This window comes from Citrus clementina, unplaced genomic scaffold (assembly GCF_000493195.1).
Source record: "Citrus clementina cultivar Clemenules unplaced genomic scaffold, Citrus_clementina_v1.0 scaffold_1, whole genome shotgun sequence".
NCBI lineage: Eukaryota > Viridiplantae > Streptophyta > Magnoliopsida > Sapindales > Rutaceae > Citrus > Citrus x clementina.
The window spans coordinates 23,769,557-23,831,586 of NW_006263303.1; the positions used below are offsets into that span (position 1 = coordinate 23,769,557).

Genomic DNA, 62,030 nt, shown 5'->3' on the forward strand with positions numbered 1-62,030 from the left:
TGGTGATGGTGGATGGATGGTAATGAATTTTTTTTTTTTTTTTTTTTTAAACGTATATAGGAATGCTGTGAAGGGTGTGGTTTAATTTCCTTTCATGCATTTTTCTGCAAGCTTTCCTTCAGTGTAGGTTTTACTATGAAATTGGGAGAGCATTTGTGTCCATGTTATATGGTTTGGATTGTGTTTATAATTAATTTCTTGCGTGTTGTCAAGGAAGCGAAGGGATAAAGAAAGAAAAAAAAAAAAAAAGAATGTTAGTATGTTTATATATTGAAAATGCACATTACTGGTGTGTTTCACTTTTCATATTCATCTTCGTTTCTTGTGTTGAAATTTGGGTATTAAATAGAATATTGAGGTGGATATGAAATTATGAATACTGTCTCGCACCCGCCGGCATAGGATGATAAGCTTGATGGGCTTAGGTTGGGCTTCTACATTTTAGGTGAACGGGTCAGTGAGCCAGCGTGAAAACATGAATGATCAATATATTAATTCAATCCTTTTTTTTTTTTTAAAGGAAAAAGAAGATAAAAATATTGAAAAAAAAGTTCTTAGAAATAATTTTAAAATGGATGAACAAGAAGTATAAGTTTAATAAATAATAATAATGAGGGCGAAGCTCAAAATCCAATTCAAAATGATGCATTATAAATAATAATGGGTTTGTCTGATCGATCTTTTAATAATTTATCATGACATAAGTTTTGGTATTTGAAATATAGAAATAATAATAATTTTTTCGAGTTAAATTGACTAGTACGGTGCAGTGGCCATCTCTAATTTTCAGGTTATTGGCCAAATCATTCGTTCAAACTCAAAACCAAATTAAATTCATGAACCATTATTTAAAAATAAATATATAAATCAAGAGAAAATCTAAAAGGAGAAATATTTTCGGATACGTGTTAAGGAATTGTTTCAGGTTAAGGATGACTTTTCTAACTATTTAAATTGTTATATTTAACATTGTACTTTATTCTTGTTTTTCAGAAAGATATGAGGAATTTTGATTAAAAAAATGTTGTTGTTAAAAAACAAAAAGAAACACCTTCGTTCTAATAAAAGGTTGAGAGTGTCATCAAAAGGGAAATAAAAGGAAAAAGAAAAAAAAAAAACTCATTCTAATAAAATTCTCATTTTGAATAAAGAGTTCTTCAAAAATATAAATATTGAAGAAAGTTCTCAGATTTTTTTTTTAAATCCATGTTTAGGGATGACAATGGTACTCGCAAACCCGCCTAAACTTGCTTGTTGTGGATTATTTTGTGGGCTGTGGACGGATTTGATATTATAAATTGAAACCCGCATTAGATTGCAAGTGAGTTTGATATTATCCAAATATTCAGGGTATGTGCCAACCCACAACTTTTTTTAAAATTATTTTTAATTTAATTTTAATTGAAAAAATATTTGAATCTAAAAATATATCAAGTAAATAATGTAAAGTGTAAACGTGTGTACAAGTTGCAACATGCCTAATAGCTTAAACCCTAACTAAAGTCATAAACTAACTAAAGGAAACCCAAACTAAAGGGAATTGTGTCGGATTAATATTTAAAAAGTATTATTTTTTAGAAAATATTAATCTTAATCATTATTTTAGAAATCGTGTGTGGATGGGTACTAATGATGGTGAATGAAAGGATATTTTCTTGAAGCTGATGTTGAATGATAATATGAAATGATAATAATTATTTTTAAATATTTGTTTGTGGTTTTTTTTTATGGATTTGTGTATTTTATACTTAAATTTGAGAATTTGTGTTGGATTGATATTGAAATTTTAAATTTTCACTTATATTGATTAAATTTAGAATTGAATATATTATGTGGAATTTTAGGTTATTATTATAAATTTACGTATTGAATATTTGTGACTTTAAATATAAAAACCTGTAAAAAATATGCTGGGTACCATTGCGGATTGGATAATTGTCAAAACCCACAATGAATGAGTTTTCTTTAAAAAAATTAAAACCTACAGCGAGTTGTAGGTGGGTTTCGTAATTTAAATTTTGTACGAGTGCAGATTTAATAATGACAAATCCACCGCGGATACTGCCTATTGCCACCCCTATCTATGTTCATCCCATATTTATGTTATACAACTATACTACGTCATCTATGATATATTATAAATCTCAAGCTTTTGTGTGTGTGTGTGTGTGTGTACACACACACACACACACACATATATATATATATAGGATCCCCCTAAGTTACAATTTTCGTAACTTACAGCTTGCGATTTGACTAACTAGCCAATAAAAATCTGCCACATGGATAAAAAAGAAAGAAAGCATAACTGGTTGAAATGGTTACAGACCGAGTTGACTGAAAAAGTCAAGACAAATGATTGACTGTTGCAGCCGGTTGCAATCGATTAAACGACTTCGTTTCACAATTGAATCCCCCACCTCTTAAAATAATAAAAAAAAAACATTGACGAAGAGAAGCTGAAGCTGCATCTCCTCCAACCAGCATCCTACTGAAAGTCCACCACCAAGAGAAGCCGAAGCTGCATCTCCTCCAACGACCATCCTACTCAAAATCCACCATCGAATTTTCTACAAACTAGGCTTCAATTAATGCAAATGAACTTGCAAATCAAAGTGGCGCAAGCTGTTCACTTCTTGAATGACAAGGCCGAATCATGTAACCGGGTGACAGCAAATTAGTGGCTCATTTAGTTTCGACAAACCAACGTTGCTTGGGAGGTCGCAACCTCTATCCTCTCCTCCGATCTCCAGTTGTTGCTAGCCAATTTCAAAGTCGAGTTCTTGGCTACTCAAATTCTTAAGAGAAAGATAAATTTCTAGGGTTTTAATTCTAGTTTTATGATAAATTGCTGAGTATAATTTGATTTTCTTGCATTTGTTAATCAATCAATTACCGATACATGTTTCTATATTCATTCTTCCTTAATTTACTCATGGTTTGGAGATCTATAGAATTGGTTAATTAGATCAAATCCCATCTCTTAGTTCGTCAAACATTTACCAAATTTCTATTCTCCTCCACAATCCCTAAATCATTCCCTCTCCCTTTCTTAGTGATTTTTGCATTCTCAAACGATGATGAAAGGTGAAACCTTTTGGTCCGGTTTCCCATCAGTTATTCCTAACCAATTCAGCCGGTTTCCCTTTTGTTATTACTGCTGCATAAATTAAACGTCAACCGTTGGATTGAAATTGAAGATATTTAATGGTTGATATTAATCAGACTGTAAGATATACATTAAACGCAACTTAGAGATTGCCATATATATATATATTAGTACTAGTTACAGTATGAAAACTTCTTACATTATTTATTTTTATTTTTTGAAACAAATTTTCTCAATAATTTTACCTCCCCCCCCCCCCCCCCCCCCCACATCAGCAAATTTATGCAGAGAAACTTGCACGTTTAATATCGAAAGTCGAAACGACCGCGTTTCAATCGTCATCACCCACCAGTCACCTCACCGCCATCGCCTAGTTGGCGATAAATTACAAAAATTCGATAATCTTAGCAAAATCTCTTTTATTCCGTTTATGTACTGCTATACTGGGGTCGATAATTCTCAAAGGTGCGAACTTTTTCACTTGACGATTATTCGTTCTGTGTTCGTTTTAACCCGTTTGGTCTCCTAGAAAACGCGAGAAAGTGATTGTAAAATTTATCAATTTTTGTTTTCAATATCTAGGTTTCCCCTTTCGTCTAATCCAACAAAAAGAGAAAGGAAAGAAACTCATCTTTCAGTTTCTTTTAAATCATTCCTGCACTGCTTGAGGTGAAAAAGCTAGGGTTTTTGTTTTTTTCAATTGCACATAATCATGTTTGTTTATACGAAGAATAATTACAGTTATTTGAGGAAATTAAGGATCTGATGAAGATGGGTATTTTTGTTTTCATTTATTTTTCTCATTTCAGCTAAAAAGTTATAAATTCAAATAGTAGACTTTCTGCGGGAAGAATACGTTAATTTGGGTTTATTTGATTGACAATTTATGATTGAAGGAATTAGTTTTTGTCTGATAAACCAATAACATTGGTTTTGAAATTAAGTTCTAATACAAGCAGCTACGTTTGCAGGTGATTTTCTCCTCACAGTCAAGATGCCAGTATCAAGTGCAATTGGTATTTCTACATCGCCTGTGTTGATACCAGGTATGAATATATTCCTATAATTAGTTCGTGGGAAGACATATATATAATTGTGTTCGTTGGTATATCTGTATACAAATTTTTTTCAATTGTCGCTCTTGCAAATTAGATTCTGCCTTCTAAATCAGTGGATAACTTTTAGAGGAAATGTGTACAAGTTAGTTAGCTTTCTTAGAGTCATTAACTATTAACACATATGAGCCTGGGGTTTGTTGACAAATAAACATGTGTGAGGTTCATTTATTTGGTGTATTATGTCATGGTTACTTGTTTGATTCTCTTTCTATTAACACGATATAGCGAGCACTGTTAAAAAGGGAAATTATGGAAGCATTCATGATTTTTAATAAAGTCTTAATAACATTTGAGGAGTAAATCCGTGCAACCTTGCTCAGGTTGGTGTCCATGATTGAATGTGACCAAGTATCATAAAACCAAGTCAACTACTGCTGATAACTCCAGCTTTATGCAACCTTTTGTCTTGAAGTGTATTTTCAAAGCTTTTTGTTCCCCCTGCTTTCTGCGTCACAAAAATATTAATTTAGGATGAGAGATATCAAGAAGACAAAAAAGATCATGTTTTGGACCTTGATTTGATTTGGGACTACTATGTTTATATATTAGCTTTTTGTGGTATGCCAACGATGGAAGACAGGAGCATCTCCATGAGGTGTTAAAATAAGTTTTCATTTGAGTGCGGCGTATGTTATAGTAAATTATTGTTCTTGCTGGACAAGATTTTATTTTTTTCTTTTTAATGTTAGAATTACCATTAACTTATGATACACTTGAATACAGCAAAAACAAGAAACTGGTGCAAGGAGCAAAATAGGCTTTCTGAATGTCGTCCAGCAAGATCTTCCATGGAATTTCAGCCTTCCAGTGGAACTTGCTTGCAACTTAAGCTTTCGGCTCCAGGTCCAGTTGGGCTTGGCTTGCAGTTACAACCTATTGATAGAAGAAGAAGAGCACTTTCTGGTTCTTTTATATGTGCTTCTTCTTCAGTAAGTTCATTCTTAATTTCCTGCTGAGTGCTGGCTATATTTCATTCTCTTGGTTATAATTCATTATCAGTAATACAGCTAATTGTGCTGTACAATCTTTTGTAGTAGACTTTCTTACTGACTTTAGCCCTGAGATTTGAATCATACGTATGAACGTATGTGTGTTTTTATCTATGTACATTTATGCACACATGGGCATTCTTCCTTTATTTTTGTAATAGTCATGGGCATTCTTCCTTTATTTTTGTAATAGTCATGGGCATTCTTCCTTTATTTTTGTAATAGTCATTGCAAGGAAAAGGTTATTGCTGAGTTCTTGATCTTACTTATCATTTTGCAGCAAGGGCAGACTCAGACAGTCACACGCGAGGCACCAACAACAACGATCACCAATGCACCCGGTAATAGCCAATTCCATTTATTGCTAATATAAAAGTTTCATAGTGTAGCACCAGTGACCACATTTATATAACATAGTGGATTAAGGTGGCTATGGAGAAGCTTGTTATTTTATGTGGAGCAAAATGCTTAGCATTGTTGTATATTTTTGAGTTGCTCTTCCTTCTGAACAATTCTCAGTGTCAATCATTGTCCTCAAGGAGTAAACTGGATATAGTTATCACCTTTATTGTGTAGCAATTTTATTGTTTTTCGTGATATCTGCTGCTTATCTGAACTTTCTTCAAATAATAGAGATTAATTTATGGTTTTTATGCTGCTTCCTTTGACTGTAACATGGTACATGAGTGCTTCTGTGACTTGTTTTCTTTTCGATACGGGAAGGGAACTATTTTACAAAAATTGTTTAACAATTAATTGAATTGCAGCAAATGAGAAGTCTCTGTGACTTGTTTTCTTTTCGATACGGGAAGGGAACTATTTTACAAAAATTGTTTAACAATTAATTGAATTGCAGCAAATGAGAAGTCTCCAAAACTTGATGATGGCGGGACTGGATTTCCACCCCGGGATGACGATGGTGGCGGAGGCGGTGGTGGAGGCGGTGGTGGCAACTGGTCAGGCGGATTCTTCCTTTTTGGCTTTCTTGCTTTTCTAGGCTTCCTAAAGGATAAAGAAGGTGAGGAGAAGTACCGGGATAGTCGAAGAAGATGAGATAATATTTTGCAGCAGCAAAAATTTTGGAAACTTATTCAGGTTATAGATTTAGTTTCCGGTGGTGTATTCTTTATTACTCGATGAGAGTAAGTTTCCACAAGTAAAATTTACCCTTGGAGTTGAGTTGCCTACTAATAAATTAAGCTTAACAGGTTCACTTTATCTTTCGTTGCAATCTTTACTCCTTGATAGTAGCATCTGCTGCAACCAGTTTGCAATGTTAAGACGGATTTATTAATTAATTCCTTTTTCTTTTTGTTGGGGTTCTGCCATAGCACCAAAAAAAAAACAAAAAACGGGGTGATAAGACCATATGAGTTAAGTAGTTAACTCTATGATATGGCTCCCAGATAAGTAAAATATACAATGACCTGAAAAGAAAAGGTATAAACCCAAAGAAACACTAATAATAAATAGTAAACTCATTACAGCCTAAAAATGAAAGCGACTTAAAAATCCAACGATTGCTTATTTTGTTGGTCTTGTCCATGTGGTCTTGGAAGTGATTGTATTTCCATAATAAATCTGCTTCGATGATTCATCCCAGTAAGCCTGAAGACAGAACAATTAAGTTTAAATCAGACATTAAACAGAACAGGCAAGAGCCGTCATAAATCATGAGAAAAAGTCTGCCCCATTATTTGGAACAATCGGATTTTCGTCGATATATAATAAAAGGTTCCATGCGCGCACAAAGACGTAAAACCGTTATTTGGAAACCACTTCAAGCAAATGCCCATTCCCCTCTTTTTTTGGACAGAATAGACAAAACCCTTTATTTGTCTTTTGATATTTCCCAGCTGATGAAAGTAATTCTTCGAAATTGGATGGTAAAAAATAAAAACCAAAAACTTTCTGATTATACAAACGCAAAGACAAGAAAATTGGACAAAAAAGAAATGGCAATAGAAAGAATTTATATGAAAGCCATGAAAAAAAAAACTTTGCAACTTTTTGTACCACCCTTGACATCTATTTCATGAACTTGGATTAGTGTTTGGCCTAATTTCACGATAGCCCACAACATATGGAACTTTTATAATATACATAGAATATATGATTACTTACCAATCACCACCCAAGGGCTGAAAATTAGCATTATCTTTGGCTTCTCCACTGGCAATTTGCTGAGCACGCCATTCCTGCAGGAAAAAGAAATGTAAGGCACCAAAAAAGCATCAAACACACAGGAATCTGTAACCAAAGCAGTCACTCTACAAACCTCTATTTCCCTTTGGCGCTTCCTCTCTAAAATCTCATAAGCATTTTCAGGTTCATCTTCCTCATTCTCATTCAACTCCTCTTTGGCTGCTTTCCACTGATAGAAATTACATACAACCATTAATTATTTCAGAGAACTGAACATGAAAATTCACTATGAAGATACTGATTCTCGAATTATAGCAAACGATCGAGGCAAAGAGAATACCTTGTCTACTAGACTGGAGACTTTCTTGTTGGACCTTAAGGAGGGAGCAACAGCAACTGTCCGCTTTTTGTTTCGAACTATTGAGAAAAGCAAAAGGCCGCAAAACCAATAACAGGTTATAAATCAAATCCATAAAGCAAGATGAAACTTAATAAATTCATTCAAGTCCAAAAAATATTTTTCTTCCTTCAAAATAGTGGCCAATCTTTTTTATTTAAACAACCATCCTTCCCTGTCCAGTATGGCAGATATATATCATTAATCTATGGAACTTCCGAAGAGAACAGTAAGAGAGCCACACATCAGACATAGGAAAGTTAAAAAGTCTTAAAAGATAAAGATGAAGTAAATATAACAAAAAAAATCAATTGATCCAAAAACACCACAAATTTGGAAACTTTACCTTTTGACTGAACCTTTGCCGCTGATGATGAGGTAGCAGCAGCTGCAGCAGAAGCAACGGCAGTTGTTGACAGAGAAGGAACACTCTCTTTCTCTGAAACAGTTGCAACAGCTTGGATAGTCACTGAAGTACTAGGAACCCCTAGAGATCCCATGTCAGCCCCAGTACAAACAGCAGAACCATCCTCCTTCACTGTAGCTCCTACTTCAGAGTGAGCATCAACAGTTCCAATTCCATCAGAAGCAAGGGCAGAGTCACTCACACGACCATATTGACTGTTGTTCTGAGAAGATTCTATACTACTACCTGCAGAATCTTGAGTAATTGCTCCATCTTGAAGTCCGTAATATGCAACAGGTGTGACAGGGTTAACCATGACTGAAGCAGTTTCATTATATGAGTTTGGCACTGCACCATAATAAATTGACGCATGGGGTACAACTTGAGATCCATCAGCAGGTCCATAGAAATTACCTCCTGGGATTTGAGTAACTGTATGCCCATAATATGCAAAACTAGAATCAGGATAGGGTATGTTGTACTGCTCCATGTAAGGATGATGCTGCACATTCTCCACATAAGATGTCGTTGGATTATAAGAATCCTCAGGCGGCTCATCAGGTGGAGGCGGAGGAACCTGTTCATTATCAGGAGGAGGTGGGGGAATCCATTCTTCATCTGGAGGAGGTGGGACAACAGGCACATCCTCTGAAGTCAGGGATGGGTGATCTGCAGGTGGATTTGGCTGAACTGGTTGCTCCAACGTAGCAAAATCTTTGGCACTAGATGTTTCTCCAATACGTGTGTTGCCTTCAGGAACACTATCTTCAACTTCCATGTCAACATCCATGTCAACATCTCCCTCCGAATTGTATCCAGACTTAGAAATAGATTCATGAGGAATAACAGTTCCATTAACTTGCTCTCCATCACTTTCTAAATGTCTAGCGGGTGATTCAGAAGAAGCAACATTTCCACCACCATGCACCGTGATTCTGAGAGAGTCGTCCTTGCATAAATCTTTCTCAGCCATTGCTGACGAGTCATGCTCGGGAGAGACTTTAGGCATGGCATGAGTAGATAAAATTGCAGTGTTTTCATTCCCTTCTGCTTGAGATTCATGCCCCAATTCAAGTGATTTATACTCTCCTCTAGAGGAAGAAATATGTGTTGCCATGTCTTCATCCACCTGAGATTTAGCAATTTGATAGATTTCTTCATCAACAGAACCTTCCAATCTTTGAAGTTGCCTTTCAGAATGCAGCCAAAATGGAAGAATAGATGATCCACATGCTAAAAGTGACTTAAAATCAGAAAGTCTAATCTCAACTTCCAAAACATACTTTGATGTCCAGTCATGGTGTTGCAGGTGGGCCTTGGATCTGGAAAAGAAAAAAGCAAATGATTTAGAACAACATAAATATAAATCATTTAACATCCATTCTACAATACTTAAAACAGAGATGGAAAACCAGGAGAAAATAAAGTAAATCAGGTAGGATTACCCTTCCAGTGATTTCAGTTTCTGAAGCAATTCCTCACACCGTTTCACAAGACCGGTAGAAAGGTCAGATGCTGTTATATTTTCTTCATTATTCATCAAACCCTGTATGTGCATCCCAGGACCAATTAAACTCCCATCAGCAGAGAAAGAATCAGCCACACCTCCAGTACCACTTAATTCAACTTGGCTCACACCAACAGTCCCATTTCCATATTTCATAACTTCACCTTTACTTCCTTCAAACCTCTCATTTGCTTGAGCACCGCATTCATGTGCATCTTTGCTTTCAGATATCATATTGCCATCTATAGAGCCATCATAGATTGGTGCTGTTACATAATAATCTGATGCAACAGCAATAGTTGAATTACATTCATGTTCAGCCACAGCAGTGGACTGTGTATCCTCAATAATATTGGTTCTCTGATCAGCAGCCAATTCAATTGTTTGAGCCAAAACCTGAGGTATTTCCCATGAAGTTTCCCCAGTTTCAACATTCCAATAATAATATTGTTTACTCTCTTCATGCAGTACCATCCTCCAACCTGAACTCACATCTCCAATTACTTGTATAGCAGGAGTTTCAGCAGCAGAGGTTGGTTGTGATAAACTCATTTCTGTTTGAAAATGAACCAAGTCTGTATGATCACTTTCTCTAGAGCTGGGGACCACTGGTTTCTGGGAATCATTAGATGAAATGACATATCCATCTTTATCCTGTTGGATGGCCTCCTGAACAGCAAGGTCCTTGCCTGTGTTAACATCCTTCTCTTCATTTCTTTCGTCACATGGTCCCTTAACCTGTTCGTATGAAGCAGTTAGCAGGTAACATAAACAAAGTTCAACAATCAGGCATGAGGACCAACACTAGCAACTTGACACAGGTCAAGGAGACAGTATATTCTGAACACTGTCTAAAGAAGAAAAAGTAAATAACAGTTGCAGAATGGAACTGTTACCGGGTTCTCATTGTCTGCCAAGGAATTCTCTGCAACAGTTTGTTTAAGTCTTTCATTTGATTCCTCATCTATTTCATCATCACTATATTGTCCAAGCAATAGCAGAGGATTCTGCTGCTGTTGACCTGAACACAAGATACTAATATGTCAAATACCTTCAAAGCCAGTGATAGCCACTTATCAACAAACAAAAAATATATTAACGTAAACAAACAGATGCACAAGAATATTAACGTAAAGGAAAATGAAGGCTGCCGAAAAAAAGAACGAAAAATTTTGGCATGGAAAAGATATGATAAATTGAATGAAGATGGGCATTTTAGAAGCATTCGTCATAGTCACCTGTCACACATCAATAAATATGTCAGTGCGGGAATAAAACAAATAAAGCCAGAGACATACGAACCGATAGAAACATATTCCCGAAGAAATCTCCAATAAGCTTTGATGCCGCGAAAAAGGGCATATCAGATAGGGACTCATTCAAAATATCACAGTGACAGGCCCGACCTGATCTGATATGAATGTTCCCAAGACCACGGCCACCCTACATTCTGAAAATAAATTCTTGGTACAAACAACATAACATGTCTTGCACATAAAGTTCCACAATTCCACCAAAATAATGTTTAGCCCTCATGTCCACTCTACAAAGTAGTCCTTTTGAAGAAAACTGACGGAACCCACCTGAAGAAGATGGTGAATTGGGTAACCCAGCACGTTGTTTCAACTCTGTATCCTTTTCTACTTCATCATGAACAGCAGAGCCACCCAAATCTCCTACAACATCAAAGGAAAAAGCAAAAGAGTTATATGAATTGGTTTGAAGCAGCTAAATACTTTCATTTTGGCTATGTGTGTGTGTGTGTGTGTTTCAACTAAAATGTATTCGAATCTAATTGTCTTGGGAAGAAAAAAAATCTTCAACTAACCCATTTTCGAATCTTACCCACTAACTAACATAAACAGGGCGTAAAACAAAACCCTAATTCCTAACCCTAAACATAACACGAACACAAAATTGACAAAGTAAAAATGGAAAAAAAGAGCACTGGGTACCAATATTTTCCTAAACCAACCCATTTTCAGAAACACCTCTCTAATTAACAGAAACAGAACATAGAACAAAACCCTTGTCAGCAAATAAAACGAAAATAAAAATATACATACGCAATTGAGATCGAAAATTAAGAGAGTACCAGAGGGTTCCGCTGAGAGATCGAGTTTTACGCGACGGCCGGCGTTGCTCATAGCAGCAAGGATTCGATCTTTTCTCTTCCCCATCGTTCACTGATTCTTGATTTTAGTGTTCAAAGTTGATTAATTGATAAAGTATTTCGTTAATCAAAGGGTTTCTTTGCTCGTGATTTTGGGTTACTTTCTTCTTCTTCAGATCGCTTTTGATATTTGATTTGTTGTTGCGCTCTTCCTATTTCATTCGATCGGAACGGCGCTGCATTGGAAATAGAAAGAAATATATGCTGCGGCCCAAAATTCGAAGAAAAATTAAAATAATAAGATTTATTTAAATAATTACATTATTAAGTATTTAAGAGTTAATTGCAGCAGGTACATTCTTCAAAAATTATCTCAATTCCTTAAAATATGATTTTGCCAAAATTTTCATCAATACACTTTAAAAGTTGATAAAAAATTATTAAACTATCATCATTTTAAAACATTGTAACTCAACGCATAACACCTCTTGGGGTTTTTAATTAAATATGCCTTAAAAGTAGGGTATTTAGTTAAATATACCTCATGTTTGAAAATTATCTGAATATGTCTTTTTATGTGGTACATTGTCTAAAATGTCCGTAAAAAAATATATAAAACACACACAACTCACAACACTCTTTAACTCCACACAACAAAACTCACACTACACTCAAAATCACTCACAAACAGCTAATGCACTAAGATTTTTGTTTGCAGCTGGGTGTATTATTCATCCTATGAATAAGGTATTTGAAACTTTTTATTTTTTATTTTGGGCTATCTATTCAATTTGTTGACATTATATTATTTTTAGGGTTTTGTTTGGTTTGTGATAAACACTCAAGCAACTCATATTTTCATTACATTTGCATCATATGACTGTTATTTGATAGATTTTATAACTACATTCGTTAAAACCTGAAGTTGTTGTCAAAATTTTTTTTCTGCACCCGACATACACGACAGCAGTCGTGTGACAGCAGTCGTGTATGTATGTATTTACACGACTGTAGTCGTGAAAATATGCAAAAAAAAATTCAATTATTATGACACCTTATCATTCTATTGATTCAAAAAATATATATTTTTCACTATATATATCATTTTACTATTATTGCACTATAGTCGTGTGTGTTAATAAGGTACACGACTACTAGCGTGTACGTATAAACTTACATACTATAATTATGTATATATGTAAAATGTTCCAATTGGTATGAGATCTAAACATTTTTTTAAGAAGAAATATGTCCTTTGATTATTTACTGATTCATGTATTTTTGCAACTTACACGACTTCTGTCATGTATGTATGAATTTACACGACAACAATCGTGCAAGTTTGAAAGATATAGTAGTTGTTATGACACTTTGCATTCTGTTAGTACAAAAATTACAGTTATATTTTATTAAATATATCATCTGATTGTTTACAGAACTATAGTTGTGTATTTTAGCAAGTTACACAACTATTGTCGTGTAAACTATCAATTACAGGACGTCAGTCGTGTAAATAGGCAGACAGATCCACATTTCATTATAAATACCCGACTGCAGTCGTGTATCTGTGCAAATACCCGACTACAGTCGTGTATTTGTGCAAATACCCGACTGCAGTCGAGTATTTTGTCACAGAGAGCTTGTCATGTTTATTTCTAAATACCCGACTGCAGTCGTGTATCTATGTAAATACCCGACTGCAGTCGAGTATTTTGTCACAGAAAGCTTGTCATGTTTATTTCTAAATACCCGACTGCAGTCGTGTATTTTCTTACAGTGTATTCCTTGTGCATATATGGCAATCATGTTATATCACATAGATTGTACAAACTATCTTATCTATCATTAATATAATTAACAAAGAAATAAAATATATTAATATTGTCAATTGTCTTTAATGACATCAAATATCAACAACATCCTCATCATAATTATTGCATCTCATAGTCCAAAAAATCACACTACAAAGTTGTTTTCCATTACCTATGGCCAAATAATTTTACAGCCAAGGCTTGTCGAAATTGTGTAACATGATCTTGTTGGCAGTATGAATTGACATCAAGTTCATGGGCTAGGACCTCCAAGTACCGTAACAAAAATGCTCCACAGTCACCACTAAAAAAATTCATATAAATCAGTTGTTAAAAATCATCATTCTTATTATTATGTTCAAAACACATTATATATATAGTACATACCCTGATTTTTGTTGCGGGATGTCACGCACTCGCACGATGGGCCAAGGAATTTTCGAAATAACCTCACTACAGTCTGGATTTGTTTCGTGATATGATATCTTTTGAAGTACTAGAGGTATCATGTCTGCAACAGGCAGCAATTGTCTTACCAAAACTGAATCATTTGTTAAATCTATCATGGAGTCATAAATAGAAATCTTGCCCCCAAGTATATCGACCACACCGAGAACCCAATGATCATTCATGAATATTGGCAAATACACCTACGAAATACAGACAATATTCTTAACAGGTAACAGCAAATATATCTACGAAATGCGGTAACTGTGTTTATCTACTTGCAGTGCATATGATTTAAAAAACTAAGCATACAATGTGAAACTTACAGTGGAAACATTTTTCCAAGGAGTGACAGTCCAATTTTGCACCATTAGCATAATCAATGCAATAACAATCCTTTTCACACACCCTATCTGGGTCTCCCAGATACACTTTGTGTCTGTCCCTCAAATTATTCTAGAAAATTTAACAATAATATATTAGCTGTTATTATTCTAAGAAGTTAAGGAGTAGGCTACAGAAAAATGACTATACCAGAAAATTACTGTCCATAATGGCACTAGCTTGTCCATTCTGAATCGATGAGCTTACTGCATATAATCGATTATAAAATTAGCAAAACTATTAAATAAACATACAATATAATTATCTGGAGTTCAAAAAAAATTAATATCATAATATGAGATAACTCGCGGCTCTTTTTTATCATTTTGTATGTCCATCCATCGCTGCAGCTCCAATAACTCCTCTTGGAGTATAAGGGGACACACTTCGAAGCTCTTTGTCTCTTGAGGGTGCACCTCAACATCTGTCGTCTCTCGCGGCTTCTTTAAAGGATTAGTGTACGGTATCCGTAAATAAGTGGAAGTTTTCATATCCTTTCTCTTCCGTAAATTGTACACCAATCTATAATCTTTTTCTTGCGTTGAGATGATAATAGGATCCCCCTCTGTACCATGAGAATCATCTGGCGTCATCATGTCTGTAGCCCTTTCTGTACTACAAATATTGACAAGCGTCTCCAAAGATTGTTGCATAAGTGACTGACCTGATGCGACGTCCATGGGATCGTTTATAGGCTATAGACATAACAACCAAATTGTTAGCTAATTAAATAAACATATATACTAAATGAAAAATATTAATACTTTTATATATCAAACCTTAAAATCAACCCCCTGAGGTTATGAGGTTGAAGACTCCTCAAGTAACTGAATAAGCCTACTCAATTTATTGTCGATCACGTTAATATGATCGATTTTCCCCTCAATGTTATCAATCTTTGTGTCCATATTCTTCATGGTATTTTCCAACTTGGCAATATTTTCTTCAATGTTTTGAATGCGACAACCAAGATGATTAACCTTCTCCTCGAGAATAGAACCATCAAACGCACGGGAGGCATGTCGAGATGGACCACCCTGACATGTATAAAAAATTTCAAAATATTATATTAGCCTTGATGTAGTCGTGTACAGTTGTGTAAGGTATCCATTACACGACCACAGTCGAGTGAAGTATTTATTACCCGATTGTGGTCGTATACAGTAGAAAATGAAGTAGTGTAGCAAAAATATTGAAGCAAATATATATTTTTGAGGATTGAGAAATAAAAATAACCATAAACTAAAATCATTTGACTAAATAGAAAATGAAACAAATATTACAACAACAAAGCAATCAAATCAAAAGTTCTAAAGTCGATGCTCATAAATAGGCTGCAACTTAGTATTTTGTTTACTAAGTAATGAACTTATTGGATAATAAATAAGTTAGTATCGTAGTATTTTGTTACTTACTCCCTTCATAACAGATATGCATAAATAAGTAAACAATTTATAGCATAATTTACAGCATAGTTTAATAGAACAGTGACTTACCTTTTTTTTTTGTGACCTCAGCTGGTATTGATACTGATTCATTTAAATGTTCTGGAGGCAATGTTCTTGGACCACTGGAGGTGGGTGCACCATCTGAATCACTATAATCAGGAAAACCATCAAAACTATTTAACTCACTATCATGTGATTCATTATCTTCATGTGAAGGATTTTCTTCTGGATGACTATCTGACTCAATAGCATTATCATTCTCTTTACCGATCTCTTGAAGCCACTCATCTTCACTAAAATAGCTCATGTAATGCTTATTTGTCTCGACATCTCCAGTAACATGTAATTTTTCTATGAAAACCATCCTGGAGGCTTTTTTATTCAATACCTTCATTTGAATCTCTTCAAACTCTTTAGGCTTTGTTGATTTCCATCTCAAAATCCTTGGAAATAAATCACCATAACGCTTTGCACATTTATCACCGATGACGGAAACAGCTTCATATGCCCACACCTGTATAATCAATGACACAATTTATTTTCAGCAAAAAAATTGGTAAATTCTAAATAGAAAGATGATACTCAATAAGCGATTAATAAATTAGTTTAGTTTTGTTACCATAAAAGCATGGGGGAAACCATGCACACTATACGTTGCTCCCTTGTATTTAGAATCCGCAGTCGACTTCTTCTTAGGCTTCGCCACACGCTCTGCAACGCCTTTTTCTCAAACTATCAATGGTCATCTTGAAAGAAATGCGTCCCTAGGGAAATTCATTAAACTCGGTAAAATTGTCCACAGGAGTACATTAGTTTCATTTATATGATTTCTATTCTCATTTCCAAGTAACACGGACTCAACAAAATACAACATGGCTAGCTTGACCATTTTCATGTCATCATTTGACTTAGCCTGCAAGAACTTTGTACGAAGTTCTTGTGTTGTGATTGCACAATTTCCATCTAGGAACTCATCAACTATTGTGTAATCATCATCATTATTTTCAGTATCGGGCTCATACGATGGACTGCAATCTAAGCCTGTCACCAAGGCAAACTCCTCCAATGAAAATCGAATATTTTTTCGTCCGATCCTAAACCACATTGCATTTTCATCTGATTTCACTTCTCTCAATAATATGTTGTGGAGTAACTGAGCAGAAAACTTTAACTCTTTCACATCCAAAAATTGACCAAAACAAGAACGCCTGAAAATATTTTTCTGCGCCTCAGAGAGTTTATCTCTAATGTCCTTCACTGCCTGTAGTGATGATCAGTTTGAAATCTTTGCTTTGAAGTATTCAGATTCCTTGATCTTCGGTTCCATCTGCATAAATACAAAAAAAATTATCAATCAATATATAAAATGATTGAAAAGTTGTATAATAATATATTTTAAACAAATCATAAAAATTACACGACATACCAGTCGAGTAAATCATTCGTTGCACGACTACAGTCGAGTAAAACATGCATTGATCTATAGTCTACTATATAAACCATAGATTCTTTGTAACATTGGAAATAAAGTGTTCATACCCGACGCGTGTCCAGTGAAGAATTTTTTACAAACTACAGTCGAGTAAAGAACTAATTATGCGAATATAGTGGAGTAAAGTGTTCATAACCGACTACTGTCGAGTAAAGTATTCTTCACACAACAGTCGTGTAAAGAATTCTTTACATGACCCTAGGGTAAAAGTCAGGTAAATAAATGCTTTACACAACTGCATTGGAGAATTCTTTACACGACTCCAAGGTAAAAGTCAGGTAAAGAAATTCTTTACACAACTGCATTGGAGAATTCTTTACACGACTCCAGGGTAAAAGTCAGGTAAATAAATGCTTTACACAACTGCATTGGAGAATTCTTTACACGACTCCAGGGTAAAAGTCAGGTAAAGAAATTCTTTACACAACTGCATTGGAGGCTAGATTATAATAACAACTAAAAAAAAGAAATTAAGCTGCAAATCACAACCATAGACTACACATAGTATAATACAATTAATTAAACAAAATCAATAAAAAAATATAAACAAATTAATTGGATCTTCACGTAATTCAGCATGACAGTCTATCGTGCATAGGCATCTTTGTGTAGATGTTACTTGCAAATCAACATAAGTGATTTTTATTGGTATTCACCACCCAGATTTGTTTTTAAAGCAAAACATGGAATGAAGACATAATTGTCAAATGCACTAACCTGCAACTTCAACTGATGAATTAGTTCACCCTTCTGCGACTCAAGTTGTCTAGCCAAACTGCTAACTCTCACTACTTTCTCCTTTAGATCCCTTATTTCTGCAGCCTTTTCTTTACATTCAACTTCTTTATCTCGTAATGAGCATCTAATACCAACAGAAAAAATAACATTAAGTTAAATTCAATATAACATCAGACATATACTAAAAAAGAATTAAACTCATTTATTTATCTCTCATAAACTCAAATTGAATAATAACAGCCGCAACAACAACAAAATATTTATGATAATTATGATTCTAATTGCAATCAAACTCAGTGTAACAATACAACAACACGACATCTTTAGATTATACTGTCTATTGGACTGAGTAGTTAGAGACATTAAGCTTTTGGCACAAGACTTTGTACACATTTCAATACCAGCTGCAAATGGTTTTTTTCCAGGAAAATCAATAACTTGAGCTTTGAAACTTTCAAATTTTATTTTACATTAAAACAAAAAATTTGACTTTCTAAAAGTTATCTGCAGGAGGAGACGCTGAAGGAGAGTGGGGGAATTGCAACTACTGGTTTGCAGAGAAGCGGCGTCGTTTTACTTGTTTTGCCGCGTTTCAACTAGAGTGTAGAAGAGTTGTTGTAAAATGGCAGGGATTTGTAAAATGGAGGAGGAGACGCTGAAGGAGAGTAGGGAAATTGCAACTACTGGTTTGCACAGAAGCTGCGTTTCGGCGAGAGTGTAGAAGAATTGTTATAAAATGGTAGGGATTTGTAAAATGGAGGAGGAGAAATCCAGAAGAAATGGCTGAAGGAGACGCTGCTCATGAGAAAAAATTAGGGATTTTGTTACACGATTAATTGTGGTAGTTTAGTTGATTTAGGTTTTTCATTAGGGTAATTTTGTAACTGCATATTAAAAAAGGCATATACAAGGAATTTTTGAGCATGGGGATGTTTTTAGATAAATACCCTATTTTTGGGGTATACCACGGACAAATCCATGTCACCTCTCCCCCTCTACTCAAGCAAACAAACGAGGTTTTGAATTAAATACCCTTTAATAGTTTCAAAATTATTTAAATACCCCCTCCTTTTTTTATTTTCATGGATACCCTAACAAATGTGAGTAAAGTCTGAAATGCCTTTAATGAATGCATCAAATTCACTCAACTTCATTGTCTTCACCCAAATCTCTTCTTGTGGCCGAAATTCTCTCAAAATCTCCTAGAATCTCTCAAAATCTCTCATAACTTCTTACACAAATACAATTATATATTCATTTCTTTAACACCCACTCTTTATTTAACTGAAATGAGGTGCATTGCTCATTAAACAACCCAATAAGATATGTTAATGTTGTTGGGTTTTAAGTTTATTTAATTTTTAGGAAAATTTAGAAATTTTCCTCACATTATAATGTTTTATTTTCACCATTTTTTTCTTATATGTAGAAATGTATGACAACGTAGATTGTTTAATTATTTTTTTCAGCAATATAATTTATTTATGGCAAAAATGTTTCACGCCGTGCATTCTTTTTGATATTGTGTATGTCATGTAATTAGTTATGTAGGTCGTGTAAGTAATATAGCCATGTAAGTCGTGTAGGTCATGTAAGTCGTGTTAGTCATGTAAGTAATGTAGTCATGTAGGTCGTGTAGGTCGTGTAGTTACTTGTATATGAAATTTGATATTATTGTTTTTATTGTATCATCAGATATGGTTTTGGTACGTGTGTCTATTCTCTTCAATGGTGAATGAATTGAGCAAAATAACGAGTATAAGTTCAAAGGTTCCAAGGCTAAAGGGATAATGATACCACGATCAACAACATATGCCGAATTGGTGGAGAAGATAGCTCAAGTTATTGATATAGATGCTTCGGAATTTGAAATCACAATGAAGTTCAAGCTTAAGACATCTGATCGTATGCCATCAGTTACAATTCAAACTAATGATGATGTGGAATTTATTTAGATTCCAATTTAATTTCACTTCTTTTTTTCAATAATTTTCGTTGACATTTTCTGCATAGCAGCAAATATAAATTATTAGCACAAATTAAGTCTTTAAAGAACTAAATTAATCTAATGATTAATGAAAAAGTCGTGTAATTTTAAGGTCGTGTAATTCATGGAGGTCGTGTAATCGCGTAATATATAAAGTCATGTAATACATAAAGTTGTGTAGTACATGAAGGTTGTGTAATATACAACTGAAAGTCGTGAAAGACTCGTAATACATGATTCAAGATCGCGTAATAATACACAAAGTCATGTCATATACGACTGAGGGTCATGTATTACACGACCTTGAATCATATGTTACATGACCTTACAGGACCTTACACTACCAAATCGTGTGTTCATAAATTGCAGCAAAAAAACTAAATTTGCAATCCGACAGTTTGAGAAATGATTAGATTAATTAGTATAAATAAATTGAAATATAAGTGTGCAACCCAAGAGGGGGGTGAATTGAAAATTTAAAAATTATCTTAGCAAATCCACACAACAAGCAATCTAATGTCTTAATAAAAATTGAAAGCAATAAGTTCAAGAAAAGCACAATAATTAAAGAGTAAGAGAGAAGATAAACAAACACACGAATTTTTACGTGGTTCGGCAATCCCCGCCTACGTCCACACCTCCAAGCGATCCAAGCTTGAGGATTTCACTATCCAAGCCTTTCCAAGGCTTCAACGATTACAATTGACTTCGAGGTGTCAACAAACCTTTACAACAAAGAGATTATCTCCTAATATCTTCACTCAAGTGTCTCACACACTCAAACTCTTACAATTGAGATGAATAAATGAAGGTTACAATGAAACTCACTCAATAAGTAGATATTAAAAAATGAAGAACAAGAAATGATTCAGTATTTGTATTTCGCAAGTTTGAAGGCTCAAGATATCACGTGTGCTTTTTGTTTTTGCTTGTTGGGAGAGCTTCAAAATGAGTTGGATTTGAGTTATTATAGTTTGAGCTCAAAAACTAGCCGTTACTCACATTCTGGGCGTATCCGGTTTGCCGTTTATGGAATCCGGTAAGCCAGATTTATGTTACTGTTAAGTCAAAATTTTGAATTTTGCCTATCCGGCTTGCCGGTTACGAAATCCGGTAAGCCGTTTGCGTTTTGGATGCTTACTGCCCCGTATCCGGTTTTTCAGTTTTTATATCCGGTAAGCCGCTTGCTACAGTAACCTGCTACAGTGAAATTTTTCCTAAATTTTTAGTTTGACCCCAAACTTTATAAAACTGTAGTATGACCCAAAACGTTATAAAAATTTACAAATAGGTCTAATTTCAGAATTTCTAAGTAATGCTTCGTTAATCCCAAAACTTTTTGAAATTATGATTTTGCCCAAACTTTGTGAAATTTTAGAATGGCCCAAAAATATTTAAATAGTTTCAAATAGGTCCAAATCCGAAATTCAAAACAATATCAAAGATTTTGAAATTACTTTCATTTTAGTCCAAAATGCTTTAATTCCATAACATCATTTTCTTATTATAAAAGCACAATTCATAAATCTTTGCTTAATAAATACATGTGGTTTGTTATCATCAAAATCAATATTTATAGCCATATAGGCTAACATAAACAAAGTTATCAGTGCACAAATTTTTCAATATTTGGATATGATACGCTAATGAATATCGCAATTAAACATATTACAGCCATTTAAAAAGCTTTTTTTGATCTTCAAAGTGTTTTCTTCCTCTGCCCAAGCATACAAGCATACATGAGGAATGCCTGCATATAATTAATCCATGAAATTAATTAAGAAAAAAATATCAACTATAGAAAATTAATGTAATGTTATACACATAAGAACACCATTTACAGTGATCAAAGTGTTGAAGTTTGCTCGTGTTGAAGTTCGATTTAACATGTATGGAGAATGAATGTTTGTTTGAGTAGAGGTGATGCTAGTGAGCGAATTACAGAGGTGATGCTGGTTGATATTTGATTTAGCATGTATGAGAATGGAGGCTGAGTGTTTGTTTGTTTGAGTAAAGGTAATTAAGGGAATTGCAGCAGATATGAGTGTTTGTTTGCTTGAGTAGAGGGGGGAGAGGTACTGTCTGTTGAATTGAAATGTTTTAAAATGAAGATAGCTTAGTAATTTCCTATAAGCTTTTAAAGGGTATTGATGAAAATTTTGGCAAAATCAAATTTCAGGGTATTGAGATAATTTTTGAAGTATGAAGGTGTACATGCTACAATTAACTCCAAACAAACACTCATATCTGCTGCAATTCCCTCCATTACCTTTACTCAAACAAACAAACACTCATCATCCATTCTCATACATGCTAAATCGAATATCAACCAGCATCACCTCTGCAATTCGCTCACCGACATCACCTCTACCAAAACAAACATTCATTCTCCATACATGCTAAATCGAACTTCAACACAAGCAAATTGAGCTTGAGAAGGGGAAGCTGCCACAACTGAGAAAGAGAAGCCTAGTTCATCGCTACATAATCGCCGACGAGAGCTGATCCTTTACTGTAAAATGGTCAAAATGTAACTAGTTGAGGCAAGTAATTCCCTGTAATTAATTTTCTTGTTGATATTTAGGAAAAAAAAATAAAAAGTTAGGGTTTTATATTGAAAAAATAGATTAATTAGTTGCGGGTCTCTCATAACATGTTCGAAAATAAATTTTTAGTTGTTTTGCTGCATGCAAATTGTGAAAAATTAATGGATTGTGCTGATTATAATTTTATCATGTAACACACGATTTGGTCGTGTAAGGTTATATAAGATTCAAGGTTGTGCACGATTACACGACCTTCATGTATTGCACGATTACATGACCTTCATGTATTACACAATTACACGACCTTCAATTCCAGATTGAAGAGTAAAAAGTTCATCATCTCTCCAGGTGTGTTCTGTAATTTAATTTTTTGTTTCTTGTCAATAGAATATATGTTGAGTGTTAGAAAATGCATATTTATAAAGGAGAAAACCATCATTTTACATTTCAAGTCTTACTAACAACTCTTACTTTTATGTATTTAACATTCTTGTGATGTAATTACGCGTGTGTTATTTTAATTAAGTATTTTATGTATTTTAGGGGCATTATAGTCATTTCACAATAAAGGAGAGATCAGACGGCAAAACGGACATCACTTTTGAACTCAGGACGGTCGAAAACCTTAGGAGGGACATAAAAGGAAAAATGGCACTATTCACATGTACGGTACTATTCACGTATACGGTACTGTCTACGTTACTGTTCACGACACTGTTCACATAGACGGATCGATGACGTGGCATTGACCGATGATGTGGCATTGACTGATGAGGTGTCACGATCCTATTGGACTAAAATTCTTATGTACTGTTGATGGTGACGTGGCAGCATATCAGTGGACGAAAAATCTCGCGTACGGTGCATGCATCACACAAGATTATTTTCAACCAAACCGCGTTACTGTTCATCCGGGTCAAACCGCGTTACTGTTCAAAGTCGGGTCAAACCGTGTTACTGTTCATCCGCGTGGTCAAACCGTGGACTGTTGACTGATGACGTGGCGCAATCCTGAGCGTCCAAACTGTTTTTAATCCGATGGCCATGATTTACTCCATGTATCTATAAAAAGGGGCCTCTCCCCCCTAATTTGATATCTCTGAATCCATTTTTGGGATCCATTTTCTGTAATTCCTTCTCCATCTTGTATTTTCTTTGTATTTTAATAAATTCCCATTTTGCCCCTAGTTCAATTATGAGTAGCTAATTTCCTTTCAAGCTTGGGTTGAAGGTGAAGTCTCAACATGTGTCATGGGCTTTATTTGGTAAATTTATTTTCTTTTCCCCTCTAGTTTTTGTGGATGATTTGACTTATCGTCGACAAATAATACTGATCTTGTCTAGATACCGCCTTGGTTACACCGGCTCTCTAGTATAAGGTTATTATTATTTGGCACGATAAGCCCTTAGCACCATATTGATTAGAGCGTGGTTCATGATGTGTGGATTCCCCCATCATGATTTAATTGGCATTAATACGGATTATTTAGCCCATGATGCATGTTGATACGGATCCAGATACCCAAGTACGTCATTTCAATACATTTCTCTTCAATTTATTCTTGCCATTTCAATTCCAATTTCAGCATTTATTCTCGCCATTTTAATTTAAGTTTTAACATATTCCAAATCATTTCCACCACAGACCCAATCAACCATTTGCAAAATTAATTCTATACACAATTAAAATCCACCTCCTCGTGGGATCGACACTCGTCACCATTGATCTATACTACAATAGATTCGTGCGCTTGCGAGTACATTAAAATTTGCACAACAAGTTTTTGGCGCCGTTGCCGGGGAGGTAAGTAATTTTAATTCATAGAATTAATTTTTGTGAATAATTTCTTTTATTTGTTTTCTTGTATTTTTTTTTTCTTATTAAAAAAAAAAAAGAGTAAATCTACATTTAAAGGTTAGTATTTCTTTTCTTTTTCTCTTCTTTAAAATTCTGTAATTTAATTTTCAATTTATTTTTTTTTTGTAATTTTTGTTTATTTTATTAATTTAATTTTTAGTTAATTTATTTCACTTATTTATTTTTGTGTATTTTTATAGAAAGGTTGTAATAGCGCAATAAGGTTAGTATCGTAATTTCTCCCTCTTCTTTATTTTTATTTGTTTTGTTCCCATTTTTATTTTTATTTTATTTGTTTTGCATGCATGGTCGTAGGTCATTATTACCTAATCTTGAACCTATAGACCTTGAATTAGAAAAAACACTTCGCACACAAAAGCACATTAAAAATAAATTTGGAATGGATTTACAAGCACCACAGGAGAGGCCATTTAAGGACTATTTTAGTCCCTTAGCTAATTTGAGCACATCATGTATTAGATACCCAAATGTAGCTGCTAGGAGCTTTGAACTAAAACCTAGTGTGCTAAATTGTCTCCCCACATTCTATGGCTTAGAAAATGAGGACCCATATAATCATCTGAATGATTTTCATACCATTTGTCAAACTTTTAAATATGAAAATTTTTCAGACGATGATGTTAAACTCAGATTATTCCCATTTTCTTTAAAGGATAGAGCTCGTTCATGGTTAAATACTTTGCCTGCTAATAGCATTGCATCATGGGAACAAATGGTTACAAAATTTCTAAATAAATATTTCCCAGTGCATAAAACCAATTCTATTCGCAGGGAAATTTCAGAGTTTACACAAAGAGAGGACGAGCAGTTTTTCGAAACATGGGAGCGATTCAATGGGCTACTCTTGAAGTGTCCACATCATGGGTACGAGAAATGGCACCAATGCCAATACTTTTTGGAGGGATTACTACCAAATGTGCAAGAATGGCTAATGGCAACAAGTGGAGGAGAGCTAATGTCAAAAAGCGCAACAGAGATTTGGGAATTCTTCCAGCGACAAGCGGATAATTCCCAACAACGGAGTCGATCACTCAGGAATACTAGAAGAATTAAGGGAGTAAATGAGGTTCAAATTGGCGAGTCAACTTCGGGAATCAAAGAAGTCAAGGAGATGGTTGAAGGTCTTGCTCGACAAATAGCATCGTTATCGACTGCTAAATCAACAGAACCACATGACCATGACTCATACTCCGATCAAGCCAATGCCATAGGTGTAATGAGAAAGCCATCTAATTACAACCCATACTCCAACACATATAACCCTGGATGGAGAGACCACCCCAATTTTTCATGGTCTCAAGGATTCCAACAGAATGGACCAGCAGCTCCAGCTCCACAAATTCCTCAAGTTCCTCAAGCCTCTCAGCCACCATTCAGACCATACAATCAGAACCAGAACTACTCTCAACCCAGACCATGGGAGGATGCATTCCAGAATTTCAAGAATGTTACTCACTCCACGATTGAGCAACAGAATCGCACCATTGATGGACTACGAAATGAGTTGAGAGCGGGCTTCAATTCACAAGCCCAATCAGTTTCAAGCCTCGAGAAGATGGTGGGACAGCTTGCTTCTTCAGTTCAGACCTTGGCAATGACTGTTGAGAAAGGCAAGTTTCCAAGTCAACCAGTGCCTAATCCTAAAGGAGTGCATGAAGCAAGTACCAGTTCACCACAACAGCATGGAGAGGTCAAAGCAGTCATGACCTTGCGAAAAGGAAAGGAAGTCGACAATAAAGTGGAGATGCCGGTGACAAAAGAAAATCAAATTGTACCTGTAAATGCTGAGGACTCACCACCGGAGGAAAAAGAAGAAACCAACCCACGAGAATACGTTCCCAAAGCTCCATTTCCTCAGAGGTTAGTGAAAGGAAAGAAGGGAAAATCCACAGGTGAGATTCTCGAAATCTTCAAACAGGTAAGTGTTAACATCCCTTTACTTGATGCTATAAAGCAAGTTCCATCTTATGCCAAGTTTCTTAAAGACCTTTGTACTAAAAAGAGAAATATGCATGTTCAAAAGAAGGCATTTTTAACAGAAAACGTTAGTTCTATACTCCAACATAAAATTCCTCTAAAATGCAAAGACCCAGGCTCCCCCACTATCTCATGTAGTATAGGGAACCACACAATTGAGAATGCGTTGTTGGATTTAGGAGCTAGTGTAAATTTGTTGCCTTATTCAGTATTTGTGAAACTTGGACTGGGAGAATTACACCCAACTCCAGTGGTGTTACAGCTTGCAGATCGGTCCACGAAAATACCTCGTGGTATTGTGGAGGACGTGCTTATCCAGGTAGACAAGTTTTATTTTCCTGTTGATTTCATTGTAATTGACACTCAACCAATACAGGACTCAAGGAAGCACATCCCCATTATTCTAGGTCGACCTTTCTTGGCAACTGCAGATGCTCATATTCAATGTAGGACCGGAAATATGCAATTGTCCTTCGGCAACATGACTATGGAGCTAAACATTTTCAACATTGCCAAACAACCTCACAGTGCAGATGATGGAATTGTTGATGTGGATTTAATTGAAGCATTAGTTGACGATACTTTTCTTTCAAACCTTAGTGATGACCCTTTACAAACATGTTTAACTCACTTTGGTTTGGATTTTGATATTGACAGATCGGTTGATGAGGTCAACGCTCTACTTGACTCAGCACCATACATGGACACTAATAAATGGAAGTCAAGAGTTGAACAACTAGCATCATTAGAGAAGAAACTCATCCCATCATCAGAATCACCACCGAAACTCGAGCTCAAACCATTACCCAACACATTGGAATATGCGTTTTTGGGAGAAGAAAGCACTCTACCGGTAATCATTTCATCATCCCTAAACGACGAACAAAAAGGTAAGTTGTTAGATGTTTTAAAAAAGCACAAAGGGGCATTAGGATGGACCATAGCAGACATAAAAGGTATAAACCCAGTAGACTGCATGCATTACATTCACCTTGATGAAAATGCTAAAACTACTAGGGAGATGCAACGTCGGTTAAATCCTAACATGAAAGAAGTTGTTAGAACTGAAGTCCTTAAGCTATTAGATGCAGGTATCATTTACCCAATTTCTGATAGTTCATGGGTCAGTCCTGTACAAGTTGTCCCCAAAAAGTCAGGAGTCACAGTAGTTACCAATGCTGATAATGAATTGATACCAACTAGAGTAACTACAGGATGGCGTGTATGCATTGATTATAGAAAGTTGAATTCTGTCACACGTAAAGACCATTTTCCTTTACCATTTATCGATCAAATGCTTGATAGATTAGCAGGCCACGAATTTTATTGCTTTCTAGATGGCTACTCAGGATATAATCAGATTCCCATAGCACCAAAAGATCAGGAGAAAACTACTTTCACTTGCCCTTTTGGCACTTTTGCATATAGGAGAATGCCATTTGGATTATGTAATGCACCTGCTACATTCCAACGATGCATGTTGAGCATTTTTTCTGATATGGTTGAACGATTCCTTGAAGTCTTTATGGATGATTTTTCTGTCTTTGGTGACTCGTTTGATCAATGTTTACATCATCTAACGCTAGTTCTACAGAGATGTATCGAGAAGAACTTAGTCTTGAATTGGGAGAAGTGCCATTTTATGGTAAAACAAGGTATTGTTCTCGGTCACATCATTTCGAGCAAAGGTATTGAGGTTGACAAAGCCAAAGTGGATCTCATTTCTAATCTTCCTCCACCTAAAACAGTCAGAGAAGTAAGATCTTTCCTTGGACATGCTGGTTTTTATAGACGTTTCATTAAAGATTTTAGCAAAGTTTCTAGACCCTTATGTAATTTACTTGCCAAGGATGTACCTTTTATCTTTAATGATTCATGTCTTATGGCTTTTGAAAAATTAAAGCAATTGTTGACATCATCACCCATCATTCAGGCCCCAAACTGGAGCTTACCATTTGAGCTTATGTGTGATGCATCTGATTATGCAGTAGGAGCAGTTTTAGGACAAAGAGTTGATCGAATTCCTCATGTTATTTACTATGCTAGTATGACATTGAATGATGCACAGTTGAACTATTCAACTACTGAAAAAGAAATGCTAGCAGTAGTGTTTGCATTGGAAAAATTTCGATCTTATCTCATTGGTTGTAAAATAATTATATTCACAGATCATGCTGCTCTTAAATATCTTCTCACAAAGAAAGATGCAAAAGCTAGACTAATTCGTTGGGTGTTACTTTTGCAGGAATTCGACTTGGAATTCAAGGATAAGAAAGGCACAGAAAATGTTGTGGCGGACCATCTCTCTCGTCTCCACTTTGACACAATTACAGAACCTTTACCATTGAATGAGTCATTTCCAGATGAACAATTAATGAATGTGGAAGTATTACCTTGGTATGCTGATATAGTTAATTATCTTGTTACAAGTAAGCTTCCAGAGCATTGGACCAAGCAAGACAAGGCTAAATTCTTTGCGGAAATAAAGAATTTCTTTTGGGATGACCCATATTTGTTCAAGTATTGTGCAGACCAAATTGTTAGACGATGTGTCCCTGAAAATGAAATTCAGAATATTCTTTCATTCTGCCATGAACAAGCTTGTGGAGGCCATTTCAGTGCTAAGAAAACGGCAACTAAAGTTTTACAATGTGGTTTTTATTGGCCAACTATATTTCGAGACGCTTACACTTTCTGTTCTTCATGTGATAGGTGTCAACGAATGGGGAGCATTACACGAAGGAACATGATGCCACTAAATCCAATTTTAGTGGTTGAGATTTTTGACGTATGGGGTATCGACTTCATGGGACCCTTTCCCCCTTCTTTTGGCCATCAATACATATTGGTTGGTGTTGACTACGTATCAAAATGGGTGGAAGCAATTCCATGCAGAACCAATGATCACAAAGTGGTGATAGAATTTTTGAAAAACAATATTGTTTCGCGCTTTGGATTCCCTCGAGCGATAATTAGTGATGGTGGTGCCCACTTTTGTAACAAAGCATTCAAAGCTCTTTTGACAAAGTATTCAATCACACACAAAGTGGCGACCCCGTATCATCCGCAAACCAGTGGCCAAGTTGAGATCTCCAATCGAGAAATCAAACACATATTAGAAAAAACGGTGAGGCCAGACAGAAAAGATTGGTCATTAAGACTTGATGATGCATTATGGGCATATAGAACGGCTTTCAAGACCCCGATTGGGATGTCACCCTACAGGCTAGTGTATGGAAAAGCTTGCCACCTACCTGTGGAACTCGAGCATCGTGCGTATTGGGCCATCAAGAAATTCAACTTTGACATGCAGCAAGCCAGTTCAGAAAGAAGATTACAACTGGCAGAACTTGAAGAAATTCGCAATGATGCATACGAAAATGCCAAAATTTACAAGCAACGAATGAAAGTCTTTCATGACAAGCACATTATGAGAAAATCTTTCACTCCAGGTCAGAAAGTGCTTTTATTCAATTCTCGCTTGCACCTATTCCCAGGTAAGTTACGCTCTCGTTGGTCTGGCCCATTTATTGTACATACTGTTTTTCCACATGGGGCAATTGAAATTAAAGACCCAAAGAACGGTGTCACGTTTAAAGTTAATGGTCAAAGATTAAAGCCATATCTAGAGTACCAACCACATGGAGAAGACACCGAAATAAATTTGAGTGACCCACCAAATTTGAATTGAATTTTTCTTTTCTTTTCTTTTCGTTGATTTGATTTTTTTTCTTTCTTTATATTATTCTTTTGCTAATTGAAATTATTTTTGCATAAGTGTGTTTATTTTACCATTAAGTTTTCTCTTATCATTTTTAATCATGAGTCTCATACTTAGACCGTTCCTCCTGAACATTCTTAAACCACTTCAACGTGTCAAAACTCATCTCAAAAGGCAGATTCTATTTTGTAAAACACAACGCATTTGGGCTCTACAACCACCAGAGTTAGTAGCCTATGTTGAGGGTTTAGAACGCCAACTCAGAGACATTGAGAGAAGTGTTTACGACATCCAGTTGGAGCTTGAGGTAAATTCAATAAGAGGACGATTTTAATTTTCTTTGTGTGTTTTAATTTGTTTTTCTGTTTGTGTGCTTTAGTTTGTTACCCCGGTGAAATGGCGGATAACGGTACTCCGTGACAATCAAGTCGGTTACTTCAGTTTCCCACAATAACTGACATTCTGAGGCGAAAGTATGGACATAAACGAGATTCTAGCGAAGCTTCACAAGCGATTCCCTTCACTTCCTCAGAATGCCCTCCTTACAATCTATAAAGCCCGGTCCGAACGCATGCGATTGCTCATGAAGAATAACATACCTGCTGACATCCGTTGGTTAATCGAGGCTAAAGTACGATCGGCAGGTGAGTTACCTCCAAAATTTATTGCATTCATGCCTGGTTGTGGTAAAGGAAATTATGCAAGAAAACGACGAGCTCGAAGAATTTCTGTTGCTTGTCATAAGTGTGCCAGAATGAGTTGCGATAGAAACCCATGTTCTTTAGGAATGGTGTCTGATAACAGGGAAGATAAGATTCAATTCATTAGGGATGGCTTGAATAAGGAGTCATTGGATGATATTCTTTTGTCTCTTGAAACGCATCCCAGTGGATATGTGCAAGGAGCGATTCTCCAGTTGTGGCCATTATTCCAGAAAGAGCATACACGATATAGTCTCGGGAATCTGACTATAAACGACCCTGTTTGCCAGTTTATAAGAAAACTGGATAGGAAGCCTATCCTCGACCCATAGAGGGCGTTCAAGCCGTTTCTGGACGTAAAACCAGAGGAAGATGTGAGCCACAGTCGCAACTACCTGTAAATATCCTTTCACTTTACTGTTATTTCATTTCACTGTTGTTTTATTGTTTGCATTATTGTCTTTAATAATTTTATTACTGTTTGCTTTTTCCTTTTTACTGTTTCCTTTTTGACTCGCGAGCCATGTGCTTCACGTGTTATTTGACACTGACATGTTACCTCATTCACAGCTGTGATCTACTGTCACCAAGATTCTTAAATGTGATTTATCTTTTGTCAAGCACTCACAAATTATTTTTGAGAAGTATCACAATGGCAGCTACTCCCAATAGACAATTCAAGAACATTTGTGTGCTTTCTGGATTTACCTATGGCAAACATAAAGAGTTCGTGGAGGCAGCCATAGATCTTGGTCGAAGCATAGCAGCGAGAAAATTACATTTGGTGTATGGAGGAGGTAACCGAGGGTTATCAAAAATGGTCTCAGAAGCAGCTTTTATCAGAGGAAGTCAAGTGTTAGGCATCATCCCAAGAGTCCTAAAACCATTGGGCAGTTCGTCTGACTCATCAACTGGAGAAGAGTTAGTCGTCTCAGGTATGCAAGAAAGAATAACTGAAATGCTTAATCATGCTGATGCTTTTATTTTCCTTCCAGGAGATCTTGCAACACTAGAGGCACTTATGACACTAGCATCTTGGGCCCATCTGCACATCCACCAGAAACCTATCGGTTTGTTAAATGTCAATAACTTTTATGATGGCTTTATCGCATTTCTTAACCATGCAATAAAAAATTATTTCATTCCTTCTAATGTGAAAAAACTCTTTATTTGTGCTCACACTGCTAATGAGCTACTTGATATGTTACAAGCTTATAAACCGGAGCCAGACCCCTGGACCTTTGTGTTGAAGCGACCAAATAATGATGGTAACAGTAGCCGCAGTAAGAAGTACAAATTAGATTTAACTCTCCGCCTGTAAATATTTTCTTCTGTGTTGCACCACCCAGGTGATGTCTTCTAAACTCTACTTCTTTCCTTTAAAACATTGAGGACAATGTTTCGTTCTGGTTGGGGGGAGGGAATAGTCGACAATTGTGGAATCTTGGTTAAGTTTTTACTGATTTTTTGTTGTAGAAACTAACTGTTGCTAACGTTTTGTGTTGAAGATGGCTGAATATGGAGTGTAGTTACTCTAGAAACGCATCTTCATTGTTCGAAAAAAAAAAAAAAAAATTCTTTTTCTTTATTAAGTTTTGATGTTCATTTTTCTTCTTCTTTTTATTTTCTCCTCTATAAATATACATTTTCCAACTTGTGAGTCGAAGATGGCTGAATATGGAGTGTAGTGCCTCTAGAAACGCATCTTCTTAGTTAAAAAAAAAAAAAAATTAATTTTCTACATCATTTTCACATTTCTGCATGCATATTTTCCTTTCATGTTTAGAATAGGTTGGGGGGTAGAATGTTGTTTAAAAAAAAAAAAAAATTTGTGTTATTTGTTTTAACATTGGATGACATGATTAATTTCAAATTTTAGTATTTGTATTATCTTTGGTCTTAAGTGATGTTACGCTATGTTTGCTACTTTACATGTTGATGTCGGAGACAAATATGAGTTGCTTGAAGGAATGAACATGTCATAAATAAGTGCCAAGTGAGTTGTTGAACCTATCATTTTCTTGGAGAGTAACCCTTTTGCCCATTCTCTATACAGCTTAGCAGTTTATTTTTATACACGATCTCTAGATTTCTTTTAAGTTAACCCTTTTAAAAAAAAATGGTAAAATTAAAAAAAAAAGAAAAAAAAGAAAAAAATGTGTGTTGCTACATTGGGAGGCCCATCTAACTAGTAGATATGGATAATTATTTAGAGCCCTAAAAGACGATGGAAAGGCCATCTTTGATCCGTTTGAGCCTTTCTAGCCATCCCTTTTATTAAATATCCATAGTTACCCCTTTTGAGCCTTTAAAAAAAAAAAAAAAAAAAAAGAACAAAAACCTTTTCTTTGTCAACTTATCATCTTGACCCACTCCGATTTGGAGTATTACCCAATGTCTTTTAAGTTCCATCACCTATTTATGTTTGAGAAAATGTAAATAATTATGTTGTTCAGTGAAGTTATGCCAAATAAAAGCAAAAAAAAAAAAAAAAAAACAACAAAAAAAAAAAAAAAAAACAAAAGTTGTTGTTTCAAAAGAATAAAAATAACAATAATAGGTGAAATCCACCTTGCAAGTTTCAAAAAAAAAAAATAATAATATTTCTGCATTTTTCTCAAACATACACTTTGTTTTCCTTATTTCCTTTCTTTGTTAGCCATATCCCTAGCCTACGTTACGTCCTAATAAAAGTCCTTCTTGATTTTAGGGAACTATAGTTTGAAGTAGAAGCTAGTTATATGGGCTAAAAAGATGTAGTGGTGCATATAAAAAAATAAATAAAGTGGGTTGACTAACATTTTAATTGACTTGAGATCGTATTATTTCTAAGCTGAGGGCATATTTATTTCATTTTGGTGAGAGCATGTGATATCATTTCTTTATTATTTTCTCTCAATTACCATTCATTGGAGTGACTATTTTTATTGGGTTTAATTTCTTTGTGAGAGCGTCACTACTTCCAGTGAGATTTTGGGGTGTGACATGTCATTCTTGAAAGTAGCTATAACAAAGTCTACTGGGCCGATTCATGTAGATGGTTGATGTGGGTGTGATATTGCTTTAGACTGGAGATAATGCTTATACTTTTATTTGATTGCTATCATTAATCTGATTGAATAAACACGAGTGTTTCTAAAAAATATATATATATTTTGAATTTGAATTTTGTTTTCGCTTTATTTGCTAGGGACTAGCAATAAGCTGGTTGGGGGGTGTGTTGAGTGTTAGAAAATGCATATTTATAAAGGAGAAAACCATCATTTTACATTTCAAGTCTTATTAACAACTCTTACTTTTATGTATTTAACATTCTTGTGATGTAATTACGCGTGTGTTATTTTAATTAAGTATTTTATGTATTTTAGGGGCATTATAGTCATTTCACAATAAAGGAGAGATCAGACGGCAAAACGGACATCACTTTTGAACTCAGGACGGTCGAAAACCTTAGGAGGGACATAAAAGGAAAAATGGCACTATTCACATGTACGGTACTATTCACGTATACGGTACTGTCTACGTTACTGTTCACGACACTGTTCACATAGACGGATCGATGACGTGGCATTGACCGATGATGTGGCATTGACTGATGAGGTGTCACGATCCTATTGGACTAAAATTCTTATGTACTGTTGATGGTGACGTGGCAGCATATCAGTGGACGAAAAATCTCGCGTACGGTGCATGCATCACACAAGATTATTTTCAACCAAACCGCGTTACTGTTCATCCGGGTCAAACCGCGTTACTGTTCAAAGTCGGGTCAAACCGTGTTACTGTTCATCCGCGTGGTCAAACCGTGGACTGTTGACTGATGACGTGGCGCAATCCTGAGCGTCCAAACTGTTTTTAATCCGATGGCCATGATTTACTCCATGTATCTATAAAAAGGGGGCCTCTCCCCCCTAATTTGATATCTCTGAATCCATTTTTGGGATCCATTTTCTGTAATTCCTTCTCCATCTTGTATTTTCTTTGTATTTTAATAAATTCCCATTTTGCCCCTAGTTCAATTATGAGTAGCTAATTTCCTTTCAAGCTTGGGTTGAAGGTGAAGTCTCAACATGTGTCATGGGCTTTATTTGGTAAATTTATTTTCTTTTCCCCTCTAGTTTTTGTGGATGATTTGACTTATCGTCGACAAATAATACTGATCTTGTCTAGATACCGCCTTGGTTACACCGGCTCTCTAGTATAAGGTTATTATTATTTGGCACGATAAGCCCTTAGCACCATATTGATTAGAGCGTGGTTCATGATGTGTGGATTCCCCCATCATGATTTAATTGGCATTAATACGGATTATTTAGCCCATGATGCATGTTGATACGGATCCAGATACCCAAGTACGTCATTTCAATACATTTCTCTTCAATTTATTCTTGCCATTTCAATTCCAATTTCAGCATTTATTCTCGCCATTTTAATTTAAGTTTTAACATATTCCAAATCATTTCCACCACAGACCCAATCAACCATTTGCAAAATTAATTCTATACACAATTAAAATCCACCTCCTCGTGGGATCGACACTCGTCACCATTGATCTATACTACAATAGATTCGTGCGCTTGCGAGTACATTAAAATTTGCACAACAACAAGCTTAGAGCAAGCAACTCAAGGATTCTTGTAAGCTCTCTTGTAAACACTCTTTGAGTAATACAATTTCTCTCATTCGCCTCTATTGCTTAATTTCCAATTATAAGTCATGGTAAGTCATGGTATATCTAGTTATGAGTGGAAACACTTTAATTTGGTCACTGCAAATGGTGTTCTTATATGTATAACATTACATTAATTTCCTATAGTTGATATTTTTTTTCTTAATTGATTTCATGGATTAATTATATGCAGGCATTCCTCATGTATGCTTGGGCAGAGGAAGAAAGCACTTTGAAGATCAAAAAAAGCTTTTTAAATGGCTATAATATGTTTAATTGCGATGTTCATTAGTGTATCATATTCAAATATTGAAAAATTTGTGCACTGATAACTTTGTTTATTTATACTAATTAATCTAATTATTTCTCAAACTGTCGGATGTGCAAATTTAATTTTTTTTTCTGTAATTTATGAACACACGATTTGGTGTCATAAAATGTCAATGAAAATTATTAGAAAAAAGAAGTGAAATTAAATTGGAATCTAAAAAAATTCCACATCATCATTGGTTTGAATTGTAACTGGTGGCATACGATCAGATGTCTTAAGCATGAATTTTATTGTGATTTCGAATTCTGAAGTATCTATATCAATCACTTGAGCTATCTTCTCCACCAATTCGGCATATGTTGTTAATCGTGGTATCATTATCCATTTAGCCTTGGAACCTTTGAACTCATACTCGTCATTTTGCTCAATCCATTCACCATTGAAGAGAATAGGCACACGTACCAAAACCATATATGATGATACAATAAAAACAATAATATCAAATTTCATATACAAGTAATTACATGGCCTACACGACCTACACAACCTACACGACTACATTACTTACATGACTTACACGACCTACATGACTATATTACTTACATGAACTACACGACTTACACGGCTATATTACTTACACGACCTACATGACTAATTACATGACGTACACGGTATTAAAAGGAATGCACGACGTGAAACATTTTCGCCATAAATAAATTATATTGCTGAAAAAAAATAATTAAACGACCTACATTGCATATATTTCTACATATAAGAAAAAATGGTGAAAATAAAACATTATAATGTGAAGAAAATTTCTAAATTTTCCTAAAAATTAAATAAACTTAAAACCCAACAACATTAACATACCTTATTGGGTTGTTTAATGAGTAATGCACCTCATTTCAGTTAAAGAAAGAGTGGGTGTTAAAGAAATGAATATATAATTGTATTTGTGTAAGAAGTTATGAGAGATTGTATGAGATTTTGAGAGAATTTTGGCAGCAAGAAGAGATTTGGGTGAAAGAAATATGAAGACAATGAAGTTGAGTGAATTTGATACATTCATTAAGGATATTTCAGACTTTACTCATATTTATTAGGGTATCCATGAAAACCAAAAGTGGAGGGGGTATTTAAATAATTTTGAAACTATTAAACGGTATTTAATTAAAAACCCTATTTAAGAGTAATGAATTATTATTATTATTTTAAGTTAAAAAAGGGTAAATATTTGTTCCACAGTTCCACTGATGTGGATAACTGAGGGTATGTTATATAAAACTTGATTTAGAGTAGTTTGAAATGAACATATTTTAAATATGGAGATTGTTATGTTACATAATCATGTAACATACATGATTATATAGCAGTCATTAGATGAAAATCTAACAGTTGTGGAAATATAAGATAATAAAATCATTTATTTCTACAACGAATGGATGAAAATAAAAAAAAATATTCATATATAGAAAGCATAAAATAAAGTCCATGATAGACTAAAAGAGACCAAAAAATAAATTCAAAAGAGAATGAAAATTAAGTGTTTAGTTTGTAGAATATGAGGGTAGAGAGAGAAAGACATTAGTGAAAAATAATTTTGAGATTTTAAATTTAAAATTTTTAATAGTGACTTTATTTTAAAAAATAAATATAATGAGAAATTTAATAGGTGCAAATAGCCACATCTTTTATAAAGTAAAAGTAAATGTTTAATTTCGATAGGGTGGGCAAATAAATCAATCTAATCCAACCAATCCTAACCTAATTCGAAAACCATCAAATTAGCATCAAATCATATTATTCATCCAATCCGATCAGATGGCATTATAATCAACTTTGATCTAATTGAGTTTCATCCAATCTGATCCTAAAATTTGATAGGATTGGCTAAAAAAAATTAAACTAAAAAATAAAAAAATAAAAAACAAAACGAAATTGAAACACACACACACACACATAATAACTGATTCGCCTTTCTCACTGTCTCACACTCTCACTCTCTTCTCCTCTTCACAGTCTCACAGTTCACAGTTTCCGACACACACACACACACACGCACACACATTGCAAAAGCATAGTGGTAGCCGACAACACACTACCAGTCCATCGATGCAAAATGCAGACGCAGCCATCGACATAGCCTGTAGTTACCGTCAATCGGATCTGTTGCTCCACTCAAACCCGGCAACCCGAATCGTTTGAAATTTTAATGGTATATACTAATAATATATTATATATGATATGTTAATTGTTAATATGTTATTTTGTTAAATGTTAATAATAAAATTAAAAAAAAATTAAAAAATTTAGAGCTCGATGGATTAAATTCCCATAAACTTAGCGGTATTTACTAATAATTAAATTTTTAAACTCGATCCGATCCAATCCAATCCGAACAGAGGTCATAATTTCATATTTCATTCGGATGAAATTTTCCCCAACTTTGAAATTTGATGGAGTTAGACTCGAGCCTGATTTTCCCACCCTTAAATTTCGATAAGAGGAGAAATGGAGACTGACGGGTAAGGGCAGCAATCACCACATGCGCCTGCCTGGCAAGTAAGTACGTACTACATAGTAAAGACTTGTCGCAACTCGCAACTCCCCATCCCAAACTAAACATTTTCAATATAAACAAAACGTTCTTTCAATACACAGTTTTACATTCGTCGTTATGTTTGCTCTTATCATCTCGAAAATATTCCAAAAATGCCATTAAAATGATTTTTTTTTATAAATTAAAAATAAAAATTGTTCTTTTGTTAAATATTAACAGGTAATTGAGTCAGTTCTCCGATTAAGCGAGTGGGATCCAAATCTTAATGATTTAACACAAAAAAAAAAAAACTTCACTGATACATGTCATTCGTTGAGTCATGTATAAATTCTCAAATATATCATTTAAAATTAAATTTTGTTTATTATATATTAAATATTAATTAAGAAAGCAAGTGTGAAATAATCCTAATAGAGAAATTGTAAGGAGGGACGATAGCGTAAAATAGAGAAACTGTCCAACTCATCAATACGACGACGTGTCCGCCTGTAATTATCAAACCCATAGACAAATTAAATACCTTTTTCCATCAACGTCCTCATGTTATGATAAAATTAAATAAAATGAAAATAATTATTATTATTTTAATTTTAATATAAAAGCAGTAAAAAAATAAAAAATTATTAAACTCTGAATAATTCATCCATTGTCTGTCTTCAAAGAACTGCGTTCATTCACTCTCAAGGCTCAGCAGCAACACCACCCTCATCAATTCAAATTTTGTTCCTGCTTTCCCAAAAAGGTAACAGATAATTCTGTAATCGGTTTGTTTTCCCGAGAAAATCCGAGAGAAAATAATTTTCTTTTTTCTTTGCGATTTCTCGGCGGCCAATTCGAGTTCAGGTTGTTGCTAGATCTATTGATTAGTTTTCCGGATTTGGTTAATAGATTTTGAATCTTAATCTCTTTTAATTGGGACTTGAACTCGAATTGCATGATTGGATCTTAGATTGTTTAATTTTGCCATCTAATGCTCTAAAGTTTTGATTTTTATTATGATTGATTGCAGATAGATGGGGTGCTTGTGTAAAGTTTGTATTTTATTTTATAGCGATGAGTTGATTGTTGTATGATGTTTTATTTCATACAAAAACTTTGAAAGTTTTGATATTTTGGAAACTTCTTATTTGTAGTGTTATGTTTTGCTAATTGAATATGTAAATACTAAAATTCATTGCTGTAAGATTTGAGTTGTTGTTGCATCATTAAGAAAACTGTTGCTGTTGCTGTTGCTGTTGTTAATGCTGGTGTTTGAGACTGTATGTCATGACTGAAACATTTAGAATTATGTTTTCATATTATATTGCTTCTGTGTATCTTTGCTGCTGATGGAATATTGCTTTTGATTATGATTGTGAATACAGATATTGATTGGCAGGTATAACAACTTTTGGGAGTTGGACTTGCCGAGTACAAATAGGAAATGGTTAAAAGGTTTGTTCTGTTATTTGCGCTCTATAAACAGGTTTTTTTTGCTTTATGAAAACTGAATAGGATTTCTACTGTCTTATTATGTGTTGTGTAGGTATGGAGTGTTTTGATGTGCAGAAACTATCATGTTGCAGTGCATAGAGGGATTTAAGCATTTATTTGCTTCCCTATTGCAGTGCTGTGATACAAATCCGTCTAGGGGCCTCGAAGATCCTGAAATACTTGCGAGAGAGACAGTTTGTATGGCATCAACTTACTGTTTCTTCATGAGAATATGAGTGTATTTGTTTACTGCAAGCAGACCCGCGGTCTACACCATTACTTGTCCAGGCATCTCATTGCATGAGTTTTCTTGTGTGTTTATAAATGACTATTAGTTGCAGCTGTCCGAAGATATAACAAATATAGAAAAATTTGCTAGTTAGCTTATAATATCATTAGATTTAGCTTATAATATCATTAGATTTTATTTCATTATTAGATGTTACTCACACTAAGGCTGTGTTCACTAGTAGGATTAAGGAATCGGAACCCAGAATGTGAATGATTGATTGTGTTTGCTTGTTAAAGTGGGAGGGGTAATGGGAATGAAACATGAGGGGCCAACATGGTTCCCATTCCTTGAACTCTCCATTTAACCCCGTTGAATTTTCATAATCCCTAAATTGCCCTCAATTAAGTTTTGTCACTTTTGCATTTGGTCCCTGTAGAAGTTTTGTAATATTTGCAAATAGGTCCTTCATTATTTTATTATTATTATTATCATTGTAATTATTTATTAATGTCATTATTATATTAAAATTTATATATTTTGAATATTTATTAAAATTTATAAATTATTATTATTATTATTAACAATAATTATTTATTAAAATTTATAAATTATTATTATTATTATTAACAATAATTATTTTGAATAATGATAATGATAATCATAATTATTATAATAAGTAATGACAATAATCAATTAAGGTCATTTTAATAACTTACAATAATTCATTCCAACTCGAAGACAAAGTAAATGCATCAATAGTAAGGTAACTCATTTTGATTCCAATTCCTATAGGTTAGGTAAATAATTTATTATGATTCTCATTCTCTATTCCGATTCCAGTCCATTTCAATTCTTGTCCATTTTGATTACCAACTAGTAAATGCACCATAAACATGCTCAGTAGTTAATATGCATTTTAAAGCAACTATGGAACTTTGAATGAAATTTTTATTTTTATTGACTTGGATGCAGTTAGTGTAAGTGAAATCGAGGCACTGTATGAGCTCTTTAAGAAGATTAGCAGTGCTGTGATTGATGACGGTCTAATTAACAAGGTAACAATATGTATTTTAGACAGAAATTTGAATTTACTTTTTGTAATGTAATGTCTGATTTTCTTCATGCATATTTGATGATCGTTCATGTAGACATTCGGATGATTAGTTTTCCTTTAGCTTATTCCATAATTTGAGTTTGATTCTTTATAATCCTGTTTCAGGAAGAGTTCCAGTTAGCATTATTCAAGACAAACAAAAAAGAGAGCTTGTTTGCTGATCGGGTACTAGTAACTGTTGTTTGTTTGATTTTCAAAAAGTTTACTTTTCAATATCATAATGTTGGTTGAATACTATGAGTACTGTAATGTATTGCTAATTGATTGCAGGTTTTTGACTTATTTGATACAAAGCACAATGGAATACTAGGGTTTGAAGAGTTTGCTCGTGCTCTTTCTGTTTTCCATCCAAATGCCCCAATTGATGATAAAATTGAGTGTGGGTTTAATCCATTAACTAATTTTCTTTATGCGATTTACTTGCTTTATGCTAAACTTGAGCTTCTAAAAGGATGTCAAAATCTAGATTTTGTACTTCATTTTCAGCTATTCATTCTGTTAGTTATTTGGTATTCCGTTGCAGTCTCTTTTCAACTATATGATCTCAAGCAGCAAGGTTTTATTGAGAGGCAGGAGGTAAATATTTTGATTTCTGGGTGATCTTAAATCATCCGGAATTTGATTTTGTTATTTGATTTATTAATTTATTTTTTTCTTTCTTTTAGACATTTCAGCTTTTTCATTTGACTTTTCCCCTTATAGGTGAAGCAAATGGTGGTAGCTACACTTGCAGAATCTGGCATGAATCTTTCGGATGACGTTATAGAAACTATAATTGATAAGGTCCTTCCCAACCTGCTTTGATTTGTTCAAAAGTTTTTGTCATTCTGCTGTCCTTTTAAGGTGTGAATATGTTCACATTATGAACTTTAACTTTGTTTCAGACCTTTGAAGAAGCTGATACAAAACATGATGGGAAGATCGACAAGGAAGAGTGGAGAAGCCTTGTTTTGCGTCATCCATCACTTTTGAAGAATATGACCCTCCAGTACCTCAAGTGAGTTTAATTAAAAATTGTTTTTACTTCTGTCTCAGCATTAAGAAAATACTTGCTGGCCATCAGGGAATTCTGAGAGAGACTTACTATCACTGCTTTATGCATTCCGGAGCCTCAATATATCTCTGTTCTCAGCATTGTCGATATTTTTAAGTGCGTGGCCTAAAAATGTGATATTGGCACTAATGGCCTTCACATTCCTGTAGATTTTATTCATGCGGATTAAAACTTGATGCTCATGTATTAACATGGGAAAGCAGATTTAATGTATTGAACCTGAAACTGTTGCAAAGGACATAGTTGTAATTTTAACATAGATAAATTATTGCAAGTTCCTTTTTAGAATTGTGAAATTAATTTGCAAGAGACTACAATTGGATTGGGTTGGTTTGTGCAAAAGCGGCTTTTGGTATGGTTGATTCTGATTCTAATATCCTTGTGCAGGGACATCACAACAACGTTCCCGAGCTTTGTGTTCCATTCAAGAGTTGAAGATACCTAAACTAGGGAACGGTTAGAGCTCAAGAGAGATTGTTATTTTTATGTTTTGTTTATTTATAGACAACATGGCTCTCTCGTGCGTGATTGTGAAGGGCATGGGAGAGTGTTGCTTCTGCATCGTATTGGTATTGGTTTCTTTTTTGGGGATGTTTGTTTTTGTGTATTTAGTATTAAATACTAGAGTTCTACCCGCTTATCATTATCTGTCTTTTGATCTCTTCTATCTGAAGTCCAGCAGTTTGCGTGTTTTGTTTGCTTGTTTTCTTGTGTTCAATATTAGACCTGAAATAAAAGAAACTATGTACGGTGCAGGCCTGTAGATAAATATGTGCTTAGGTGTTTGGTTGGAAAGAGAGGAAGGGGGAGGGGAAAGAAATTTAAATTCTTTTTTGATTTCTGACAGCAGGCCATAATTTATAAAAATTTAATTTTCATTAAAATTTAATGTATATCATAATGTGGAATTTATATTTCAAACTGATGAGTGAGGAATTTAATTCTCTTCTATTAGAAGTTAAAACATCCAAAATTATCCGTTCAATTTTTTATTACCTTGTTTAATATTATCAACTAATTATTATTATTTATAATTTATTTTATCAATTTAATTTTGTAGAGAATTAATTTTATATTAATAAAAATTAAAGTAACAATTTTAACAATTTAATAAAATCATTTTATTTATTTAATTAATTTACAAAAATAGAAAATTTAAATTTAAATCATTGGAAAATTGGCGTTGCTGTAGTCAGATAGTTGTTGTCGTCGTCGTCATCGCTAGCGCATGGGACATCACTGCTGGAACCATTAGATTCATCGGCCAACGATCAATGTCCTCGTATTATTGTAGAGGTGAAAAAATGAATTTATTTTCTTTAAATTCAGTTAAAAAGGTTTGAAATTTTTCTTTTCCTAATTCGAACAAACATAAAGTGTTTCATTCGCATAAGTTGCTTCAATCTATACATCATCAATTTCTAATAATTTTCAAGCTGAAATAACATGGTGTGGTGATGGTGGCGGTGATTGCAGCAACTTTTTTTTTTCAAATAAAATTTTAAAATTATAATATATTAATTAAGAAATTATTTATATTATGTCATAATTTATTTAGAAACAAATTAAATTAAATTAATTATAAAATAAAATTATGTTTTTTTACAAGTAAAATAAAATTATGTTAATAAACTTTTTAAATAGATTTTAATTATAAATACATTTATATTATTTAAAATGATTATATATATATATAATGAATTTATTTTTTAACTTTTTGAATTACATTTATGATAAATATTGAAAGTTTCACACTAAAAGGTAAAATTATCCAAATAAAAAATAAGATATTTTCTTTATTTATATAATTTTGTAACAAATCAACATTTAAAAAAATTTCAATATACTTTTCTCTATTTTCTTTCACTTTCCTCTCCCTTCAATTGCTTACTTTTCTTCAATCAAACACCGCTATGTTAATGCTTTAGGCCGGACAAAAAATCAAATATGATCCCACACAGAGATTGAATGAATAAACCTCAAATATGACAAAAACAATGCAATTTCACCAAATTACACCATTTCGCATCGAAAAGCATTGTCTAGTTTAGTTCTTCGATGATGGCCTACCACCCTGCCCCTCCATGGGGACCACAGAAACGCAAAGCCGGCTACACTAGTAGGCGTCTTGAACTTGCATAAGACCAGCTAGCAAACATGGTTTGTGTTCAAGGCCAATGGCCCAAGCTTTGAAGCATCCAAAGATTGCACATTGCCCCCCTCGGCGCTACACATGACCAACAATAACATGCTTGAATCAAAGCTAGAAACTAAAAATCAATGTTACCAAGAATATAAACTGGCCGCATTAAGATAACTATATCAAATAAGATAGATTCGGAAACAGCATACTTTTTAAGCATTTGCAAAACAATAAAACAAAACCTCCACCAAAGAGGGAAAATAAAAATATAAAAGCACTACTCCCACAGTACTACCACCACAGAACGCATAACAAAAAGAAACTACCTAGTTAAAAGAGTTTCATGAAAAAAGACTACTATAGCAGACTATTATAGCTTCTTAATCAACTTCCTCCATCTTGCTGCCCTCAGCATCGTCAGCAGCATCCTCCAATGGTGGCATGTCAGCATCAGCATCACCAGCATCCTCCTCGATGCTCAGCCCGAGTTTCAACATCCTGTGGATTCTGTTGCCGAAAGTGTTAGGGTCATCAAGGCTGAAACCAGAAGTGAGGAGAGCAGTCTCAAAGAGCAGAAGGACAAGGTCCTTCACAGACTTGTCATTCTTGTCAGCATCAGCCCTCTTCCTGAGCTCCTCCATGATGGGGTTCTCCGGATTGATCTCCATGGTCTTCTTGCTGGACATGTAACCAGCCATGCTGTTGTCTCTCAAGGCCTGAGCCTTCATGATCCTCTCCATGTTGGCTGTCCATCCATACTCACCAGTCACCAAACAGCAGGGTGAGTCAACAACACGGTCAGACACCACAACCTTCTCGACCTTGTCACCCAAAACATCCTTGATCACCTTGCAGAGACCCTCAAATTTCTCCTTCAAGGTTTCCTTCTTCTTCTTCTCATCTTCACTCTCGTCAAGCTTGAGACCTTCTTTGGTTGCTGAGACAAGCTTCTTTCCCTCAAACTCCTTGAGCTGACCAACAGCGTACTCATCTATGGCATCAACCATGTAGAGCACTTCATAGCCCTTCTTCTTGAGCTTCTCAAGAAATGGGGAGTTCTCAACAGCCTTCTTGCTCTCACCAGTGATGTAGTAGATATCATTCTGGCCTTCCTTCATTCTGGTCACATAATCCTTCAAGCTAGTCAACTCATCACCACTCTTGGTGGAATGGTATCGGAGCAGCTCAGCAAGCTTGGTCTTGTTGGTGGAGTCCTCATGGATACCAAGCTTTAGGTTCTTAGAGAATGACTCATAAAACTTGTTGTAATCTTCCTTGTTCTCAGCAATCTCTTGGAAGAGCTCAATGCACTTCTTCACCAAGTTCTTGCGGATGACCTTCAAGATCTTGTTCTGCTGGAGTGTTTCTCTTGAGATGTTAAGAGGGAGATCCTCGGAATCAACAATACCCTTAACAAAACCAAGGTATTCGGGGATCAACTCCTCACAGTTGTCCATGATGAAGACACGGCGGACGTAGAGCTTGATATTATTGGGCTTCTTCCTTGTGTCAAAGAGATCAAAAGGTGCCCTCTTGGGAACAAAGAGGATAGCCTTAAACTCAAGCTGGCCCTCAACTGAGAAGTGCTTCACAGCCAAGTGCTCCTCCCAGTCATTAGTCAGACTCTTGTAGAAGGCAGCATACTCTTCTTTTGTAATCTCCTCAGGTTTCCTCATCCAAATGGGTTTCTGCTTGTTCACCAATGACCACTCATGGGACACCTCCTTGATCTTCTTCTTCTTCTTCTCTTCCTTCTCTTTCTCTTCATCAACATCCTCAACTTTACCCTCCTCATCCTTCTTTTCTTCCTCGTCCTCATCATCAGAAATCTCCTTCTCAGTGGTCTTCTCAATCCAGAGGGAAATTGGGTAACTAATGAACTCAGAGTGCTTCTTAATCAAATCCTTCAAACGGCGCTCCTCAAGGTACTCAAGTTGGTCTTCCTTGAGGTGGAGAGTGATCTTTGTACCGCGGCCAAGAAGCTCACCAGAAGTGTCCCTGGTAACAGTGAATGATCCACCGGCCTGAGACTCCCAGATGTACTGCTCATCATCGTTGTGCTTGGCGGTAACAATAACCTTCTCAGCAACCAAGTAAGCTGAGTAGAAACCAACACCAAACTGACCAATCATGCTCACATCCGCCCCAGCAGCCAATGCCTCCATGAACTCTTTGGTCCCAGACCTAGCAATTGTACCAAGGTTGTTCACCAAATCTGAAGACAACATTAAAAAAAAAAAAAAATTATTGTTAGCCAAATACACTACATTGAAACCCACCTCGATACTATGTAGTCAGTGACACAGACAAATACTCACCAGCCTTAGTCATGCCAATACCACTGTCAATAATAGACAATGAGTTGTTGGTCTTATCAGGGATAATGTGAATGAAAAGCTCTGGTTGGGCATCTAGCTTGCTCTTGTCTGTCAAGCTTTCAAATCTGATCTTATCCAATGCCTGTTCATTATATTTAGGCCAGCAAAATTAATTAGCAGCCCGTAAACACAGAGTCCAAATAAATACACGTAAGTTCAACCAAAACAAAAGCATAAACAACCGAAAAAAAAAAAAGAGAAAACCTAAAATGTTTGCCCAGGTTTCTTCTATATAACACTCAAAATCTCAATTCAAAACAACCAGCAAAATTTTATCCGCCCAATATCAAGCTTGGTCATGCTTAAGCTACTTTGTTCAACACTAAAAAAAATCCTGAAAAAAGGACGCTGCTTTGTTGCTACTTTTAACCAGGAATCAACTTTGAGAGAATTAATCAAATTATAAACAGAAACACAGATCCACAAACTACATTGAACCACACAACAGAATATTAATTAAAACAGACAACTAAAAGATAATGATCATTCTTAGCATAAATACAAAAATCAAATCCATAAAAACGAAGTAGAAAAAAAATTCAAGGGTTCTATAAGAAAGATACATACATCGGAGGAGTTGCTGATGAGCTCACGAAGAAAGATCTCCTTGTTACTGTAAAAGGTGTTGATGATCAAACTCAACAACTGGTTGATCTCAGCCTGAAAGGCAAACGTCTCTGTCTCTGATGCCATCGAAACGACCTGCCGTTCAACCAAAAAACGATCTCTTCTGAGTTATAAACAAGGGTTTTTGGAAGCGAACGAGAGACAGAGAGAGAGAGAGAAAAAACGCAGAGAGTTAGTGAGGCTGAAGAGCCCGTGAAAGCGAGCGTTATATAGAAGCCTTTGGGTTAGGGTTTCTACATTCTAGATCCTTCTATTTCGATTTTATTTATTGACGTCTTGTTTTTTTTTAATTTTCTCTTTAATTTTCTTTTTGAGTTGCCGAGTCAGCCGATTTGTTGATTTCACATTGGGGTTTAGCCGGTTGCCACGTGTGTGGTTGGCCGCGGTTGTGGTGTTTCGTTGTTCAATCGCGTTTGTTTGTGAGATTGTTGGCTGACCGTCGGGGGATGTTATGAGGAATATCTACGCGCTTTATTCTTGCCTTCGAGGAAACGCTGCGTTTGAGTCAAGTCTCCTAAGGCCTCTTTAAGTCGTCTTTAGATTTCTTGTTATTTTTGTTGTTATTCGAATAGGATTTATATATTACTTGTTAGAGGAGTAGATTTCCATTTCTTTTATTAAAAGTTTAACTTTTAATTTCCTGTTCAATCACAACAAAAGGAAATAACTTGTATGCTTACCATAAATTTCTGTATAAAATGAAGATTTTATCGAATCAATAACATAATGTAAAGAATTCTCAATCTCGATTCTTGAATTGAATTCGTTGAAAAATTTTCATCTTCTGAGCTACCTTTAATTATTCTTTCTAACACTATGATAATGCAAATTTTTATTACTAACATCATCATTAGGGATTTGTCAAATATTTGAAAATCACACAATGATGATATATATTTCTCTCGAGCACACGGCCGCGAAGGCAATTGTGACCCACCCAAAATTTTAGAAATTTTTTAAATAAATCCTTCTAAATAGATTTATTCACAATGTTGTTAATTGTTATGAATATTCTCAATAATATTTTAATTTTTCTTTGTACTCGTTCATTTCTTCATGTCAACCTCAACTCATTTCTCTATAAATCTCTCTCACTCTTTATTATTTAATTTTGGATAAATTTTATAATACACATAATGTTTCACTTGACAATATGATATGAAATCGACTTAAGATAATTGGACATGTGGTGCTATATTCAGTGGCGGATCTAGAAAAATAATTTACCGGGGGCTAAATTACATAATAGTAAAATTTGAAAATTAAAACTTTGAATGTATAAAATATTTACTAATATATTTATAACTGTTCTCGACGTATTTTTAAGAACAGAAAAATATTTGTAGTGATGACCTATTATTATTTTTAATTATAGTGTAGACTTTTATAATTCTAAAAGTTAAAGTTTAAATTTTGTGAGTTTATAAATTTATAGGGTCAATTTTAATAGATTTAATGAGGGCTAATTAGAAATCTTAAATATTTTTTATTTTATTCTTAGATTTTATTTTTTTTTCCAGTGGGGACTACTTCACATACCGCATCCACCCCTGCTCACTTATATCTTAGAACACTGTTTAATTCCCTTTTTCCTTTATCTCTCTAAAATTTTAGAATTTTAAAAATAAAAATTTTCAAATTACTCCTCTCATAAATTGACCATCTTTAAATTAAACCTCAAATTTTTTAAAATTTTAAGTTACCCTTTTATTTAAAAGGTAAGAGAAAAAAAAAAGAAAGTGATTTAAAAATAGTTAATTCACAAAAGAAGTAATCTAAAATTAACCACTTTAAAAAACTAGAGATAATAATTAATAAATGCTTTCTCTCTCTTCAATATCTCATTCCAATCATTTTTTCCTCTCTTTTCAATCTTCATCTCAAATCTAATTAACTGCCATTTTTTAAACCTGGTAAAGAATAAGAAGATTTTTTATGATGAAAATGATTTTGTTGCCAGCATACTTGTGCTCTGTTGTTACAGTCCCACCTTTTTCGTTGGATTGCAACCATAGCCATTGGTTTGCTGTATCGTCATGAATGAATTGAGAAAACAGAGAACCCATGTGGATGTTTGAGTCAAAGATTAAAACAATATCGAAGCTAAGTCATCTTAAAGGAAATTTTGATCGTGACAAGGGGAATCAATGGCCAATAAAAAAGATGGCTTTTTTTTTTTATTTTATCATTGTCAACAATTTATCTCAATCGGTTGAGTTCTATTAAGGGGTTTTTTTTTTTTTTAATAAACAGTTATGGGTCTGTTTAATTAGTCTTCTTTGATGATAGAAAACATACAAAAGACAAAATTAAATGCCTGAATTTTATTTTTAATCCTAAAATTAAAGAATGCCATTTACAATACAATCATCTCAAGTTCAATTTCAATTTAATGTTATGATTTATTTAAATCACATCAATAGTTTATGATTCTTTTCCTTCGTTATTTTCTAAATCAAATGCTTAACAAATTGCGGGCCAAGAGCCAACTCCGTTTTTTTTTTTTTAAAAAAAAATTATTAAAATCTAATTAATGATAAATTCTCATTCACTCTTTTTTTTTTTCATCTACATTGATAAACTTTTCAGTGAAATACGTACATATTATTTTTTTAAAAATAATTTTAATATGGCCCTCTTTAAAAAGATATAGTAATTAAGTCCTTCACTAAAAAAACATTTTGGCCCTCCCGAATAAAACTCCTGACTTCGCCCTTGTGAGCATAGCTAAGAAATTTACGTCAACTGTCAAAATATGGGTAACTTCTACTCACACCTATAAATATTTAGAGTCGATAATTGTTATTCAATGGAGGACTAAAAAGTCATTTTCTCATAATCTGAAAGTGTCTTCGGCAGCTCGCTGATGGCGGGGTGACAAACTTTTGCATTAGTCAAAATTACAACAATTATTATATAATAATGAAATTAGAGAACCGATCTCTAATTGCAATCACTCTATTTTTTAAGTCCCCTCTAGTGTCTAGAATCAAGCCCAATATGTTAACCATAGTATCGTTAACAGACAATCACAGCCCAACACACCCTGCACCGTAACTTCCTCGGACCACTTGAAAGTACACCCATTTATCCACTACAATCAACTGACAACCAACTCAACTTTTTTTTTCTTTTTTTTTTCCAAGGAAAATTCCAGTTGTGTGTCTCTCCGGTCATGGGAACTCTGGCAATTCAGGCATCACTGCTCTTCCCGTGTGCTTCTAAATCTTCAAGGTAAGTAATAGAACAGTCTTTTCTTCATTTACAGTTCTTGGTTTTAGTTGCTTATGTAGAAAATTTGTTTAACTTGTCCATAATTATCAGTCACTTTTGCATATTCCAATTGTGCAAATCCTTCATATAATGTTAATAATTCTTAAGCAAAATTTTTGTTATAAGAGGCTGTAATAAAACTTTAGGGGAGCAAGATTTTGGCATCTGGGTATCGTAGAGTTGCCTTGCTGTCCCCAGATGACCTCAATGAGAACACGGGACTAGTGTGAGTTCAAAATGTGATGATATCCCTCTCTTTATTATGGTCTGATAAACTGATCAAATGGTGCCTTCTGGTATTATCTTAGGTGCTTCATTTATATTGGGAGCAGTTTGTATATTGTGGTGGGATATCAATTTTGCAGGCATATTCATGTTTTTAGCTAGTGTATTTATTTGACCGTGTTGTTATTTTGGCACTATGACAGCAGCATAAAAGGAGGACGACCCAATGGTGGCGTGAGTCAGAATTTGTTTGCCAAATTCTCTTCATTAACAGTCAAAAGATTGCCAAGGAGGACGCTTTTGCAGTTTATTGGATTCAGTTCCATGGTATTACATGTAAATCCTGATTTTGATGCACCAATGCCAGATATGAAGGAACCTGAAGCAATTCGGTAAGATGTTGTATGTTTTAGCTTTCTTTTCATGTTCATATTTTGAATTTTTAGTTAATTAATCTTGGTAAATAAGAAGGTTATGTCGGGCTTCAATAGATGCTTTCTAGTATTTACTAATATAAGGTTGTTATTGTTGTCTGAAGTGTCCAGGACATTAAAGCTTGCCAGTGGAGTACGAATTCAAGGTATAACTTTCTCAAATATGTTAGTTTATTGATTATGATGAGAATTTGATAGACATTTGTTAAATCAATTAGTGTTACTTCTCGGTTTTATTTCCAGAGATTATTGAAGGGGAAGGACCTGAAGCTAGTGAAGGAGACATAGTTCAATTAAATTACGTATGCAGACGTTCAAATGGATATTTTGTACATAGGTAATTGCATAAATCATGCTGGTGATTTTAATAGTACTCGTTTGGAGGATGTGTCTCTAGATTATAGTCCTGAGTCTTACTATGATAAGATTTGCTTTAATGCTACACCTGCACACTACTTATTCTGCTATATATACAATCCACATCTGCAAACTATCTGTTTAAATGCAGTACCGTGGATCAATTCAGTGGAGAAAGTGCACCTGTGATACTTCCTTTGGACGAGAACAAGGTTAGCACCTTTCCCATTTTAACAGATTGGAGCGTAAAGAACTTCATTGAAATTGTTCAACAAATATTTATCAGAATCGTTGCTTTTCTTGTCTAGCATGTGTTGATAACATTATTTGCACAATTTGACAGATTATAAAGGGCCTTAAGGAGGTTTTGGTCGGGATGAAGGTTGGAGGTATGTAACAGAGATTTTAGATCCTATGTTTGCGGGGTTGATTTTCCACCAAAGTTATTAACCAATTCTTGAAGGGCTGAATTGTTACTTTGCTGCAGACCATTTAAAATTAATTATTTTATTCTTTTCAGTTGCCCATATTTTCTACGGGTTATGTTTCTTTTGCCATTCATCACATTTTCTGTGGAACTTTTGCTACATGTCCCTTTCTTTCTGTCAGACCTGGCTATGAAGAAAAATGAGTTCTACATCCAAGAAAAATACTGACCAAAAAAGTTGTATCATTTCATTTTTGTATTGATATGGAATTTCCAATTCATCATGGTAACAATTGTTTGTGTTTTTTATATGAGTTATTTCTGCTTAATAAATTTAATCAAATGACGTTTACATCTTTCACAGGAAAGAGAAGAGCATTGATACCGCCCTCCGTGGGATACATCAATGAAAACTTAAAACCTATCCCTGATGAGGTTTTGCCTTCGTTTAACTCTCTGAAACTTTGATTTCCAGCGGACTTTTGCATTCCTGATGTTTGGTTTTCCTTTTCACCTTTTGTTTCTTTTCTTTTCTGACAAGCAGAAGAAATCTTGTTGGTAAAGTTAACTGATACCATTACATTTGTGGTTATCTACTGCAGTTTGGCCCTCGTCGAAGCCTTTTGTCTCATGCAAATGAGCCTTTGATATTTGAGGTGCAGCTCTTGAAAGTACTATGAGTTCATTTATGACATATTCATCCAAGTTCTTCTTCGGATTCGTTTCTTTGTTGCTTTGATTACATTACTTGAACTCCCACACTGTTCATTCATTCTCATCATAGATGTGTTCTATGACTATTACTACTATACATGTTTATACATTTTTGTTTCTTCACTGTGAGAACCATGTTGTTCACCTTCAGGCAAACAGCTTATTCAGATTGTTTCTGCTGAAAATTTGCTGCAGCATATAGAATTTGAAGAACATTTTACAAGTGCAGATGATGCAAAAACACAACAGATAATCGCAGATTAAATGAAATCGAAAAAAACTGTTCATCATTGTGTTTATGAATGTAACTGTTCAGAAGCTACTTGAAAAAGTAAAAATTTGTTCACCATTTTGTCCAATGGATTGATAACAAGAGAAAACTACTCACAATTATGTATCTTTTTCCAAGTTAATATTCAAGCGGATTCATTAGTTGTATGTGTAATGCAACACTGAATCATGTGCCACCAATCCTTAGTTTCATAGCAGTTTAAAGTGAACTAACAATTTTATTTTTATTAATTAGTACTTTCTTGAAATAATTTTACACAAGGCGGACGTTATAATATGCGACGGAATGCTGTCAAAAAAATTTAGTGGCAATGAAATTTTGATCCACATCCCGACGCGGGTCCAGATTTCACCCTGAATAATCTATACAATTCCAGCAAACCGGCGTCGTATCATTCTTCCCCTGAAAAATAACTTTCCTTAATTTTCAAGCTTTGTTGCAACGGCAATGATACTTCCAAGCACAAACCCAGACACTCAATTTTTCCCACCAGCAGAAAGATTATAACTGATACCACCCGACCACCCCAAAGATTTAAAAAAGGATAATCAAATATTTCTTTACCTGCGAGGTTTTTATTTGGTGAGCAAATGCAAAAAATGGCACAGGGTTGGTTCTCACAGAGCAGCGGCACCGAAGATCAGCTCCAGAAAACGACGTCGTCCTCCTCATCCTCTTTACTGGCCGATTGGAACTCGTACGCTGCCACACGAGACCCTGACGATGGGTCCGGGTTGGCTTTCGGGTTCGATATTGAATCAGCTGTTAGGTCCGCTAATGATACGGTCTCCGGCACCTTTAATGTGTAAGGAAAAATTGGTCTTGGTTCCTGTTACCGTAGTTGCTCATTACTTTTCCCATTATCCTTATGCTTGAATTTGATCTTGGGTATTTGGGTTTGGATAATATAGAGTTATTGGGATTTGGTTAGTTTTCTCCATTTCTTGCAGAGAATTAAGCTTTATGTGTATCAGCTGCATTAAGTGTATTCACTATTTGATTTGGTTTGCTGAATTTGATGATGGGTACTTGGATCTATGGATTTTGGGGTTCAGGGTTTGGGATTTATTGGATTTTTGGTTCTTTATGTTACATGTACAGATTTAATACCTGGTGGGGGTTTTAGGGTGTGTTGATTTGTTACTGGATTTAGGTTGTGTTTATGGAAGTGGTAATGGGAAATGCTCGCTGAGTAGCTGAATTTTGCTATGGGGATTCTGTTGATGCATAGTGTGATGTTACAGAAGTATTTATGGTGATTTCTTTATGCTGATGTTAGATGATTTGAGCTCCTTAAAGAGAGAGTGTAAAACTAAACTCGTATTTGATAGTACAATGAAGAACAGTTAATTCCTTTAGTGGTTTAAAAGCATTAAATGGATACCACTGTACCTTGTTTGTCTTGAATCTAGATTAAGTAGCAAGTGAATGTGGGAATTAGGAGTTTGGTTATGCTATCAGCTGGTCTTTGTTCCAAAAGACATGTTTGTGTTGACTGGAAGGGCAGTATTTCACCATTCTAAAGTTGTTAATTAATATTTCTCACAATTCAAAACTAAGACATATCTGTGTCCAGTGGAAGGGACAATATTTTATGACGTTTCTGTTATTTGTTTGTCCTTTAATGATGCTCTGTAGGTGTGGTTAATTCTCTTTCTCTCCGTTCCTCATCTAAGCAGTTAGGCAAGACTTGAACCTAAGAACAATCTAAAATACAGTCTAGTCCCTTAACTACATGAGTTAAACCCTAGTAGGAAATGCTTACAACCTGAATTATGTGGTGTCGATTTGAAGCTGAAAATAAACATGACTAACCTTTTCATAGGGTGTTGTGATTGAAGCTAGCTGATGGGCTTTTGGATCCAGATGTGATATTGTGGAGGATGTGCCAATTGTCAATTCTACTGGGTCCTTTGGGTGGAAGGTATTTAAGCAAGTTGAAAAGACAAACTTAAAGTAGGTGGAATACTTCATTCCGTGTAAAGGCATTGACATTGAGATAATGCAGACAGGGAAGGATCTATGATTGATGCAGAAGTTATTCTGGGATTTAATTTCGGTTTATGTGACTTCACAATGACTGTGGTGACTTACGATATTCATGCTTAGCCTAGACTATTTTAATTATGCAATGTGCATGGTAACTGCAAGTGTGGAATGGTGATTAAGTTCTAATAAATCACGATTTGAAAAGGATTTTCATTTCAATCTTGTTTCATTTCTTTGTAGTACTTTAAACTCTTGCTAAGAAATAAGCATTATCATCCTTGAAGTTTTCATTATTAGAAAAGGAACTTAAAGCAACAACATTCTAGAATTTGGATGGTGTGGCTACAAGTGGGAGAAAGACATGTTAGGGTGGAATCTTGAATAAGACATGTTAGGGTGAAATCTTGAATCAGAGGTTTACACACCAATTTGAGCTTCCCTGGTGAAATAGGCAGTTTAGCTCTATTAGCTCAGCTCGTTCTGGCAGCTCAGGCAGTTCGAATAGCTCGGCTTGCCTTGCAATAGTTATAAATCCAGATTCTTATATATATTCTTAGTTATGTGTCCTGATAACAATCTTATCTAGAGTTTCTTTATCAGGGTTTCAAAAGGAGTTAGAGATCTACCTGGGAATCTTCAGTCCGCCACCAGCACTGTCCCTTCTGGAAAAGCCCTTATGTATTTTGGCTTGTTTCTGGCTAGTGGGGTGTTCTTCATTTTCATCGCATTTACCATGTTCCTTCCAGTCATGGTGCTGATGCCTCAGAAATTTGCTCTCTGCTTTACCGTTGGATGTGGCTTTATAATTGGGTCATTCTTCGCTCTTAGGGGTCCAAAGAATCAGCTAGCTCACATGTCATCAAAAGAGGTACCTAATGCTATATTGAACTTGCCTTCAAATTCATCTTCTTTATTCAATTGTGCATATCTGATGCTTTCTTTTCTTTTCCTTTTACCTCCTGTTTAACTACGTATCCAGAGACTTCCATTTACATTGGGATTCATCGGCAGTATGGCAGGCACCATATATGTTTCCATGGTGCTTCACAGCTACATTCTTTCTGTGCTCTTCTCTGTTATTCAGGTATGAAATACTGCTTCCGTTATAATACACCATTTTCATGTTCCTTCAAATAAAAGAGCAGTTGATTTGTAATTTATCTGAATTTGCCCAAATATCTTCTGCCTATTCATCGGATAAAAGTTTCTGTTCACATTAAATTCAAATATACTATCTAATGTTTGGATTGGTGTTTCTGTGCATTAGGTTCTAGCGCTTGCATACTATGCTATTTCCTATTTCCCTGGTGGCTCTGCAGGGATGAAATTCCTCTCTTCTGCTCTTACCTCTTCAGTAATGAGATGTTTTGGGAGGTGACCTTGGTGCAACTTTTGGGGATGTTGCACCATGTACATTACTCATCTTCTGAATGATTGAATTGAAAATATAGATTAAAGGCAACAAGAATTTTCCCGAATTTTGTTCAATTGTGCTATGATCGTCTTTTCGTTTCCCATTTCACAGATGCCGGTCTGAGATTGTTCTTTCTTAATGTGGATGGATGAGCACATGCTGTATGAATTGTTAGTTTTTTTTTTTTTCCTTTTAAGTTTCTCAAGGGTGTGAAAGATGGGGTGTGTACTTTTTATCAGTTTTGCAATAGTCTGTGCGTAAGAATTTCGAGGAAGGAATATTGAAACTGGCTCTGGACTCTGGAATCCTGTTGAAACTGGCCTGTAAAATGAAAATACAGATTCCTTGGCAGTAATTTCATTTTCGTGGTAATCTTCTCGGTTTCCATTTTAATTGACTAAAGCAGTTCCTGGCCCTTGTTTTTGATAAAATGTTCAACGCAATCAACGTCAGCTACATTGGCTTTTTAGGGGCCCAAGTTTTGGTTCATTAGGCCCAAACCCTAATCTCTTTTAGCAGGAAGAATGTACATGCAAACCCATTGTTGATGCTGATATCTAGTTGCCCTTCGACCGATCAGATCGGTTCACCAACGAGTACGTTGACACTGACAAAAAGGCTGCACTCTACCAGCTTTAGCAATTGCCCGAGCTCTTGGGGCCCAAATCTCTCTTCCTCTTCTTTCCAAGCCTGCGTTTACAGAAACAAATCAGAGACGCCGGTGGTTTTTTCGGCGTAAACCTTTTGATGCTTAAGTCAGTATAAGGTGTTTACGGAAAAAACTATATGATTCAAGTTATGCAGATTAAACGTAATGTTCTTAAGACAAAATGTATCAAGGATTCTTATGTATCAATGCCTGATACTAATTTGGCAGAGTTTCCCCTCCTCTCTAATTTTTTGTATTCATTTTTTCATCGATTTCTCAGTCTTTTATAGGCTGTCATCCCACTCTCTCTGAGCATTTTTCATGCCCGTCAAATTTGGGTGATCAAGGACCTTGATGGGTCTTCCACAACCTAACGTGGGTAAACGTGGGACATCGTGTTCCCCCCAACGGTTTGGAGCATGACGAAACTATCGTGCGTTCGTGAGATCGTTTCCTCTCTCTGAGTGACAGGAATCTGGTCGATATGGATTTCTGGTCGGTGCTCATTTCTGGTCGGCTCGTGTTCTATAACAGATGTGCTACAAGGAACCGACTCGTAACATTCAGCCGGGGAGATTCGTTCCCAGGTACGGAACGGGGAGATGCATGCCTTGTATTTGTTATTACTCAACACCCATTGTAAAAAGAGCCAAGCTTTTCACACCCTTTTGATATCCGTTCATCGGCCCGCTTTTATAATTACAGTTGTATTGTTTCTATAATTTACGTAAAAAGACAAACATACATTTAATTAAACGAAAATTTCTTTACAAATCAGAGACTCTAGCTATTTTTTAATCTTAATATATAATATAGTTAATTTTGAAACAATAAAGAAATAAATTTAATTAATAACAATAATTTTATTTATGTAAAAGTACATGTACAAAATTTACTCTTAACGATAGTGATCTGATTGAAATTCTATTATAATTTTATGTCTTTTTTACGAAATTATAAAAAAGAGATATAAAAATAAAAAGTGAGATTTCTTAAGAGTTTTAAAAGGTGTGTTAGAAGCTCTACTCTTAAATATATCATTAACAAAGTGAAAATGAAAAACCCTTGACCTCATCCATGTTGCTACGATCCTATCAAGGTTATTTAATTGAGGTGGACCAAAAAAGCCTAAGCCACAAAGTTTGACTGTGGATCTTTGATTAAATTTTGTTACAAGCTGTGTTCTTGTAGTTAACGGGTGGAATTATGTAAGCTTTCATTCTCTTTACCCACATAATCCACTAATACAATATTACAAAATGAAATATAAAAAGATGTGTTTGGGAACCCAAATCCTGAAATTAAGGGAAAGATTAGTACAGCAAAGTTGGATTAGGGGACAGTGATTTGACCTTTATTGAGCTTGTACATGACAAACCCTGGATTTTAAGAGAGCATTATTGAAAGTAATGGGTCATCTTCTTCACTAAGATAAATAAAGTGATAAAAAGATGTAGCAAATTGAGGGGCTTAAACGCCTCATATGACACAAGCAAAATATATTTTATAGCCTTAACAAAAGGGAAAGCCAAAATAGCGTTCAAATCAATGAACTCTCTATAGTCTATCACGTAGGCATTGCTTTGATAATTCAATAGGAAACCCCAAAAAAAAAAAAAAAAAAAATTGTAACCAAATGAGATGTGGTCTATTGTTAACCAAGTATCATGCATTATGATTAAAGGAAGAATAAATAAATACCATTAAATAATGCGATTCAATTGAAAGGGACATATTTTTTTTTAAATATAATTATAGTTTACTAATATTTACCTTTCCGAAATCTATTGAAATTATACTACTTGTGTCTAGATAGCCTTGATCGAGAATAAACTAAATAAGCTTCCAAATTTTAAATAACAGAACTAATGAAAGAGTAGTAAAATATTATGTTTTCATAATTAATGTAGCTAAAATGTTACACTTTAATAATTCTTGTAGTAGCTTGTTATGTTGCTATGGTTAAAGTAGTGAAAGAATAAAAACCCATGTTATTAAATTGAAAGAGACTAGCATTTAAGTGCTCATCCACCGATTTTTATCTATAATTCATTCATGTTGTATGTTTTGTGCTTTATTTTAAAAGAAAGTTTTGTTTCTTCATCTCCATATCTATGCTATTTCTAGGGTATTACTCAAGAAATAATATGAGTCAATAAATAATGCAAAGGCAGTGTCCTGTGCTTCTATTTATAGGGTATTATTTTACAAAATTTTGAAGTTATTTCAAGTGCTTGGACTGATTTAATTGTATTATATTTGGTCCCAAAAAAAAAAAATTATTGACATATCACTTGCAAAAAATCAATCGGTTACATTAAAGAGGCAAAACTTTAAAGGATTGGCAGGTTTCTATTTCCAATGTGTACATAGAGGCAAACTCTGCTGCTGATTTTATGGCGAACCTTACTTGTTATTTGCCTCTTGGCCTTATGGTCATGTAGTCCCCCATTGGGGGTTACATGCCTTCTTCTGTATGACTCTTACGGGGTTGCGACTCTTCGCTCAATTATTTTTTAGCTCTTAATTGAGCCCCAATTGATCAAAAAAAAAAAGAGGCAAAGCTTTGATGAGTTACAAAATTATCGCCCATTCATAGATTTAGAAGCCTCTTGAAAACTTAAAAAATGTGAAATTCAGCCAAACAAAAATCATTTTAGAGATAATTGAATAATCTAGTTAAAGAAATAAGAGATAAGTTTAAGCAAGTATTTGATAGAGGTCAACTTTGAGGGAGAAGTGGCAATAATTTGCGCCAAATAATGCAAAAACCAAATCAATCAAAATCGATTGAAATTTCATTATGGAGACGGTCATGGTCGTGGAGGAGACTATTGATTACTACGGTAAGTGGGTTTTGGATTTAGGAAATGACAAATATTATTTTGGATCCATCATCAACATAATTGTTGATTTTAGGACTAAATCACTAAAATATTTGTGGGGTTGCATGGATTCCACATAAATCCAATTTGCCAACTCCATAGCACGTGTGGCCATGTCCAAACAATTAAACGTCTTGTGATGGTATAATTGTAGGTCCATTATAGGATTCACACGCCCATTTTTTCAAACCCACCCAATTTTAGATTAAAAAAACATTAAATTTATCTCCCCCCCCCCCCCCAATTTATAATAATATATATCACATCATTTGCTATAATAATTCTTGAAAACTCTTGTTATTTATCTAAAATCCTTAAGCTACTACCATTGACCCCCCCTTTTTTTTTTTTTTTCAATTAACAAAGACATATTGTGAATACATGACATTTACCGATTGAAGGTCTTCAGGAGGCTTGGTCCTTGCAAGTCCCTTAAAAAAGAAATGATTTCACCAACTGTATAACTATGATTTTAACCAAAAATATGTTTATATGCCAATGATTTGTTCCCATATAGCACAATCCAATAAAATTATATATTTCATATACATATCTAAGAAAATAGTTTTCTATCCGTAGGAATTATTATCATGATTGATTTATAGTTTTATAGAACATGATAACGTACACGCAAGACTCTTTCCTCTCTCTCTCTCTCTCTCTCCCCCAGCATGCATATGAATGAATACATATATGTACATGAACTTTGAAGTTTCAAGTTTCAAGTTTCAAACAAATGCAATGCAAGAAATGGGATTTGGTTTATTTTAACCGTTGATGCCTTCATTCTTTATTCATATTTTCTGACCAAGACCATAAGCTTAAAACATCTTTAGACACATTTCCCTATAAACATCTTTATACAATACCTTTTATTAATCAACCTTTTAACCACACTTCTTCCACTAATTAATAGACTATAATTATTCTTTATCTCCATGTTCTCTCACTCTCTCTTTCATGTGCAAATCTCATGGCACAACCAAGAAGCTGACAACTAAATCATTAAAAAAATTGCTCCAGTAAATTTAAAAGAGCAGTATGTTTTATTATTATTATAAATCTAAGCTTAAAACATAAGTTTTTCTCCTATCTTTGCAACATTCATTGCAATTTTCTAGTTACCTTTCTGTTGATTTTGTACTTTTGTTGTTCTAAAGACTAGCACTATGAGGTCATATCATGTGCCTTACTTCTATCCTTTCTGCCGTTTTAAAAACGAATTAAAACTTTGAAAAATTTACCAGATTCCCATGCATTGTGGAGCTAAAGAGCATGAAAATTTATAAACCATGGATGAGATCAAGTTCATGTGATGAGATCTCTACTGTCTAGTTATATTCTCATATTGTGATTTAGATTTGGATCTATTTTGATCAGTTCTTATATTTGTATTCATTTTTTCTATTTTTTAGTGCTCTGAATCACTTGTAGTCAATAGTTGATGCAACATGCTTAGTGCTCTGAATCACTTGCTGGTTAAGTGCTTTTAAGAAATATGTATGCAACTAAAAAGACAGGCTCAAATTCAATTAGATGTTACAATGTCAACATTACCCATGTCTTAAAATAGTGAAAAATTAATTCTGTTATTCAAAAGAAATTCAAAACAGGCCTTGCTGCATCACATATTTGGGAGATTAAACTATTATTTTGCTATATAAGTGAAAATTGACATCATCCCATTAGCGCACCACAAAGTATTTCATGTATATCTTACAAATGAAACCTTTATGTCTTAGGGCAGGAAAACTTTTACAAGTTGCACTTCACCCAAAAAGTAAACTGTAAAAAGTGGAGTTGAATAAGGGGACCATTTTAGGGGTCCAGCTATGGTGTCACAGTTGTATGGTACCACAGCTGGATCCAACCATTGGATCAAATTCTGATGACAACTGTAGACTAGATTCAATAGTTAGATCCAGCTGTGGTACT

The 62,030-nt window shown here is 34.7% G+C and overlaps 6 protein-coding genes and 1 non-coding gene across 11 annotated transcripts; 4 read left to right on the top strand and 3 right to left on the bottom strand.

The window, feature by feature from the left end:
* The first annotated feature begins 3,418 nt into the window (after positions 1–3,418).
* Positions 3,419–6,510, top strand: LOC18055463. Of its 4 annotated transcripts, XM_024192418.1 has the most exons (6): positions 3,419–3,574; positions 3,692–3,778; positions 4,081–4,155; positions 4,951–5,156; positions 5,497–5,557; positions 6,073–6,510. In XM_024192418.1, the coding sequence occupies exons 3-6, from the start codon at positions 4,104–4,106 to the stop codon at positions 6,267–6,269; spliced, it is 516 nt and encodes a 171-aa protein (XP_024048186.1). In that variant the 5' UTR covers positions 3,419–3,574; positions 3,692–3,778; positions 4,081–4,103; the 3' UTR covers positions 6,270–6,510. The 4 variants fall into 4 exon arrangements, with proteins under 4 accessions (XP_024048186.1, XP_006452659.1, XP_024048187.1 ...); XM_006452596.2 differs by lacking the exon at positions 3,692–3,778 and having other exon boundaries at positions 3,420–3,574; XM_024192419.1 differs by lacking the exons at positions 3,692–3,778; positions 6,073–6,510 and adding an exon at positions 5,984–6,018 and having other exon boundaries at positions 3,422–3,574.
* A 149-nt stretch (positions 6,511–6,659) lies between these two features.
* On the bottom strand, positions 6,660–12,049 carry LOC18055464 (formin-binding protein 4). The gene is made up of 10 exons (XM_024177897.1): positions 11,767–12,049; positions 11,255–11,347; positions 10,568–10,692; positions 9,610–10,409; positions 8,105–9,486; positions 7,702–7,778; positions 7,495–7,590; positions 7,341–7,414; positions 7,216–7,222; positions 6,660–6,824 (listed from the first exon to the last, which is right to left on the bottom strand). Exons 1-10 carry the CDS (start codon positions 11,849–11,851, stop codon positions 6,741–6,743), a joined length of 2,823 nt encoding a protein of 940 aa, XP_024033665.1. The 5' UTR covers positions 11,852–12,049; the 3' UTR covers positions 6,660–6,740.
* Positions 12,050–25,279: 13,230 nt separating this feature from the next.
* On the bottom strand, positions 25,280–25,383 carry LOC112095955. Its single transcript, XR_002904115.1, has one exon. It is a non-coding gene; the product is annotated as a small nucleolar RNA R71 (small nucleolar RNA).
* Positions 25,384–39,028: 13,645 nt separating this feature from the next.
* LOC18055465 (calcineurin B-like protein 3) lies at positions 39,029–42,939 on the top strand. The gene is made up of 10 exons (XM_006452600.2): positions 39,029–39,157; positions 39,780–39,849; positions 39,941–40,086; positions 41,093–41,175; positions 41,340–41,399; positions 41,505–41,613; positions 41,758–41,810; positions 41,937–42,017; positions 42,119–42,231; positions 42,676–42,939. Exons 3-10 carry the CDS (start codon positions 39,972–39,974, stop codon positions 42,731–42,733), a joined length of 672 nt encoding a protein of 223 aa, XP_006452663.1. The 5' UTR covers positions 39,029–39,157; positions 39,780–39,849; positions 39,941–39,971; the 3' UTR covers positions 42,734–42,939.
* A 1,632-nt stretch (positions 42,940–44,571) lies between these two features.
* LOC18055466 (heat shock cognate protein 80) lies at positions 44,572–47,688 on the bottom strand. The gene is made up of 3 exons (XM_006452601.2): positions 47,377–47,688; positions 46,750–46,891; positions 44,572–46,646 (listed from the first exon to the last, which is right to left on the bottom strand). The coding sequence occupies exons 1-3, from the start codon at positions 47,500–47,502 to the stop codon at positions 44,812–44,814; spliced, it is 2,103 nt and encodes a 700-aa protein (XP_006452664.1). The 5' UTR covers positions 47,503–47,688; the 3' UTR covers positions 44,572–44,811.
* A 2,885-nt stretch (positions 47,689–50,573) lies between these two features.
* Positions 50,574–53,004, top strand: LOC18055467 (peptidyl-prolyl cis-trans isomerase FKBP16-1, chloroplastic). Of its 2 annotated transcripts, none has more exons than XM_024178155.1 (8): positions 50,574–50,670; positions 51,138–51,326; positions 51,480–51,514; positions 51,612–51,705; positions 51,877–51,937; positions 52,069–52,114; positions 52,517–52,587; positions 52,755–53,004. In XM_024178155.1, the coding sequence occupies exons 1-8, from the start codon at positions 50,612–50,614 to the stop codon at positions 52,830–52,832; spliced, it is 633 nt and encodes a 210-aa protein (XP_024033923.1). In that variant the 5' UTR covers positions 50,574–50,611; the 3' UTR covers positions 52,833–53,004. The 2 variants fall into 2 exon arrangements, with proteins under 2 accessions (XP_024033923.1, XP_024033924.1); XM_024178156.1 differs by having other exon boundaries at positions 51,141–51,326.
* A 406-nt stretch (positions 53,005–53,410) lies between these two features.
* On the top strand, positions 53,411–56,635 carry LOC18055468 (protein transport protein SFT2). The gene is made up of 4 exons (XM_006452606.2): positions 53,411–53,963; positions 55,748–56,015; positions 56,127–56,231; positions 56,415–56,635. Exons 1-4 carry the CDS (start codon positions 53,749–53,751, stop codon positions 56,523–56,525), a joined length of 699 nt encoding a protein of 232 aa, XP_006452669.1. The 5' UTR covers positions 53,411–53,748; the 3' UTR covers positions 56,526–56,635.
* The last annotated feature ends 5,395 nt before the right edge of the window (positions 56,636–62,030 follow it).

Coding starts and splice junctions, on each gene's coding strand:
- LOC18055463 (XM_024192418.1), top strand. CDS start 4,104: ATGCCAGTATCAAGTGCAATTGGTATTTCTACATCGCCTGTGTTGATA. Junction 4,156..4,950: donor ATCGCCTGTGTTGATACCAG/GTATGAATATAT, acceptor ACTTGAATACAG/CAAAAACAAGAAACTGGTGC. Junction 5,157..5,496: donor TTATATGTGCTTCTTCTTCA/GTAAGTTCATTC, acceptor ATCATTTTGCAG/CAAGGGCAGACTCAGACAGT.
- LOC18055464 (XM_024177897.1), bottom strand. CDS start 11,851: ATGGGGAAGAGAAAAGATCGAATCCTTGCTGCTATGAGCAACGCCGGC. Junction 9,487..9,609: donor AAACTGAAATCACTGGAAGG/GTAATCCTACCT, acceptor TTTCTTTTCCAG/ATCCAAGGCCCACCTGCAAC. Junction 7,591..7,701: donor TCTCCAGTCTAGTAGACAAG/GTATTCTCTTTG, acceptor AATTTCTATCAG/TGGAAAGCAGCCAAAGAGGA.
- LOC18055465 (XM_006452600.2), top strand. CDS start 39,972: ATGTTGCAGTGCATAGAGGGATTTAAGCATTTATTTGCTTCCCTATTG. Junction 41,811..41,936: donor GTTTTATTGAGAGGCAGGAG/GTAAATATTTTG, acceptor TTCCCCTTATAG/GTGAAGCAAATGGTGGTAGC. Junction 42,018..42,118: donor TAGAAACTATAATTGATAAG/GTCCTTCCCAAC, acceptor ACTTTGTTTCAG/ACCTTTGAAGAAGCTGATAC.
- LOC18055466 (XM_006452601.2), bottom strand. CDS start 47,502: ATGGCATCAGAGACAGAGACGTTTGCCTTTCAGGCTGAGATCAACCAG. Junction 46,892..47,376: donor TCATCAGCAACTCCTCCGAT/GTATGTATCTTT, acceptor TATAATGAACAG/GCATTGGATAAGATCAGATT. Junction 46,647..46,749: donor TATTGGCATGACTAAGGCTG/GTGAGTATTTGT, acceptor TGTTGTCTTCAG/ATTTGGTGAACAACCTTGGT.
- LOC18055467 (XM_024178155.1), top strand. CDS start 50,612: ATGGGAACTCTGGCAATTCAGGCATCACTGCTCTTCCCGTGTGCTTCT. Junction 51,706..51,876: donor AATGGATATTTTGTACATAG/GTAATTGCATAA, acceptor GTTTAAATGCAG/TACCGTGGATCAATTCAGTG. Junction 51,938..52,068: donor TTCCTTTGGACGAGAACAAG/GTTAGCACCTTT, acceptor ACAATTTGACAG/ATTATAAAGGGCCTTAAGGA.
- LOC18055468 (XM_006452606.2), top strand. CDS start 53,749: ATGCAAAAAATGGCACAGGGTTGGTTCTCACAGAGCAGCGGCACCGAA. Junction 53,964..55,747: donor GTCTCCGGCACCTTTAATGT/GTAAGGAAAAAT, acceptor TTTCTTTATCAG/GGTTTCAAAAGGAGTTAGAG. Junction 56,016..56,126: donor CTCACATGTCATCAAAAGAG/GTACCTAATGCT, acceptor CTACGTATCCAG/AGACTTCCATTTACATTGGG.